The sequence below is a fragment of the Macrosteles quadrilineatus genome, unplaced genomic scaffold, assembly GCF_028750875.1.
Source record: "Macrosteles quadrilineatus isolate MER2022 unplaced genomic scaffold, UCM_ALF_1.0 Scaffold_4__1_contigs__length_99947679, whole genome shotgun sequence".
Taxonomy (NCBI): Eukaryota; Metazoa; Arthropoda; class Insecta; order Hemiptera; family Cicadellidae; genus Macrosteles; species Macrosteles quadrilineatus.
The window spans coordinates 57986571-58058659 of NW_026542597.1; the positions used below are offsets into that span (position 1 = coordinate 57986571).

Below are 72089 nucleotides of genomic sequence, written 5' to 3' on the forward strand. Positions count from 1 at the left end.
TATTGAAAATACTTTATCGAATAAAACTGTGTCCGTGCGGGATATGGATGAAATTTGTTGTCCAAGAATCAACGATCTGAGAAAACAGATGAGCTTTAGAAAGTGTTTTTACCATTCTCGAACGACTGATCAATGTGCAAGTGAAAATGTTAGACTGTTGTTACACTGGTATATAAACAAGGTTGAAAAGAAATCCACATTATTGGAGATCGAAGACAAAACAGTTGACAAGATTGGAGAAATTATTGATAAATTCAATACGCTTGATAAATACGGTAACAGAACTTTAGCCAATTTAAAAATACAAGAAATATCTTACCTACCGAAAGAGTATTTTGTACATCACGTGTCCCCGAGTGACCTATGGCACGTGTGGGACCTTCTCCCAGATCACAAAAAAGATAAGCTAAAGGATATAATTTACTGCTATGAACATTACAACTCCTCAGGTGCGGGTACAGATCACATCGACGGAAAACCTCAGAGAAAAGAAAATTGTGCAAGATGTACGCAATCGAATTAGAGCTTTTTATTCAAAGTAATCCACAAATCGTTCAACATTTTAACGGAATATTTCACGCTGAAGGTAGAATACCTTCATACATCAACTATCCCTCATCATATATATTCAATACTGGAGACCGATGGGTAGCCGTTTACATTGACGAATTTCATCGGGGTGAATATTTTGATAGTTTCGGTTTACCTCCACCTTACAAAATATTTCTCTTCATTCAAAATGCTACTGAAAAATGGAGTTACAATCGACATCGAATACAGAGTGAATCATCAGACTACAGTGGATACTACACTTTGATGTATCTGATCCATCGATCTTCTGGGCAAGACATTGAGGGGTTTACATCATTATTTTCAGACTGCACAGACGAGGAGAAAGATAAGCGTATCGGTGATCTGTTTTCAAAAAGCTTTAATAGTTCAAAAATTAAGTCAGTAAAACTTGCTGTAGAAAAAATGAAATCTTTATATCATAGGATGGAAAATAGAACCATGTGGAAATAAAATAGTTTTCATTTATATTTTTTCGTTTATTATTTATATTCCCTTGTGTACTACTTATAAGATTACATAAGAATTTAAGAATGCCGATCAATCTCATTTCTGCATAGAACGTGGTAAGAGAAGGTTATCTCATAATAATGAAGGTGATTAATCAAAAACAAAAATTAAACATTGAAAGTTTTGATTTAAAACCGGTTGATAATAGACGAAGACATAGTGGGCTCCTTCCAAATCAAATCAGATGTTTAATTACAGGACCATCATCTTGTGGGAAAACTGCTGTGATGTTAAGCCTAATTACAGATCCTAATGGATTAAAATTTGAAAACATATATGTTTACTCAAAGTCCTTATATCAACCAAAATACCAGTTTTTGGAAAACGTTTTAAAAAATGTAAAAGGAATTGGTTATTATAAATTCTCTGAAAATGAAGAAGTAATTCAACCTTCTGAGGCTAAGAAACACTCGGTGTTTGTGTTTGATGATATAATATGTGATAAGCAAAACAACGTAAGTGCATTTTTTAGTATGGGTCGACACAAAGACGTGGATTGTTTTTATCTTTGTCAATCTTATTCCAGAATTCCGAAGCAGTTAATTAGAGATAATGCTAATATGATAATTGTTTTTAAACAGGATAATAATAATCTTAAACATGTTTATAACAATCATATTAATCCCGACTTAACATTTACGGAATTTGTAGATATGTGTCAAATTTGTTGGAATAAAAAATTTGGATTTTTCGTAATCGATAAAGAAAGTGATCTGAACAATGGTAGATATCGCAATGGGTTCGATAAATTTTTTATAAGGTAATATTGTATGTGATACCACACAGTCTTCATCCAACTTCGAAAGGAAATGGATGTTAAAAAGGAGTTAATCAAAACAAGTAATACGGTAAGAAAAAAATATTTAGCACTGAAACGAGGTATTGTGGATGAAGAAGAAATATTCAAAAAGAAATTTAAACCTATCGTCGATCCTATTAGTGAAATAGTAAAAAATATTGAAGAGAAAAAGAAAAAAAAGAGTGACAAGAATTCATCAATTCTTGATAGTGAACAAACTCCGTCGTCATCACTTAAAGTTATGAATGAAAGCAAACCTTCACAAATTCAAACCAATGAATCATTATCAGAAGAATCGGATTCCAATAGTGAACATGATGAAAACGAAGAAAATTTTAACGATTATATCAATAAATCTATTAACGATAGTAAAAATGAAATGGATCATACGTATGGTGTATATTTAGGTGATAATGATGAATGGATGATTGGAAATAGTAAAATTAACTACGATCCATCTGATAGTTTCATTAAAATAAAAGGTCAAAAATTTAAACCAACAATTGGTTTGTTGGAACTTATGTTTAAGAAGAAACCAAATAAGACACTTATCACTAAAGATGATCTGAATTCTTTTAAAGATATATTACTGCTTACAAATGCTCATTTAGTGAGACATTCTGATGGAGAGAAGGTTCAAGCTACAAATACATTTAAATACAGAAACTATATAAAAAATATTTTTAAGAAAGGGAGTGGGTTAAAAACTCCCTATTTAAAATTGGATACTTATCCATGTGCTCCAGACTATGTGCATTATGATAATATAAATGAAATTGTGGACAGGCTGCGATTATTGAAATTATCAGAGATTTCAGGTAATACTAGTCACAATAACGAAGTTATAAATATAATATCAGAGCTCAGAGATAAAGGAGTTATAGAGTAACTAATATTATGGGTATAAAAGAAGATATTGCTAACGAGTTACATAAGTCGGTAAGAAAGAATTTTCCTCGACGAAAGGTAGTTGTGAAAGGGTTTGACGACCTTTGGCAGTGTGATTTAATTGATATGACAAAATATTACAAGGTCAATAAGGGATTCAAGTATATAATCACAGTAATTGACGTTTTTTCAAAATATGCTTGGTCAAGACCTCTCAAAACTAAAACCAGTAAAGAGGTTACTTTTGCAATGGAAAACATATTAAAACAGGGAAGGGTTCCAAAAAATTTACAATCCGATTTAGGAACAGAATTCTACAATTCCGAGTTTAAAAAGTTGATGGGTGATTATAAAATTAACCACTATTCTACCTACAGCATTTTAAAGTCGAGCGTGGCAGAAAGATTTAATCGCACGTTAAAAAATTTTATGTGGAAAAAATTTACAATTAATGGTACTTACAATTGGATCGACATACTAGACCAACTAATGGACTTCTACAATACAAAGAAACATTCGACTATAAAAATGAAGCCGTGTGACGTATCAAAGAAGAATGAAATGGAATTACTAAAGACCATTTATTCATATAAACAACCCAAACTACGAATGATACCTAAGTTTGAAATTAACGACTACGTCCGCATTAGCAAATATAAAGGGGAATTCGCCAAGGGATATACTCCGAATTATTCCACAGAAATATTTCGCATCACGCAAGTAGTTCCGACAGAACCCGTCACTTACAAGTTGGTAGATGCCGAGAACCAACCCATTGCCGGAGGATTCTATCAAGAAGAGCTAACTAAGGTTAAACATAAAGACGTTTACTTAGTCGAAAAGATTCTCAAGAAGAAGGATGATAAAGTGTTTGTAAAATGGCTTGGTTTTCCTTCGTCCAAAAACTCCTGGATTCAAAAAGATAATATTGTTTAACATGATATATAATAGACATTTTTTATACTGTAGTACTACTGCTTATTGTGAATAAATATATACTAAACTCAAAAACATTTCTTTTATTACATATATAAATTACAATTAAATATAGTAAAAATAAATTATCCTAATATACTTACCTTCGTCAGTCCCGAACCCGGTCCCGTGGCGTCGAAGCCCGAGACGATAACCGCTCGTCAACCTGAAACATGACCTACACAACCTACCTCGTATCGATATCAGTATAAAGACTTGCTTCAGATTGTAAACAAATAATTGGTATATAAATTAGACATCTTATCTGTTGTTTGACTCAAATGAATTGATGATGCACTCGCAGTTATCACTATCGCATGTTTTCTGCAACGTCACGATAAGCCACGATGCAAATCCATTAAGCGCTTATCTAAATACTATACAATCTGTAAATTGTTTAACTTATTTTAAAATACAACATATGTCAGTCCTAAGATTTTTTAAACAGATGAAACTAATATTTTATATATATATTTTTTTAATCACATGGTAGTTTTTAAAATATAAGTTTCGAACACAAATTCCCAAACAAAATATGTCACATATTTGTGGAAACAACCTCAACGTTAAATGATATACGAGCGCATGCCATAAAATCGCTTGCGATTCCACCATAATCGTTTTTAAATTAATCTATATAAACATATTATTTATCCATTATTCCTTACATCAGGCTAACAATTAAACACTCTATTTACTCCACGCATTTGGAAAACTATCTACACTCAACACTAATTGACAAAAGCGACAAGCGTTTGCGAGTTAATCATCACCACCTTAAAAATCAAAATGTTAATTTAAATATTTATAATACATCTTGTCACACCTGTACCCTCCACGGTGTCAGCTCTCTCGTCCGTCCACCACGACACACCACCGACACCTTTCCCGTGTGCCAGCCTCCGCGGTGCCAGCTCTCTCAACCGTCCACCCCGACACGCCGACGGAAACTTTCGACACCGTGTGCCAGCTCTCTCACCGTGCCAGCTCTCTCACCCATGTACGTTCTCCCCGTGCCAGTTCTCTCAGCCGTTTAATAACACGGTGGTGCTAGCTCTCTCATTTTTACCCTACTGATGACTGTGTATTTTATCTGCAATATTTACTAAAGTAAATTAAGTACTGTTGGGGAACAACATCTAAAAAAAAAACTTTGAGTGGAAGTGCAATATTTTAGACATAGTAGGACACAAATTTGAAACCACAAACAAATACTTATAATGTCTACTTCAATGTGTATTATATTTATTGAATAACTCCAACATTTGTATTCATTCCACGTCCCGACCTTATAATGATAATTTCTTTATTAGCAAAATACATATTAATCCCAGTTTATAATTTGCAGTGTCTCATAACATTTCCTTAACATCATACCGAAGTTATTTAACATAACATTCCACTAATAACTGGGTTGGGCAGAAGTGCAACATGCTTTCGCTTTTGGGGGTTTGTATTAACGTTTTATAATCTTTATACCTTTATACATAAGCATTATTAAAAGTACTTTTAATAAATAAGTTTTGTTTAATCGTGGATCAGACGACTGTGTCGTATGATGGCACGACTTCAACACAGTCAAACGAATACATTGTAGCATTTTTAACGTTTAGTGACTATTGTCGATAAACATTTTTATTTTATTTAATCACAATATTTTTAATGGAGAACAGACATATTAGCACAAACACTACTTAACGGTATTATATAAAACGTGTTGTTTCTATTTTTTTATCGTATCATCAATGTTTAAGTCATTTTTAATTAGGTAGAAATCTTCATATTCGAAAGACACACGTAAGAATATTGGAAATGCTTTTGAAAGAAAACCCAAAAATAATGTAATAAGCGTTCGGAAAAATCCTTGCGCCCTTTCCTCGGCCCTTGAAATAAGATACCAGAACACCCCTTGAAAAATAAAGTGCGTTTGTCCTTTGATTATATATATTAGATACTGTACACAGCTGTTCCTGCCTCAGCAAGGGTTCAATGACATTTACCTTTAGGTAAAATAAATCCAAATCCTCCTTTTAGAGTATAAAACTATATGCAATTTTAAAAAGCAACACAAGAATTTAAACATTAAATATTTAAATATTCAAACACACCTATGAGCAAACATAACGGAACCTTAGCACACAGTATGAACACTGTGCAGACTGTTTGCGTGTTTTTCTCCTTGTCGCAATTTCCTGCCATTGTTGATGAGTATGTCGCCTACAATGTATCATTGTTTATAATTTTCCACGCAACTGTGATAATGCTGGCGTGATATATGCGTTATGCTCACTGTTAAAACTCCCAGGTGCGTTACGTGATATGCGCAGTTTAAAAAGTAGTTTAATTAAATTAATCACAATATCCACGGTGAAACTAGATCTTGGACTTTTTTTCATTTTTTAGACCAATATATAATAATGAAAACTGAAGAATATCCTCTACTCCGACATGAGCAATGTTTGCTTGTATGTATGCTTGCTTGCACAAAGATCTCGAAAACGGCTTTGACGATTTCCTTCAAATGTTGTAAATAATTAATTTTTGGACTAAAATCGTGTTTAATTCAATTAAAACTGCCAACAAAAATCTAATTACGTAGTAAAATGGAATTGAAAGTCAAAACATTTTAACATTGGGCTTATGGGTTGCTAAGTAACCATATTGGTTGAACATAATAATAACAAGGAAAAAGTAAACAAAAGACTTGGTAGCTGTAACATGTGTTCTAAGCCATCTACCCACAGTAACTAGCAAATTACAAAATACAGTCAAAAAGGAAAAACATCAGTTGTTACTATTGAGCAAAGATTACACTGAAGATAACTGTGTATATATAAGTGATATAGGTGAAAACAGTTCCAAGATCCGATCAAATAGTGATTATTTAACTTGGCTCTCTCCTACCAAAATTTAATCCCCAAAATAACCAGCTGTTTTAATTTAAACTATTATAAACGAGCAACCTTTCATCGACTGTGTAATAAATGAATGTCTTGAGGATTGCTAGGTGAATTTTCCATCATAATAAATTGAAATTCCACTGAAACTTAAATAATAAAAGCCAAAATTAGTTGTAAATAAAACGTAAGTCTCCTTTATATTGCCTTTTACAATCGACATAAACTACACCGAGCCATGGCTCGGTCCCCAGGTACGAACATAATAATGCAGCTTTACACCAAATTACAAGGACTAACACAGATTTGATTGGTTACTAACACAAGAGTGACAGTAAGGTAATAATATTAATGAATCTCGTTATGAAAATAAAGTAAAAATGATACTTACTTTTCAATGGAAGATATGCCGTTATATTATTCTTATAAAGTTATTGCTTAAGGCTTAAGGGATAGTACTACAAGCTGAGTTTATTTTAAAAACAAATGTGAAAAAATAACCTCCAGACAGTAATTTTATAATTGTCTAAGTAACATAAGCTGTATAGTTTTCTTCATTGTCCATTTATGATATTCAAGCTTAACTAATATTTATAATAATAATACTAGAGCTTGTCCCGTGGTTGAAAACTCGACCAAAATTATTACGGATTGTGCAAACTTCTCTATTTTCACCCCGCACTGTAAATAAAACATGTGATTGGAATTTTTCCATATGTTTTTATTTTCTGTTTATATTTTGTTGTTATTACGTCACCAACATGGCAACCTAAAAGGCCATGTTATTTTTTTTTAATACATTTGTTGTATTTATTTTTGAGCATATTTTAATTTATAAAGGGATTCTGCACATATACAGTCAAATATCTTTCTAACAGTAGGCCTATACGTAGTTTTTCCCTGCGATGCACAGACGCTGAGAAAAAATGTTTTTAATAAACATGCTTGTCTATTTTAATATACCTATAGAATTAGCCCCATGTCAAATAAGAATGCCCTCCATAATAAAATATTAATTTTCATTTTTGACCCAATTAACATAAATGTTCTCAAAGTACAAATAAAGCCTGCACACATAGGACATATGACTTTCTTTTGGTACAACCCGCGTGTAAATCGGTCCAGTAGTATGGTCAGTGTGGCTGTCGTAAGCAGAGAGCACAAAATAGAAATCTCTATTCTGTGCTCTCTGATCGTAAGCTTAAAAGTTAAGTAATAAAGTTGCATTTCCATTTTTGACCCAATTAACATAAATATTTTCAAAATACAAATAAAACCTGCACCCGTAGGACCGATAACCTTTATTTTGGTACAACCCGCGTGTAATTCGGTCCAGTAATATGGTCTGGATAGCTGCTATAAGTTTTGCAAAAACTTTTTAATATAGATAATCAACCTATAGCACTGTTATACATTTAGTGTAACAGTATAATGGCGAAACCGTACTGAAAAATACTGTAAATGTCATCATTCTTTTGCAAATATACAAGAAAATATGTGAGTTTAATCATTATCAATTATCAATCATTGAGATGGGGACGCCACCTAAGTGCGTATTCTAACCATCTAACCCAAATATGAGTGAAGGATGAGTGTAGAAGGTGTGAAATGATCTGTGTAGTTTTCTTACTGACTAAGATCAGCTGTTTCATTAGCCAGGGTCATTTATTTAAAGCACATGATCAGGAACAGCTGGTAATTAAATGGAATATCAAATATCATGGATCAAAGCCATTTCCACGTTTATTCACAATAGTTAGAATTTACAGAAGCAACGTCTCATTTTCTTCTATCTTTAGAGGGTTTTTATATTCATGGCATATACGACATGAAATATTTATTGTTCAATTTTGTAGGTATTCAGTGGCTACACGTGTTTTTATATTTGCCTATTTTAAGTCATGGGCCCTTCAACAATATGATAAAATAACCCAGCTGTAGCGAACCTGCAGACTAAGCAAATCTCCATTTTAACTGATTGGGTTTTCGTCAAAATATTCCCTTAAAATTGTCGGATTATTTACTCCCTTTTTAAATACCATTTATTTTAATGAGTACTAATGTTTTCTTCTACAGGGAAGGTTTATGGTAGGCCTAAGTAAGTAAAAGTTTGGTTTTTATTGAAAAGTTAATAGCTTAGTATGAAATGAACAATCAAAATGTAACCCTAAAAAAGCAAACTACAACAGTTTATTAATCGCCACAAGAATAACGTCGGAATAATAATTTAGTTTTTTTTGGAATTTTCTTCGTAACTATTAGGCACACAACGACGTTTCAATATACAAAATTATTTATTTTTCAAGCTTAAAGAAATTGTTTGTAAATAAATTGCAAAATGAATATGCTATGAGACCTACGGTAATAGCGTATTCCTTTTTTGGGAAATTCGCTAAAACAATTGACCTACACGTTAAGTCATAACTAGGTGTTTCTGAACAAATAAAACCTCAACTACTCATGCAGTTAATACACAAGAAGACATGTGTGTTATTTGGGTGAGCATTAGCTTTGAGAAGGTTAGTAGTGTCAATAGTTTTTGTATTCATTGGTAGTGTCTAGTTGATTATCTAGTGCTTAGAAAGTTACTGGTTCAATCTTGATAAAAGTAATTTTGATGGTTTAAAATTGTCCCCAGCTGGCCCTGATGATAGGATATCTAGGACTAAATAAACAGCTGGAGGGCTGAATACAGCTTCAGTCAGTAAAAAAGCTACACAAACACCTCACCCGAGTATACACACTTTTTTTCTTCAGTCATATTCCGGATCAAATAATCCTGCTCGTTCACGTTATAATCCATAAGTAAGAACGGAGGATTTCTATATAAAAAAAAAACATGTCATAGAACCAACCATATTTATATCACTTTAAAATGTGTCATGTCTTACGTTTTACCCTAAAATCATACATGAAAACAATCACAATTATACATGCCGATACGTAAATAAATATGATGTCTTGTGAATAAAGTTGAGAGACGTTGCCGATTTACACAAGGGTCGAGTGTGTGGTGTAAGTTAGGGTTAGATCAAGGGTCGTAGTGTAACCCCGGCCGAGGCTACGTGCTCTGGAGCCTGTTTAGAGACTACGTGAGGGTCACACGTCACACGTGCAGACAGGGGCAATATACTATAGGAAACGTAAACATGTTAAATACAGATTAGTCTACGACAAAAGTACGTCACATTTGTCAAAATACTGTTAACGATGGTTACAAAATGTAAAGGATGACATTATCGGTGGTCGTGAGCTAGAATTGATACGATACAAACCAATGGTATATACAGCATGGTATAAAAAAATCACATCAAAGATAATCCGCATTCAAAATGAGCAGAGAATGAAGTTGTAATAGGCCTAAGACAGTACTGTAGATGCATGCAAAACTAGTAATACTAATACTGTATACCACATTTTGAATTTTTAGTATTGTACAGTATGTGTATAAAGTATACAGTAATAAGTTTCTCCAAAGTGTTATGTGAATTCAAAAATGTTTAAATTTTGGAAAATTGTTCATATTTTACTGATAAATAAATTATTAGTACTGTAGATCCATACGGCAATGTCTGAAGAAGGGCGATTCGTAAATAGCCCTATTAATAAAGAGAGGAGAAACATTTTTACTTAGAGTTTGTTAGCCAAGTAGTAAGTGTATAACTTAATTTTACAATAACTATCAATAAGATTTTTAACATTCAATATGCAATTATTTTTTAAAAATTACAATTTAGGACACTTTAGGGCTTTCAAATCACAATAACTACCGGTAACCACTATTTAATTTTACTAACTTGCAGTATTTTATTCTTAATAAAGCCTAACTAAATCCTTTGTTTCGCTTTCTTTCCAAGGTCACCTGGTTACCGATGATAGGGGACGCTACATCAATGAGATAGATTACAACACATATGATAATACTCGTAGTTGCCTGTTGTCACATCGTTGGTAGTTAGCTTTGTGTGATATAAAATCAATACATAATGTATAACATAGCTGATCTAATCATTAGTTTAGACTGGAATTGTAGAGGCTGATAGCCTACATCAGTTAGTTACCTACCTACATACACACAGTCACATATCCACTTAGATTAGATCTAGTAGTATTCATTTCCTTTTAGCTTAAACTTGGTACCAGTAACGATACATGTTGTCTATCGATGTCAACTATTTGTGGGCTATAAGATATCAACATGCTAAAAAAAATGAATAATTTGAAGCTTAAATACATCTAGACCTTATGAACAAGATTTATTTTAATTCAACCACGATAATAATTTTATGTAGCTCTAAAAGCTCTTTCCTTGCGGCGGGACATTCAGGAGAGAAGGATATAGTCTAGATAGCCTGATAGCCTCTTCACTAAAGCACTTAAAGGAATTAGGACAAGACACTGCTGTTACCCTCATTCCGAGCAGAGACACCGGCGAAATAAAGTTGAACTGTAAAACAGACGTCTCGCTGTAATAAAGAGCATTACTACATCCACAGCGGAAGTCTTGCTACTTAGTTGCAACCTAGAGGCAATGAACGATCGAACACCAGACGTTCAGTGAGACTATGGAGTATTACTTAACAAATCAAAACGGAAAGAAAGGATAAAAGAGGTGAAGATGTAATAGATTGTCCTTAAACCGCAGAGAGCTGGCGAGTGGTGGGGAGGATCACAGGATCCGATAATAGGAGCCGCTGATTGGTGGAGTCAGAAGAGCGAGTGATTCTATTAGCCGAGGAGGAGGGGGCGTGGCCGTGGAGGGGAGGGGCGGGCGTTCGTTCCCGTGATACAGTCGACACCAGTGACTCGAGCGGTGAGGACGTACAACAGTGCTCTCGGATCATTCAGTGACTATTAAACTTTCATCGCGACAGTTACCTGTGATATGTTTTCGTGTTTGCCGTAAAATAAACTTTGGTGTCACACGAGGTGTCATCTTCGGCGCTTAGTTGTTCATAAACAGTGCGTTACTGGTGTATGGAGTTTGTTGTCTGTGAGTGGTGAGGACTAAGGAGTGTCCTAAGGACCGAACGTTGGAGGGTGGACCCAGGACTCCCGGTGGACCCATGACAGTCCACGACATGTCCCCAGCTGCCTTGACCATGCCGCACCACCATCCGCACCTCGCACGGTCCAGGTTCATGATCACAGACATCCTGTCCGGCCAGTCCGGCCACCACCCCCAGCGGTCACCTCCGTCGCCGGCCAGCTCCGTGGACGCCCCCCGGGACCTCAGTCTCCACTGCCGCACCGCCGCCTCTGACGCCGACCTCAGCGATGGTCATGAGAGCGGCACAGACTCCGGCCTGCACGGCGACAACTCCAGCGTCTGCTCAAATGGTCAGTAAATTTGACAAAATAAATAACGTATTTTATGATGGTTCCTATACAGGCTGGATGTTTTTATAAATGGTCCCAACTAAAGAACAAGCTGATTTAGATAAAACACTGTTCATATTTCTGTTTATAGACAAACATTTTACCATTTCAATGTCTTTAATGCATGAGCATACCTATTTAAAAATTGTAAATCTGTTCGTAATTGTCAATGCTTGTGTTAAAGACTTAAAGAATTCTGTCTGCCCATTACATTTTAAAAGCGACAAAAGCGTTTTTATAAGGCTTAAGGAATCAAGAATACCCTTAAAATATTGCCAAATATATCAAATATACAACAGAGATATCAATCAAGGCGGCCGAGATAGTACACATAGGTTGAACTTATTTACCGTTCAAATGGGATATTTTATACTTTGCATCATTAAAGTGTGACCTCACTACATTTTATCCTTCCACTTGATGTTATATTTTGTTTTTCCATTTTTGAACTATCTGCGAGTTTTCTTACAGCTGTAATGAAGAATAATGAGTGTATAACTATTGGCAGTTGAACATTCTCAGTTTAGATTAAAGTGCCGTATCTATGAATTTAGATTTCTTGATTAACCACGTTATCTATTTTTTCTATCGCAGCTCTAAAGAGAAAGCAATTTATTATTTAGTAGAATATTTGAACAAGCAAAACATATTCACCAAAATGTGAAAAAAATGTTAGGTTAAAATAATACTTAATTAAGTACACGGAATTTTTTTTCTACTATTTACTGTAAAATTATTTTTCTTAAAGTAGTTAACAACCCTTAATATTGCTACATTACTATATAAAAACATTTAAAAGTAATTATTTGTTTATTTCTGCAATGTTTGAACAGAGTCCAAAACAAATTTAATTTAAATACTGTACATTATTTAATGATAGAATATTGTTTAGTTAATTCTCTAGCAGCACGCAGAATATCATTATGTGATATTAAGGTTTAATGGCCAAACCACACTAGATTCACAAGCGTATTATGTTAACGTTGTAATTTATACACTAAACTGTAATTGTACACAAGATAATAGTCTGTTTTCGGCGTGTTTGTGATTTCGTCTGTAATTATATTATTATGAACTTAAAAATTGCTGTCTTCCGGGCTTCAGACACCTCTATCTTTCCTCCTTTTGTTACATTGAAATTGAACCATTAAAACGTGAGTTAAAATTGTTCATTGTTGAAACGATTATTCAAATTGTTCTGTGCTCGTAGAGATAACCGAACAGAGGTAATGGGTTAATCACTTAATGAGTGAGTAAAAATACAAGATAATCAGATACGTGAAGCATTTTTAAATTTAGACAAATATTTGTGTTCTTATGAATGTACCGGAAGGTTTAATGTAAAGTAATGTCTATGTGTCACTATTACTATATTATTGTTTTAGTTTAGGATGAAACTATAGACGTATTTTAACTGGCATATGAATAAAAGATACGTGTAGAATGAGAGAGAAAATGTAAACATTATTACTGTTGGCCAGACCTAACATTGTGACCATATTTTGTACTGAGTAAGAAGATGGTAGTTAATATATTTTCAAAGAAGATAATCGACGAGAATATACACTACTACTACAGTACTACTATTTGCCGCAATCACGACCCAAAATTTGAACCACCGTATACACTCAACACGAAAAATTTTCAATTTTATGCAATTTCATCAAAAAACCTTTTTCGCAATTTTAAATTTTGCAATTTGATGTTGCAATTTCACTAGCAGACAGCTATGTGTCCTAATCATTGGAAGGCCTTGCGATTGAAGTTTTTTCTGCGTTGTTTATTGCTCTATGGCTGGATATATAGCTGAATGTCATAGTCAATTAGTCCGCAGTTAGTAATAAAACTTTGAGGAAAATCCGGTCAATTTAATGTTTAAAACCCAAAACCGCATGAGGATAAGTTGAACAAATTTGACAGCGGAAGGTAAAACCACAGTGGACCTGAGCGATAGGGATGTGTCCGAGAATCTACCGCTTCCTGTTATCAGTGATTAGGAGAAAAGAGTCAGAGACTGAAACAAATAAAAACTTTGTAATAGAATGACTTGGAGTAAAAAGTCATGTGTTATACAAATGAAAATAATTGTAAAATCTTATATCTTAGTAATATTTGTTAGTGCCTCTTGAATAAGCACACAATGTTATTAATGAATACAATGTGATTAAAAATTAATATTTCGTAAGTTTAGATTGAAAAAGTATGTAACAAAGTCTACATGCAGACCAAATTAGAAATTATCAAGTAGTTTTAAGCTATTTCACTAATGAATTACAATTTGACAAGTCTTTCAAATTTATTTGGTAAAACATTTCTAAACCTAATTTTAATAATTAACAAGGAATACGTTTTTATATTTATTCTTGGTTTACAAGTCATCGTTCGTGGTATTTTTTAAACTTGTGTACATTTTTCATCACTGATTAATAAAACACAACGCCTGTAATAGTTCAATCTATTCTGTGCTCTCTGAGTTCAATATTACTTGTACACCAGTAATGCAATAGTACTAGCTAGTTCAATTTAATTAAAATACAATATTATGTTATTCTAGGTGTTTTAAGGTCCATTAAAGCTATTATAATCATTCCAGTATTACTGAAGTACAATTCAAATCTTTATAGTTTTGACAGGGTAGATATTCAGCAGCTTAAACGCAAAACTTTACAGTATCTCTCGATTCTACTAAATTTCCCAGCAAAACCCAAAGTGCTAATTGATGTTTCATCCTCTGTCCACTCTTGACTGTAGCCGCGCCGGTGTCATCGGCCTGACCCGTGGACGGTCTTCTGGTGGTTTTTCTCAGCGAGTGTCGAGTGTATCAAAGTAGATGAGTCAGCAGCTCAACACGCGACCAACACGTGACACGACTCTCGACACGCGGCCACTACACTGCTGGAGGGCTTCCCTGTAGATCAAGTGGCTCAAGTGTGCTTGCGTCAAGTCTTTGCTATATCTGTGTGATATTATTATTCACTACATAGGTTATAGTGCTCAACATCAAATCTAAAGGTTGCTAGTTCGATCTCCATGCCGGAATGACGAAGAAAATATATACGTTAAAAGAGAATACGGCCAGAGTGTGGATGGCGAAAAAATGTCTTTCCGTTACCCAAACTTTAACCCAAGAATTCCGAGAATTTTTAGTATGTAGTATGAATTATGTATATTACGTACTTCAGTCTATCCATCTCTATTCGTCGGGTATTCAAAGTTCCTACAACGAGTAATTTGCGGGATGAATAACAAAAACCGCAGTATTTATATTTTCTTTACTTTCTCTATTACAATCTTAAAATTTTTTCATTGAGCTAATTAGGTGAATTGGCGGCTTCGTCTGTATCTGTAGAACAGAAGCAACGATGTCGTGGGTAAGCGTCTTGAGATTACAACTTGAAATGTATCAGTTCTGAATGTTTGTACTTTAACGGCTAACCCATAGCTTGGCTACTTTCTGCGGTTAACCAAATATTCCGCAAACCTTAAATAGCAAAAATAAATAAATGCATTGCTTTTCAGGCATGGTCACCTAAAAACTACGCTTTGAAGATATTTTTAAGCATTTCAACGCGATGTCGCCGTCGCGGGGGCGAGTATGCAATATGACTACTGCAGTCACATTGCCTATTTGCGCAACACAGGCGCTCACTACTACAGTGGTCCGAGTGTTTCATTCTATTCTATTGATATATGCTAGCGATTTTTATCATTTATGATGTTATTCACGCGATACTTGGTGTTTATTGTATTCTGTTACACGATTTATTTTCAACAGCAACCTTACATATGTGCCAAAATAATCAGTGGACCTAATGAAAAAGAATAAAATATTACGATTTCCGTACTGGTTATTTTGGCACATACAATATTCAGAAAATGACTGAATCATAGAAGAGACTGAAATATTATACCTGAATGACAATCTGTTAACTAAATAATACAAATAATTTATAATGGATTGAAAAGTTATCTAACACAATAGCAAGGGTTTGTCGTCAACACTAGATAATTTCTTAAGTGTATTGACTCAAAAAAATATTATTTTAACTCTAAAAAGCATAACTTCTTCTTAGTATGTTTTCCTGTTTGGCACGGCTAACATTTACAATTTTACTTTCACTATAACATTCTTATAAAATTCTTCACTTATTAAATTCATTGTTGTTGACCCCGAAACTAAGCGACATAAACAAATTATTAGACTTGCATTTTACAAACTAACCCCAAATCATAAAAGTCCAAACTCTCCCAATTTTCCTTTCACGCCCGCATTACCTACAATTTTCCGTCAAATATATGTGAATTGTATTTTTCACTCGGATTCAATCGCAGTGAAAGCCGCGCTTGCACACAGCTCTGTTTGCAAATGTTCACATCGACGGTTGCGCAACTGTTGATAATGGGTAATAACGGTTGGAACAGTTTAGCTTCCCCGGTTACGGCCCCCGCTGTCTCGGTGACACAATTTCGGAAAATAACAGGGTGAAATAATAGTCACTGGAGCGGCGCGCATCGAGACATAATCGCAATGTCAATTTTTCGTTGTTTTGGGATAATTTGTTCTTAAAAGTTTGTTTTTGAAATTTACTAAGTTCAAATTAGGCCTCCAAGCATGAATGCGTCTTTTTAGCACAGCATCAAGTTACCATTTAGGCCTATATTGTTAAACATGTAAAATGACGAACGTTAAATAACATTGCAGCCTTAGATCAAACGCACTTATAAATACGTCATGTTCATGGTCCTCTTAAATAAGAGGAATAAATCCTCGTATAATGTAACATTTGGCTGTTATCGCATAGTGTTGCCACTAAGTGACATAAACGTAATCAAATTTATTTATTATATTATCAGTACAATAGTATCACTAAGTAATAAAATAAGAGAAAATGTTTAGTCGTCTTCAGTGCACTCATAACACGGATATTAAACATTGTAGAATATGATTACATGTGGTATTCAGTAGCCAAAGTCAACGCTCAATCAACTCAAGATGTTTTAATTGTTCAGCTAATGTCTTGACAGCTGGGAATTTCCAACGACCTTGGTCTGTTATCAGAAGGACACGTGTGTCCAGCTGCAGGAAGCTGCGGCGTCTCAGTCCATCCTTCAGTGTCCTTCACTGATAACACAGGACAAAGTTACAATACATACACAGCATATGTGTTGACTCTTCAACTATAAAGATTCTAATAGAGAACGCGTCCAAAATGACAGAAATTTGATTATACTTAAGCAACGAACACGATTTCCTACATATATATTTTGCTCGTTTTATTAGCCACGTATTTTGCTTACAACTACAACAGGATTCATTAGTTACAGATCAAGAGTGTACTGATAGAAGTAGACGATAACAATAAATCAAGCAATTTAAGTAGTGTTTGTGAACACATAATACAGTGTATGCCAACATAGTTTACGAACAATCCATGGCGAAGTTGTGTTTTGGTATTCGTCACGAACCTACCATCATCGAACTGTTCAAAATTTTCACAACTTTTATAATCGGTTGAAGGGCCATCGAAGCAGCGCAATACACTTATAAAGGCAGAAATCTTACCCATCCTGATCTTTCTCAACGAACTTCTAGAATAATCTTATAACGTCCCCACTCGACGAGAGTATTTTCTCACATAATCGTAGTAAAAAGTAGATTTGACTTTCCGATTTCTAAGATTATTCTACCCTAGGGAAGTCAGATTCTTGTCAATAGAGTCGTCAGCGGCGCGGGGTTGTAGCTCTGATCCAATTCCAGATTAAGAACCACCTGGCTCTAATCCTAATTGATAGTTCCCAGACCATAACTCATAGCTGGCGATAACACCGGCTCATTAGTGCTAAGCCGGTCTGACGCGTTAATTGATAGTTCACAATCTGGTGTTGCGAAAATCGGCCGTTGGAAATCGGCATTGTGTGATTTGCGTTGTTGACTTAACGGTAGGTAAATGTAGCGAAAATATTCGAATTCCTACGTTTCAACCCGGCAAGGGATTTTATTTAAATAACAACGTTTCATAACTTTAGACTAAAAAAAAACTACGAAAGAATATTAAATTGTTGAATTTAAGACAACAACAAAAACTTCAGTGTAATTAAGACTGAAGTTGGTGGTAAAGTTTTAAATTATATTTAATGGGAATCTTAATTGCTTTCCTGTACAATGGTAAACACGAATAGAGACAATTTCTAATGTTGTTAACCTCAATTTACCCAATTCTATGATTAATAGCTAGTTACGATTTAAATTCAGAAATGCAGTATGATATTTTTGTACTGTAAAAGTAAAAGTATTTGTTTTATAAGTAAAAGGACTCAAAGTGCATCACAAGCTGAAACAAATTACAAACATTATGTTAAGTGAAGTTTGTGCGAATCTGTAAATGATTGTTGTGTTTTCGTTTACGCGAATACATTACTGCCTAGACGTAATACTTAAAACTTTTCCCGTGAAAAATTAAGCAGAGGATTGATTAATTATTCAATAAAAAATGTAAAAGGGTATCTTTTCAATTAATCCAAACTACTTTCTGTTGGCCTGAATGTCACAAAAAAAATGTTACCGTTCCCAAAGCACTTGAACTTAAACAGCTGAACGACAGACGGAGGTGACGCGGAGTTTTGTTGAAACGGAAGCGGGAACTATTTAGCTCTTGAAAGGCAGGGGCTGGAACCCTTTAAATATTGGGATAATTAATAGGGCAATGAGTAAGCAACATTTGATCCCGGGTAGTATAGAGCGGGCCACGGTTGCGCCGGTAAACTCCGATAGCTCAGCACGAACCTGACATAATAGCTGGGCAATCAAACCCGACAAAGATCAACCAACAAAGACGGGCTGATCAAAACTTGATGAAAAAACTAGATCTTATTACCAGGTTATGAATGGGCGATGCGGTCATTCGGGCAATAGAGGAGCGACAGGCGATTATAGACCTATCTCACTTATTGATGGAATCTGGAAGTTGTCGAAAATTGCAGCTAACACGGAAACTCCACACGGATTAGTTTGGTTTTAACATTTATAGTTGTCGCGTGGTAAGCTTAAGATTTCCAAGGATTTTTTTTGTAAATTTGTTGAATTTCTAATTTTAATTTTTAGTTTAACAATTTTAGTTTGCTTCTTGTATTTTTTAAATGTTGGGATCACAAAGAAGACTAGTAATATATGCGATGAAATCAAAATAAATGCTCTTTTGAAATAGAGTAGAATTATTATTTTAGTTTGGGTCATGTTTTGCTTCAAACTAGTGTTATAAAATGTACTACAAGAATTTCCTTCATGGTCTAAAGTACAGAAAAATATATATTGCTATAAGTTGAAATTTGTACTTTAAAGTGTACAATACTTTACTACCTTTGAGGAGAGTTCCAACCCACAAACGATAACAAATTAAATTTGTGAACTTCATTTTCGTATGCTGCGTATTTTGTTGAATATATAAATTCTGCTTTTAAAAATAAATTGTTAAGATTGTAGGGAAAATTCACAGTTTCCAATTCGTGAACACATTATGAGGACTGTCTTTAATAGTAAACCATCAAAAGTAAAACTGTGAATTCTTTTTTAGAATTAATATTGCTTTATACAATAATTTGTATAAAATGTAGTTCTTCAAAAAGGAACGCTAAAAACTAACCATACAGCATTGCATTTGATTACAGTCCTCAACAAAAAATAATCGAAGCTAAAACTTCAAACTCTATTTTCTAATCGTACTGTATAAATATATAAAATCCGTAGTCGACTATATCATTAAACTAAATTGTGTAAAATTGTAGCGCAGCGAAAATAAACGGCAATTTCCGGCAAAGCGTGAAAGCATGCGAATGCAAATTGGGTAGATAGAGCTTAAAGCGTGTTTACCGATATGTTTAAAACTGAAGCAGTTATGTTCCTAACAACTACCGTAACAGACAGGTCAATGGCTTCGTTAGCAATCTGTTGTCTCGGTGCTCGGTGGAATCACTAAGTTTTGGATAAACGTTGTATAGTTTTACGACATTAAAACTGAATAGTATTTAGTTTATGAATCAAAAAGTGTAAAAAATAATGTATACAAAATTGACAAATTTTCCCACTTTTATGCACCACTGAGTTACTTACTCTATTGCTATATTATTACAATTACTCTGTTACACAAACTAAATTCGTGTGAATGTACTATAGTTTACAGTCATTGAGTCGTGTAATACTGTATTTTCGTAAATTATTAACAGCAGTTCAAACAATCTTGAAATACTGCACAAATATTTAATAGATTTAAAATAAATCATAAAACATTGAAGTGTTGTATATCAAAAAAGAATCTTGGCAATATTCAACTCTTGGTCGTTCCTGTTAAGTAATAATGAATATTACGTCAACTATCATCATATATTCTAAGCCAAAAGTATTTCAAAACAGGTATGACACCATGACGAATTGAACAGAACATGTTATAATTATAATGCTGAATCAATAATGGTACACATCCTCATTTTCCTACTGGGTTTGTTGGTTCCAACCATTATCGGTTACATTTTTTCTACATAATATTTATAAACTATGCTTTTAGGTTTGACAAACAATTGATGTTTATGTTTTTGAAACAAGTTTAAAAATAACTATCGTGTGACTTCAAGGAGAAGAATACTGACTCATAAAAAGTTGAGCCTACTTAATAGGTGTACTAACATGAGGTAGGCTGCATACCACCTAGTGACGACATAACTGAAATGTTAACAAATTCACATCGACATGGACATCACCCATGAACACTGCAGTTGAAGAGAAAGCCGGACAAGCTCGATGATTAGACGAGGAAGGAATTACGTAAATGGTTCGTTCCAAAATGGTTGACGTATGTGATAGACCAATTATCCATGTGTAATTGCTGGAACGTCTGCCATGGCGTAGTTACGTTCAGCTCCGAGCTACGCTCTTCCGCGTACCTACGCTGATCATGCGAGGCGTAGAGTATGTGGAAACAAGTAGTGGTATACATTACACACTAGTATACAGTGCATGGTTGTATACGGTAACATAGAGTAATACAGCTCTGAGTACTGAAAAAAACGTCTACTTTTGATAATTTCTTCACATTTTTTTCAAATTTATTAATTTCAACAGTAGTATGCATTTCTTTCGTTTTTAATCCTTCTTCTTCTTCTACAGTATTTTCCATTGTATTTCCATTTACACGAGTTATTGTTTTTAAACGAGAACGTGAATTTCAACTTGTTTGAGGTTTATTTCCGGTGACTGTAGCTAGACAATGCAAGTATACTTATAATTCTATTATAAAATCTAAAAAATGTTTTTACGAGTTTAGTGTTCCATTACACTTCAGCGCGTTTTTGTCTTCTAGTTTCCTTCTAGTTTTCTTCTAGTTCTAAATTTATTGTTAAGTTTACGCTTTAGCTTTTGGCTACACTGCAAGAGTAGAATCAATAGTTTGCAAAAATAAAATTTTATTTGGTTTAAGTTAGGGTATTAGCAAAACAAACTATATGGCCGAAGATGCACTATGGTTAAAACCAAGGATATCTTCAGTCCGCTCAGATGAAATTTGTTAAATCCTCCTATTGGAGCAGGTTCCTGGACCCGGGAACCATGTTTAACACTGCTATTGCTTGTCATTTGCTCTACCATAGGGAATTACGACAGACCGCGACATGGACGGTTTGCCCTACGACATCCCCACACTCAATCCCTAGGTTTGTAGCTAGAATGTCGCTATCTATACCCGTGTCAACACCTAGGTTTGCAGCTAAAGTCTCGCTATCTATACCCGTGTCAACACCTAGGTTTGCAGCTAAAGTCTCGCTATCTATACCCGTGTCAACACCTAGGTTTGTAGCTAGAGTGTAAGTGTCGCTATCTTTACCCGTGTCAACACCTAGGTTTGTAGCTAGAGTGTCGCTATCTATACCCGTGTCAACACCTAGGTTTGTAGCTAGAGTGTCGCTATCTATACCCGTGTCAACACCTAGGTTTGTAGCTAGAGTGTCGCTATCTATACCCGTGTCAACACCTAGTTTTGTAGCTAGAGTGTAAGTGTCGCTAACTTTACCCGTGTCAACACCTAGGTTTGTAGCTAGAGTGTCGCTATCTATACCCGTGTCAACACCTAGGTTTGTAGCTAGAGTGTAAGTGTCGCTATCTTTACCCGTGTCAACACCTAGGTTTGTAGCTAGAGTGTCGCTATCTATACCCGTGTCAACACCTAGGTTTGTAGCTAGAGTGTCGCTATCTATACCCCTGTCAACACCTAGGTTTGTAGCTAGAGTGTCGCTATCTATACCCGTGTCAACACCTAGGTTTGCAGCTAGAGTGTCGCTATCTATACCCATGTCAACACCTAGGTTTGTAGCTAGAGTGTCGCTATCTATACCCGTGTCAACACCTAGGTTTGCAGCTAGAGTGTCGCTATCTATACCCGTGTCAACACCTAGGTTTGTAGCTAGAGTGTCGCTATCTATACCCGTGTCAACACCTAGGTTTGTAGCTAGAGTGTCGCTATCTATACCCCTGTCAACACCTAGGTTTGTAGCTAGAGTGTCGCTATCTATACCCGTGTCAACACCTAGGTTTGTAGCTAGAGTGTCGCTATCTATACCCATGTCAACACCTAGGTTTGTAGCTAGAGTGTCGCTATCTATACCCGTGTCGACACCTAGGTTTGCAGCTAGGGTGTCGCTATCTATACCCGTGTCAACACCTAGGTTTGTAGCTAGAGTGTCGCTATCTATGCCCGTGTCAACACCTAGGTTTGTAGCTAGAGTGTCGCTATCTATACCCGTGTCAACACCTAGGTTTGCAGCTAGAGTGTCGCTATCTATGCCCGTGTCAACACCTAGGTTTGTAGCTAGAGTGTCGCTATCTATACCCGTGTCGACACCTAGGTTTGTAGCTAGAGTGTCGCTATCTATACCCGTGTCAACACCTAGGTTTGTAGCTTGAGTGTCGCTATCTATGCCCGTGTCAACACCTAGGTTTGTAGCTAGAGTGTCGCTATCTATACCCGTGTCAACACCTAGGTTTGTAGCTTGAGTGTCGCTATCTATACCCGTGTCAACACCTAGGTTTGTAGCTAGAGTGTGGCTATCTATACCCGTGTCAACACGTAGGTTTGTAGCTAGAGTGTCGCTATCTATACCCGTGTCAACACCTAGGTTTGTAGCTTGAGTGTCGCTATCTATACCCGTGTCAACACCTAGGTTTGTAGCTAGAGTGTGGCTATCTATACCCGTGTCAACACGTAGGTTTGTAGCTAGAGTGTCGCTATCTATACCCGTGTCAACACCTAGGTTTGTAGCTAGAGTGTGGCTATCTATACCCGTGTCAACACGTAGGTTTGTAGCTAGAGTATCGCTATCTATACCCGTGTCAACACCTAGGTTTGTAGCGAGAGTGTCACTATGTATACCCGTGTCAACACCTAGGTTTGTAGCTAGAGTGTCGCTATCTATGCCCGTGTCAACACCTAGGTTTGTAGCTAGAGTGTCGCTATCTATACCCATGCCAACACCTAGGTTTGTAGCTAGAGTGTCGCTATCTATACCCGTGTCGACACCTAGGTTTGCAGCTAGGGTGTCGCTATCTATACCCGTGTCAACACCTAGGTTTGTAGCTAGAGTGTCGCTATCTATGCCCGTGTCAACACCTAGGTTTTTAGCTAGAGTGTCGCTATCTATACCCGTGTCAACACCTAGGTTTGCAGCTAGAGTGTCGCTATCTATGCCCGTGTCAACACCTAGGTTTGTAGCTAGAGTGTCGCTATCTATACCCGTGTCAACACCTAGGTTTGTAGCTAGAGTGTCGCTATCTATACCCGTGTCAACACCTAGGTTTGTAGCTTGAGTGTCGCTATCTATGCCCGTGTCAACACCTAGGTTTGTAGCTAGAGTGTCGCTATCTATACCCGTGTCAACACCTAGGTTTGTAGCTTGAGTGTCGCTATCTATACCCGTGTCAACACCTAGGTTTGTAGCTAGAGTGTGGCTATCTATACCCGTGTCAACACACGTAGGTTTGTAGCTAGAGTGTCGCTATCTATACCCGTGTCAACACCTAGGTTTGTAGCTAGAGTGTCGCTATCTATACCCCTGTCAACACCTAGGTTTGTAGCTAGAGTGTCGCTATCTATACCCATGTCAACACCTAGGTTTGTAGCTAGAGTGTCGCTATCTATACCCGTGTCGACACCTAGGTTTGCAGCTAGGGTGTCGCTATCTGTACCCGTGTCGACACCTAGGTTTGTAGCTAGAGTGTCGCTATCTATGCCCGTGTCAACACCTAGGTTTGCAGCTAGAGTGTCGCTATCTATACCCATGTCAACACCTAGGTTTGTAGCTAGAGTGTCGCTATCTATACCCGTGTCGACACCTAGGTTTGCAGCTAGAGTGTCGCTATCTGTACCCGTGTCGACACCTAGATTTGTAGCTTGAGTGTCGCTATCTATGCCCGTGTCAACACCTAGGTTTGTAGCTAGAGTGTCGCTATCTATACCCGTGTCAACACCTAGGTTTGTAGCTTGAGTGTCGCTATCTATACCCGTGTCAACACCTAGGTTTGTAGCTAGAGTGTGGCTATCTATACCCGTGTCAACACACGTAGGTTTGTAGCTAGAGTGTCGCTATCTATACCCGTGTCAACACCTAGGTTTGTAGCTAGAGTGTCGCTATCTATACCCCTGTCAACACCTAGGTTTGTAGCTAGAGTGTCGCTATCTATACCCATGTCAACACCTAGGTTTGTAGCTAGAGTGTCGCTATCTATACCCGTGTCGACACCTAGGTTTGCAGCTAGGGTGTCGCTATCTGTACCCGTGTCGACACCTAGGTTTGTAGCTAGAGTGTCGCTATCTATGCCCGTGTCAACACCTAGGTTTGCAGCTAGAGTGTCGCTATCTATACCCATGTCAACACCTAGGTTTGTAGCTAGAGTGTCGCTATCTATACCCGTGTCGACACCTAGGTTTGCAGCTAGAGTGTCGCTATCTGTACCCGTGTCGACACCTAGATTTGTAGCTAGAGTGTCGCTTCGCTATAACACCGAAGCACCGAAGTCTTAAGGTCGCAGATCACGCAGGTAATCTGAGTCTCGCGTGGAACGTAATCTCGCGTGTTTGTTAACGTGTTTCTCTTGTTGTACACCACGGTTAAGATTTAATTAGCCGTTATCGGCTCCACTTCCTGTCGCCGCCAGTCTTCAATTAGTCGCAATTACTCGACTTGACGGTTTATAATCCTGAACAACTATTAGTTGACTGGCAACAGCCAGTAATAGGCTAGTTTAATGCTAGTTAGTCCAGATTTAACAAGCTACCGTGTGGAAAACAAGGAATTGTAATTGAAGAAGGGATAACGGTGCGGCGTTTATAACTCTACACTTCGTTCTTGGTAAATCACCAGTGCTGAGTTGTATAGGTATTCTTGCAAGTTATATTTTTAGAACACGTAAGCATGTGAACTGAATAAGGCAATGTTCGTGTTTATTGTTTTCTCGGATTCAAATCAAGGAAATATTTGACACGTGGGTCTACAGTCTACACTCATGCTAGTAAGCCCACGTACAAGTGATGTTATTCAAGGTGTAAGTGTAAATGGGCTCATTTCTCTTTACGACTAGAAACGTTTTGTAATCTGTAATCTGATTTGCTGGGAAATTACTATATTATTAGTGCACAAACCTAGCCAACGCTGGAAATCATAAAAGAAACACCACACAAACAACCGAAAAATAGTCAAAAGAATTAAACAGTTCTGAGATAAAACAATATTTAGTACAAATGAAGAGTATGAGCACGCAATGGTCAGTACATAGCGATTCAAAATTATTGCCAATTCCAACAACCCCGTATGTTAGGGAGTAAAATGAGACAACATAGGGTTTGGCTTACATAATTTCGCTAGTCTCAAACCCATAAATGATACTTTTCATTACATAATGAAGACCCCAAACAAGTATAGAGTTGCATCAACCCCACTGCAGCCCCTAGTAGGCTAGGGTATCGGTTGATGATTGCCAGGGGTGTCATTCCCTGTTGACAGTTGTAATGTAGACATGACAAGGGGGGCGGGGCTAACCCTTCTCCCCCTCTACCCCCCTCCAACGTGGCAATCTGTAACTGCTCCATACACGGCTATCATCAGATTTTCTGATGTCTATATGTCTATGGGCCGTTTATGTATAAAACGGTACCCTCAAAACTGGGGTTATTGTTGGAAATCGGCGAAGTTTACTGCTTTCGTAAATTACGTTGTTGGTAATAAATGTCTGGTTAAGTTTTACAAATGGTAAAATTTTAGCTTTATTAATATTAATTTCTATATTACTTTTGATATAGCTATTAATATTTCGGATTAGCGAAAATATTTCGTAGTACCCATTGAAAAATAAAAAACAAAAGAATAAATACGCAACACGCGTACACCATTTAGTTAACATTTAAATAATCGCCAACGGGGATTTTCATCAAATGATATAAGCATTGACTATGGTATAGTGATAATATATATCAATAGTAAATAATATAATTCTAGACTACTAAATAGTTATAACTGTAAATAGTAAATGATAATTTTATCACTAATACATATTTGCAAACTTCAATATGTTCAGTATTGTAATTTTAATACTGCTATCGTCTTCTTTGTGATTCATAATTGCGAATAGGAAAAATTAAAAGCATTTTATTTGCTTTATTTTCACGATTTGATTTATTTCTATTTTTTAAGAGTACTTAACATATTTGTGTTTATTTTACACGCTGGGTAGAGAGAAGTATTTCGTGGTCTAGACAGTACAATCCAAGGTCCCAAAAAGTATATTTACTTTCAACTGAATTGTAAAATTATCGTGTTAAGCAGTGCACGGTCTACTTCAAATAACATGTACATTCGTCCAAAGCAGTAGGTAATTTTTACCTTGTTTCCCTTATATTGTTATCTCTCCTTTGTGTTTAGCTGGTTTGATCTTGCAGTATAAACAAATTTCAAGCTTTAGGCAGATATTTATTTATTTACTGTTCTCCATAAACCATTACGTATAAAGATGCGAGTTGTCAATCCACAAAAAATTCGTACAGTCACTATAAAAACATTCAGTTGAATTTTTAGCACATTTCCTTTTCGATTTTGGGGGAAACTACACCTTTCTACGCGACCAGACTACATCAACTATTAAAACCTATGCCAAGTGTTATACACCTATTAGTTCTAATCTAAACACACAAAAAGAACCCGAGTAATAACTTCACCGTTTACTGATTCAGAAATATAACCAGTAAAACAGTCCAATTACACTTTTATTTCACAAACAACACTCGCGTATTGTTATTCAGCGCGTAGGTTGGCGGCACTGTGTGATGGGGGAGGGGTTTCAAAGCGGACAAAAGCTGGGGCAATTAAATCCAACAAGCATAAGCTAATTGTCGTCGTTCGAAATTACTCCAAACCCGGGCATAATCGAGTCAGCCCTCACCCCACGCCGTGACGAATAGCGTTATCTCTTAAAATGATAATAGACTAGAGACTGTTGTAGGGTGGCACCGCTGTACAAGGGTTCATGTGTCCTGTACAAACAATATCAGTGATGTAACTTGGTGGAGATAGGGATAAAAGTTTAATTGTAAGAAAACTATTTATGTTGAATTGTTTCGATGTTGTTTGCTGAGGTTTTAAGCATATTAAGAATTTAATTTTTTAATATTTTTTAAGATTTGCCGTCACACATAGCCATCTCGTCACACCATTAGGGTGTATTTTTACGGTAAAGCAAAAATACCCCCGCCAAAGCATACCTGCCGACTAAGCGCATTTCCATTTGTCTGGACTCATTTTCGATCAAATCTATTTAAATAACGTTAGGTTAAACGAGTACCTAGGTTTGCTGCTACAAGGAAACTAATTAAGCGAGTTTTTTAGTAAAATATTAATAGCTTAGTATAAAATAAATGAATTGGCCAAGTTTAATCCAAATATATCAATAAACAAGCAAACTACATCATTTTACAATATTCTCCATAAGAATAACATGGAAATTTTAAATTTACAATTTTTGGAAGTTTCTCTGTTACCAATAACCGTACAAAAACACTTTGATATACTAAATTATTTGTTTTTTTAAGCTCTTTAACAAGGTCTAGAGAGAAATTGAGAAATTTTGTGTTTTGAGGGTCAAAAATGAGAAAACCCATTTTTTACCCCATAAAAGCCCCCGTAAAACACTGTTCCCATGGTCCGATCATGCTGGTTCGCGAACTCATTCAAGTTTATCCCGCCTTACACCTTCAAACCAAATTTCAACAAAATCGGACAAAAATTACTCAAGTTATCGCGTTCACGGACGTATATATATATAAATCTATATATATATATAAATCTATATATATATATAAATCTATATATATATATATATATATATATATATATATACTTATATAAAAATTTGAACGAATAGTTATTTGGCCTCTGGGGACATCAAAATGAAAAAGTAAATCGGTCCCGGGCCTAGGTCTTACCGTGCCACCTACGGTAATAGCTACTTCCCTATAGGGAAATTCGCTAAAAAAGGGTTGAATGTATGAGACAACAGCTAGATAATTGGCGATACTGTATTGAAATTTCACAATAATATAGGCAAGGGACCTGCCTAAGGATCAAAATAGGCAATATTCTGATTTTTTATAATGCTAAACATCAACAGATAAATTACTATATTTGTAGATAGTTAATAGTAATAATAGTTTGGATTACAGAATTCGAGGGCATGGGTCCGTTTTGATTGCCGAGTGGGTAAAAAGCCTTCAAATCTGTATTCGGTTTTGGACGCAGATTCCATTTTGTGATTTTATCCATTTTCATTTACTATGCAAATAAAACATGACTAAACCGAGTCGTGTTTTTTACCCTTGTAAAAAACGCAAACAATACAAAAAGCGTAGATATTTACAAAAAAATCTTTCTTAACAGACACTGTAAAACCTTTATCATTTTACCCGAGTTCAATTTTCGTCTGAGCATCTATTCAAACCAAACACTCGACCTGTAACCTGATGACGAAGTGAAAGCTGCAGAATCAATAATGGAAGGTTGAGAACAGTTTCTGGTTGGTTTAGAAGAGGTTGTGGCTGTCTGTAACAATTTGGCTTGGCAAGCGCCCCAAATGGAGCTGTTCCCGGGGGATTGGCGCTAGTAACGCGGTTAAATCGCTCAAACGCACCACTCCGGCTGTGATCTCAGATATCGATAGATCGCATCGCATCCAGCGATCAGCCTGGCTAAACACCGGTGATAGCATTGCTCTTTGAACCTTCGCCAAGATTTTGGACAGATTTGGTTTTGATCATGCGAGCGCAAATGGCTTGTGTAGGTGGAAGTTTACAATGGCAAAATTTTAAATAATTAAAAATATAAATAACATAAATCCTTTATGCTCCAGTGTAGAAAAGTTTAGCTTACAGGCTCAAGATTTATGTATATTGCATCGTATTTAGAGGTATTTACGTTCCCCGTTCCGTTTGAATACCTAATCGAAAGAAGTATTATTGGCTACAGTTATTTGCAAGGACATTCTGGATTGTACTGTATACGCTATAAGAAGTGAATAGCTAGCTTTTAGTCATTTATAAAGTGTTTATAGTTAGATTAAATGTTATTTAACTTGGCTAATACTGTTTTTTTTAATGTATCCAGAACACGGAATTGATGGATTGTATATCATTTTACATTTCATTTATAGGTTTTTTTTTCAAACGTTCGTAAGAAAGTAACATTTTCATATATTGTTCAACTAAACAAGAGAGGTTTTGAAAAGCAATATTGTTTCTAGAAAACGAATGCTCAATGCAGATCTTGGTAAATTCGTTATGTTTATTAAAACTGTAGTTGTAGTCTCTAAATGGGACTAATGAATTGAAGTGAAGTTATTTAGTGAAAATGAAATCTCTGTACTGTACATTAAAACCCCATTTTAGGCCCCACACCATACTCACAACATTGTATCTGAAAGGGGTTTTTATACGGCACATTTATCATGTTACATGTTATTTTTCGAACTGGTACGTGTTATTAAAAAAACCATTCCAATTTCCACCTAAATATCCTATTACACAAGAACCTATCAATAATAATAACACCTACTGAATGTTATATAAGCACACACAAACTGTTTATAGACAAAGGGTAATCTAAACGGAACGCCACAAGGCTCCGTACTGGAGCCGCCGTTGTCAACTTCGCTCTCTCTCTTTCTCTCTGCTCCATTGTTTATTTATCTCCTGTATTTGCCGCCATGTTGCCCCGCCCCCTCCCACCCCACTGCTCTCTCTGTCGCACCCATGTACTAATCCAATCACAACATTTGACGACATATCACATAAGCCGTTATGTCACCTTTTCTCTTCTAATATTCTCTGTCGGCGACAAAGCTGCTTGTATTATTGTCGTTGACGATTGGGTTTCTCGCTTTATTAATTTCCGGGCTGTTACTTCTTATTGTTGTTTCCTCCGTCGTTTTGTACTGAATTGATTCTGAAGCATTATTGGCCAAGTCTTTTGTCTGGAGGTGTAACAAATGTAGGAGATGGATTTCCTTATAATTTGAGAACTAACTTTGTAGATTACACTGTATCCAGGTTTCAATAATCATTTTAAATCAGTATAAATATAGGCTGTCCAATTTAATGAACTAATTAATTTAACTTTATGATAACATTTTTAATAAAAATGTTACATAGCAATCGAATGTGGTTTTCACCATGCATTGATGCTATCACGATTGCTAATCAATTGAATCTCCATAAAGCTGTATACAATCAATATAATCCCAAATATTCTGAAGACTTGTTAGTGATTTACATAATATCAATGTACACAAAGTCATGCGCAACTTTTGAACTTGTAACACCATCTAATATCACACATTGTTGAATAAGACAACTGCTAAGTAGTAGAATTTCTATTTAAATGTTTAACCATAATTGGAAAAACTAAAATTTAGTCACCCCTAAAAATATTCTTCATATTTGGAAACCATAATACAAAATAACACTACAAACATGAAACTACTCATCCAGCAGCTTTAAGTAATTGTGCTAGTAAGAAAATAAAATCACGAACATATTAAAAACCAATTAGATTTTTCAACGATAAAACATCACAACATGTAAACCCCCAATAACATCGTTAACACCTCAGAACAAACACAATCGTGATTTTCTCTGCAAAACAATCACACGGCGAGTAAGGGAACCATTTCAGGTCATTTCCATTTTTGATCGTTCCGAGAGCGGATACATCCGCAAATTGTTGTTTTTTCAACAAAAGTTCTCGTATTGACCGGCCCCCTCCCCCTCCCCCTCTGATGGACCTAAAAGCTTCTCAAACTGATTCACTTTACGGACTCAATCCCAATCTTGTTTCGCTCTCCCTTTGTAGACATGCTCGATATTCAGACAGTTTTATAGTCATGTATAAACGCGCCGAGGCGCCCGTCCCCCCCTTGGGCTTTGTAGACGCCAAATTCTCCGCGCCCATTGTCGAGAAGACCACTTTTCTCCAAAGCTTTGGAAAACATTCCAATTTGCATGTTTGAAAGTTTTCAAACACTCTTGGGATTTCTTGAGAATTTTATCGGGGCAAATCTGCGATGTGGTTTCTCAGTGTAATCATACGGTATTGTTATTTCAATAAATATATATGTAGTGATTGTTAATGTTTTTATTTTCTAAAACTTCGATAGAATCCATAATTATTTGATGCATTTATTGTTAAAGTGTTTAATTTTTAATGTTAGTATGTACCAACAATCAATTGTTTAACGATTCGCAAGTTAAGAGATGGTTATTATTTGCTCAGATATATTGTTATAAGTCTAAACCTCAAAATAATCCAACAGTTAGGTCTACTAAAAAAGGAAAAAAAGTATTCCCATGAAATATGTATAAGAAAACAGTATGTATCCACACAGCATGTTAAGAAAACTGGGAATGCAAGTTTGAATAATACGCCGGATGGTCATTGCTTTTTCAAGTGCGGTCAACTGCATCCAGTATCTTTATCTTATCACTAACATAACCTAACTTATTCACCTATGTTACTAACTCATACCAGAACAATTACTTCCCTATCTTTACATCATTGTAGAGATCAGCAGTTCCATGGCAAAGGCTTTTAACATTAACATGACAAATATCAATTTGAAAGTGAAATGTACTGTTTTACAGATTTTCTGTCTCTGGATTCCGGAATATTTGTTGACTCTTGGTTCACCGTGTTACAGGTCACAAAGACGACGTGCAGGACGGCTCTAGAGGCTCCAGTCACTCAGGGCTGAGCAAGAAGCAACGCAAGGCGAGGACGGCGTTCACAGACCATCAGCTGCAGACGCTGGAGAAGAGCTTCGAAAGACAGAAATACCTGAGTGTACAAGACCGCATGGAACTGGCGGCCAAGCTGAGTCTGTCCGACACCCAGGTCAAGACCTGGTACCAGAACAGGAGGTAGGTCCGAGGGAACTATAGCTGTAGCAGTAGAACAAATATTGAAGAAGGGATAATAGGGAGTAGGTTGATGTGTAAATCGTTTCTAAGGGAGGTATCCAGGTACCACCTGGTAGGTATAGTACCAGAACAGGAGACCGGTCTATAGAAACTTCATTTGTTGAATTAGGAGACCCTGGTCGAGGAAGGAGAGAATGTCTAGTGAATAATGTTAAGTTTTGTAGTAGGTATTCAAAGAAATATTGAATGACAATGGGGTAGGCCCATACGCGTAAGATTTCTTCCATGTAGAATTTGTGGGGATTTAAAGAATCCAGTCAATATTTTTCCTCTTAAGTTATTTGCTTATCCTCTTCAGATTTTCTATCTCACAAAACATAGGTAATTTCTAACCCTTCGCAGCTATATGTACTTAAAAATCACAGAACTACAGCAAGATTATGGCTACATCGAAATTAACAATTCTCTTAATTCGGATCAGTATATTTATATGAATTACTACATAACTAACTCACAGGTAATCACAAAACGTAATCTATTCGTTAGATTCAATATATTTGACTTGAACCAAGCTAGACTGCCGAGTATCGTGTAGCTTGTTGTGCCATTACTCGTCCCCGCCTCACTACCACTGGCCGTCGTCGTTTCTTGGCTCATCGACTGCCAGCTTATTTGCAATTACAAATGAGTGCTCACTTTCCCTCTCTTCCACACTTCATTAAACCTTCAAATGATTCTTCCAAGGATTTCTCTTACACGTACTTTTAATTTTTATTGGTACCTTCGTAGAATCGTATCCTGTTCACTGGAAGATTAATTTTTCAATCTGTTGACTGTGTATTTTATCACGGATAGATTAAATTGAAAGTTAATATCACATATTAAAGCGACTTTTAGTGCATTATTAGCGACGATACTTAAGTTAACTCCACGAAAGACTGTACTTATAAATGCTCCCTCACACATTGCTTTTAAATTAGCGTCATTTCCGTTTTTGCTGTTATCACATGTAATTGTGCTTCATACACGCGAGGTTCACATCATGCAAGTCACCGTTTACCCTGTATCACTGTGTGTATTAGCTTGTTTACGTGTGAATATCCTCAACAACATTTGCAAAGTAGATCATGTCACTGCACCACAGAAAATCTTACTTTGCAATTGAAAAAGTTGATGCACACTACTTTACACATTTGGTTGAGGTGAAAAATGCTATTTTAACTAAGCCAGAGAGGGAAAATTAAACCATAGACTACTGTAGTATTTTTTATCAATGTTAAACCCAAAATACAACAGAAATGAACTAATGCATTTTAAAATTAGCCAAATGAAGCCACTACACCTTCGACTATTATTTTATGCGCCATTGCAGAGTTGATAAAAGAAATAAAACGTGCTCAAGACAAGAGTGTAATTTTGAAAAGGAACACTACCATTACGATACCTATTCGAGGTATTTGTTGAAGTCAACCAACAAATTTGAGTACGGTATTGAAATTTTCCAACAACCTGAAGTTTTCTTCCGAACCAGGTCCCTCCAACACTAATTTAGAGAAGGCCAGGCCCATAACACCCCTTTGAAATTATGAGTTTCGTATTACTGTGGTAGCAGACTCTCAAGCAGACAAGTGGAAAGCTTTGTCCTTGTCCTCAGCCACACAGTAGTGCACATGGTACAATGAAGGCGTAGCGGAGATGATTATCCATTTTTCCTCTTCTGTGAACAAACAATGCAGAGTGCGTTGACTCCAAACAAAACACCGGCAGTTTTCCTCTCCTCCATGCATGACAGTAGTGTCACTTGAACCTGTCGAGGGAAGAGTAAATATTGTTTCAACAAACAGTAACAACCGGTTTCCAACCGCCAAAGTTAGTGGCAGTACAATATCAATATTTCCAAAAGGAACTGGTAGAGGGCTTGAAACAATGATTAACTGGCGTCGAAGTCTTCATAAAATATAACTTATATTTGCGAACAGAACGAGAACCGCAATAAAACAAGTCCATGCGATGAAAATAAGGAGATGATCGTCAATTAGAGATTCCCTCAGGCTGCGGCTACTGGGGCTATAATTGCAGTTTATGAAAGCGGCAGAGTCGGTCGGACGCTGTCATTGGTCCTTAGTGGCAATCAGCTGAGACATTAAAGCCAATCAAACTCCAGCGTTTACGCGGGAATAATTGCCAGCTGTAGTTGCAGTCAAATGCCGCACCCTCTTGCAACTGTCCTCGCGCCTTGAGCTAAGAAACTGGTTTGAAGATTTCTCCTCTCTTGATTGGATACTCTGACTGCCAGCTATACTAATTACTTGATTCGAACGATTTATGTCTTGATTTCTCGGTTTCTGGATATTAACAGCATATATTTTTGCCAATACGATTTTGCATGGATATTAGTGTCTATTGCTCTAAATTGAGATGGACGGTTGCTTGCTGATGAAGTATTCTGATGAGCACCTTTTTTGCACTCTATGCAAGACCAGGAATTGGAAAGACTGCATCTAAAATTTGAGTAATTGGCCGAAGGGCAGTGCAATTGCAACACCCAACACTCTTGATATCCTTTGGCCGTACTGTGGCAACACGGCTATTCTCCATAGGCATCCTGAGGTCGGCCGCAGGCGCGCTGTGACAATGTGGCCGATCGGGTGTGTAATAGCGGCCTCAAACAGACTAGCCCGTGGACAATCGATTGTGCCAGCAATTAATCGAAGTCATCTTGCCTAAACAGAGGCCGGCCTTGGGTATAATGACATCCTGCGCGACATCATTCCACGCTTCCGACCAAATTACTCCGCTTATCGGATATTACAGCTTTACCCACTCATTCTATCCTAGAACATCAAAATTACATCAAAGGTTACGTTTAGAAATTCAAAACAGCTTCGACTTGCATTATCTGAATGTTTAATTTGTATAAGATATACAACGAATGCTACACAAATCTATTGAAAGTAATTGCCTCATCTACAACAGTTTTTTTTTTCATTCCTCATATACACTTACCAAGCCATCATGTATTTTTTCAGAAATCAGAAACTTTTTACTGCCGTAATTTGCAAGGTACATGCATATGACAAAGTCAACAATGAGGTTCAAGATTAACCAAGAAAATAAAACTAGATAAAACATAAATAGACAAAACATTTGTCTGGGCAGTCACAATAGTTCAAAAAATAAAAAATCTAGCTATGCAAGCATCAAGCCTATCATAAACAATGACAGTATAAAAGGTCAACAATTGTTCATACAGATCATATGGTCATACTCAACATGCAAATAAATAGAGACTTACAGGCATTGAGTTATACCAACTGAATTTAATGTATGAGGCTAAAAGTTATTTTTCATCAGATGAAATAATGAAGACTTGAGTTCTGTAAAGGGATGATGAAACATAAGATTCCTATCCTCTGTTCCCAGGAAATTGTCTCTTTACGTTTTGTCAGATAGGGACACGCAAAGTCAAACGAACCCTCTTCAGATTTTCCCACTCAAAATTCTTAATACCTGAGGAACTCTTAAAAAGTTTCCGTGCTTTATTTTATAGATTTTATTTATCTATGTTACTGTCATACATTGCCATTTTGAAGTGAAACCCTGGATCATTTCCTTGAGAAAGAACATATAAGAGCACTTCATACCTCATACCTCATTCTGATTCTGATTCATAATGGGTCGTAGCCACCTGTATAAAGATACAAGATCTGTCTTGTGTAAGGGTACAACACGTGGCTACACCTACGCCGTATTTTTTTCACGGACGTTTTTGTATTGCTGGGATATACTGAGCCAGACCAATCCAAAATCAATTCGAAAATCGGTGTCATACAATGCACGTAATATCTTTCACATATTTTCCTTACATATTCACTTTTTCCATCAACCGAGGCAGTATTTTAGTTTCTTCACATATCCAAATTTCCAGATAGCCCGGGTGGCCGGGTGTGAACGTGAGGGTGTATCCAAGAGCGGTGAACCGACAAACTGTACATTCAATAATGAAAAATAGTGACTCAGCGTCGGCCTGGGAAGTGGTCCCTAATTCGCCACATTGTTCTTGCACTTCACACTTCACACACTATGTTTGGCTACACCGCTCGCGCCTGATGCGGTGATCATTAATATGCTTGCGTCCAGGGGAGCTTACTGCTCTCGTGGGAAAAGTGACAGCGTACACAAATATTGTGATCAACGAAAAATGGAGCTAAATTTTAATGATAATTTAAGTAACAAGACGTGTAAAAAGCTGGACTAATCGATATTCCTCTTTTGCATTCTTGATTATGAAATTGTAATATGTATGAATGAAGTTTGACTTGGGCTTGTGAAAAGGCATTCTCGATCAAGTATTTTACAGCCTTTCTTCGAATACACGTATTCTGTAATTTAATTATTGGGAGTGCATGGTAAATTACTTCGAAAATTTGATTGAAACTGATGTTGATTGCAACAATTTTCATCCAGTTCATCCATTGAGATCGGATGATCTCAGAAAATGGCTCTGAATTTATTACCTCAAAGAAAGTAAAAAATGAATATAGTATATTTATATAAACTGTGAAGATCCTACATTTAATTATCCCATTACATCTTGAATCCTGGAGCAACTAAATGATTATTTTTCAAATATTCCTTACTCTAAAATATACAAAGAAGTTAATTACAAAATTATATTTAACAGCTTTAAAGTAGTTATAAGTTAAAAGAATACTAGAGTTCTTCACTCTTGAGTAATGGATATTCTAAATATTGAATATTTAAGTAAATAAGTACAACTGAGCACCCTGAATATTATATTTTATAAACATAATATTCAGGGTGCTCAGTTGTACTTATTTACTTAAATATTTAATATATCAGCAGCCCTATTAGGTGAACACCTAAATTAAAATCTAAATATTGAGCTTGAATTGCAAAATTTAACATTACTCGACGTGTTAAGATTTAATTAATAAATATTCACGCTAAATACAGCTAAAATAGGCTAATATTTAACCCTATTTTAGGCGCACCGTTTAGAGTCATCTTCTCAAAAGTAGTACTCTCCGTTCTTGTAGACTTTTCATACTGCAAATACGATTAATCACAGTAGCATCCCTAATTCTCAGGAAGCACCGGCTCACTTAGCCGCGCCAACGGATACACATTAATATCGATTTTCTTCTTGACCGAATCAATTTAGTTGTGGGTATTCAAATGGGACATTTACAGCGTTGTGTGATATATAGGAGTCATTAGAGGGGTCGGAGCTTTCCGCGTGAGTGGGTCCATAGACTCGGCCAGCTCCACGACGAATCTTACCCCTCCATCAAACTCTTTCACATTCAAAACAGCAACAGCAGCTCCTGCGGTAAAGTCAATGTCATGGCTTGTACACACGATGTTGCTCAAGTTTGCTAATGAATCAGCTGATCTTAGTCACAAAACTGTCAACGTTCATTCAACTCTCGGCCACCAGGTGTGTCGGCTTCGTAAAAAGCAGAATATACAAATGCAGGTATGAATAAGTAGTTTGATTGAAATAGTTATCAGTTAAGGACCGAACTAAATAAGACAGTTTCATTGAAATCTTGGAGAATTGGCTATCGTATAGAAGTTAAATAAATTATTTAACATAAAGTAACGATCATGATAGCGTATCAAGAGTCCGGATTCATAAACTCAAAACGTTTACAAATACCGGTTTGTTTACGTTTTCGTAGCCTGGTCCGTGATAAGACAATTTATTCTACAATTAATTTCTATTCCTACGTTTTTGCCATCAGAATCTGTAGATCATTTTTGACCGCTTCGTCGATATTGTAGGCGTTTCGCACTTGAGATGAAGTGGTTCAGTTGCTAATTTGAGACTCAGCCACTTAGCTAAGATACACTGACAACATTAAATTATTACGTTTCATTGGAAACTTCTTATATTTTTTAGTATGTATGCAGCCTGCGATTGTATAACTTAACTAACTTGCTCTACAAATATATTGCAAACAAAATAGAGTTTCGTCTAAATATACTTAGAGCTTATATTTGTCCAAGAAAAGTGGACATATTTTTCTGTTGATGCCATAATCTGTTTACTGACCATTATAATCCTTGGTCACTAAAAATACAACACGAGTAGATTAAAACTTATTACTTATTGACAGAAGAAATTAAGCTACAAAGAAATTTACGAAAAATGTCAAGATTTCCTGACTAGGAAAAGTGTGAGGTACAATAAGTTAATGGTGCAGTATTTACTTCACACTTCTGCTATTATCAAGTTCATTAGATTCGTTTGTTGTCAAGAGGATCCATTAATATTTATTTATTAAGCAGGAATCTAATCAATATCTTCACACATATTGCCTGTGAAAATGTTATTTAATAATTTGTTTTGTCTAGATTATTTGATTTATGTATAAGCAGATAGTCTTGAAAACGAATGTTATCCTCGTAGCAAACGATTGGGCCAAACAGATCTTTGCTAGGGCTAACTTAGTATTAAGCATGATATTCTTTAATTCGTGTTTTCATTGTAATCTCAACATACATTTGGAGTATGTTTTATCTATGCTACAAATCAACAGGCAATTAATTACATATTAAACAACCCTTAATCAGCCCTTACAGTCAACACTAGCTGTGTAACTCCAAGTCATATCTCATTGTCCTCACACTCAATCGGCCTAAACAATAGGGTATTACAAGTGTTTTGAAAGAATTCCATTCTTCCATCTTGATTACCGGCTTGCCCCTCAAGACGAAATTCTTTTGACGAGTCTTGCATTGATATAAATTTAATACCCGTCTGGTCCTTTGTTCGAGATGTAGATGGCTTTAAATGTCAATGTGAACAAATGAGGTGTTCGGAGTAGTGTAAATGCCACCCTACCTGGGAAATACTGTTAAAATGTACCCGCGTATTCTGTAATAAAAATGAACCCCCTTACTGCATCCGTTTTAATAAGGTTAACGGTATTGATTTTCTTAGTCGTAATATTTGATGACGTGACAGAGTGCAATATGAAAAAATATTGTATTAAGTTAGTTCCTTCTTGGTTAGGGTTACCCATGAATCTTCTGGACAAACAATTAATCAAATGAACTTTCAAGTGACGGAAGTACTAAGAATCTAGTACTAGGCCGATTCCTGCTTGCTATAGAGATTCATGAATCTTCTTGACAAAATCTACTTAAATGAACTTTCTAGTGGTAAAAGTACGACTAATTCGTACTAAGTTGAGTCTTGCTTTGGCTAAAAACAACTTAAACTGCGTTACAACTTCATAAAATTCCCGCACACTCTGGACGACGGACACCACTCCACTGATGAGCACTCGCTGACGGGGCGACACGTCCCGCCATTTGTCACGCGTGTTTTGCCGCGGTCGCGCCGCGTGGCCTCTAAAATAAATAATTACAGTTTAAGCTGGACAGCAAAAAGAGCGTGGCATGTTCCATCGGCCAGGACGTTGTCTCCTGCGGTCGCCGGACAATTAATCCAAGAGATGAGAGAAGATTGCCGCCGCGCCGTCCTACCACTGATGTGTCTATTACCACTAATGCTCCCATTAATTAACGATAGCCATTGCTGTAATGACCCGAGCGTTATTAGATTCCTGTTGACTTTTAGATTCATTTCAGCAGAGTTGGCCACCGGTAGTGAGGTGTTCGAGTGCTGCACTATAAGCACACGGTGATGATTACGCTGTTCTCCTTATACCCTACCTACCTTCTTATGACAATCCATTTCATGAAATTAAATGTAATGAGATAACTTAAAAATTACTTCAATGTAATTACAACATATTATACACAGAGATTGTAGAGGAACAAACAACTAGGTACTGATGGCTAGAAATCCTAAATATCTCTTAAACAGTAGTGAACAGTAGCGTGACGTGACCTCTAGCCGCCAGTGTCACTATACAGTAGGCTACATAGATGAAGTGATGTAATATATTACTGCATCTATGCTAGTAATCTCAATATACCAGTATTGGCTAACTTGACGGAAAGTAAGCTAACGGCCGGTACTTGCTGCCAGTTCTAGCCAACCGGCCTCGTTCTACAAACTGTATTGACAAAAGGTTGTATACACGAATCGTAGTAGTTAAAATTTCTCGTCCAATAATGTACATCTGACTATTGCTCTCGACTCATGGGGTGGGTTTTTTGTTACAGAACGAAGTGGAAGCGTCAGACAGCGGTGGGTCTGGAACTCCTCGCTGAGGCTGGTAACTACGCGGCGTTCCAGAGGTTATACGGCGGACCTCCCTACTGCTGGCCATACCCTGCGCCTGGGGGTGGTGCCGCCCCCACGGCTGCCGACCTGTACTACCGCCAAGCCGCCGTCGCCGCCGCCGCCGTCACCGCCACTACACTCCAGAAGCCGCTGGCCTACCGTCTCTACCCCGGAGTTGCGGGGCCTTCCCATCTGCCGCCTCCGCCGGGCCTGCCCACCGCCCCCGCCTACTACCATCCTCTGCCTCCGCGCTCCCCCAGCCCTGACCCCCGCTCCCCCACGCGGTCACACAGTCCTCAGAGTGTAGATGTGGAGGACGACTCCCCAGACTCGCCCCATGTCGACGTCTAACGCAGAGCGGGAGTTGAACTCAAGTGGTCACAAGTTTGGTCTTTCGAAGTTCTAGTGATGTGTTGTAAATTTCATTTAAAAATCAAACTAATAGTGAAAATTGTACCAAATTTGCGAAATTTGAGATAAACTATGACAAACACATGCTAATTCAAACTGAACTTTTAGCCAATTAAAATTAATTATAATTCAAACAAAATCCAACTTAAAGAGAATTTCATAATGAGTAGGAAAGTGAAAGAGCGTTTAAGGACTTCCAAGGCCCAAGCAGCATGATCTGCACCCTCGGACTCTATTTAGTGTCTCGTCGATGTTAGCTTTATACGACTCGTGTCTACCAGTTCGATCTTAACTTTGTAATATACATTCTTCGACCGCCACATGTACAAGTTTAACTTCTATGTGTATATTTTGTTTGTTAATCGCTTTTGTTATTTATATATAGTGTTTTATGGAATGTAAGTGGACAGCTTTCAAAGACTATAAATTAATTAGAAAGTAATATATTGTTCCGCGGAACTTTATTTGTAATATAGTTTTAAATTAGGTTAAGCGATTTCAAAATAAGTAAATACTCAGAGGATCGATTTCCTCATGTGATATTAAAAGTTTTACTTAGATGTAAGAAACCTGTGCAAATAGGAGCAAACAGTGTGAAAAAAGGTACAGGAAATGCTAAAATACATAAATCTCAAGTACAGCCTACCTCTTAATACCTCTTGTTGGTATTTCCACTGTAATAACAATGTATCCCACAACTATTAGTTGAAGAACTCAGTGGCATGGACTTAGTGCAAATCTAGAATTGTTAATATTGTAAAGAATTGATCTTATTTTTCGGTGGCACGATTTAAATTAACTGTCAATAAGTAACAAGACATTCACTTAAATGCATCAGGCTTAGAATATTATCGTACATTTTAGGTTCAGTGTCAAATGTATTTATCAATAAAAATAAAAGAAATCTGTAATTCAAATCAGCTAGGCCCTACAGTGTGAGCAAGCATTAGATGTTTGTTGCAAGCAGAAAGTGCACCAATTCAGAAATGTTGTTTTCCCAGATAGAATCTTTGTTTTTGACTACACGTTTAAGTTCAACCATAGGCATACTGCTTTAGTTTTGTAAGTTTTATTTTACTATATGAGCGCCACCGAAAATGTGTATATTATATTTCGAGCTCGTTCTAGTTCGACCGGCTTCAGTGTACAAACAGGAGCCACCCCTCCAAGCGGTTATTTATCTTAATTGAACACTACTGTAGATTCTAACTGCAGCGCAGTTTGTAATTCAGATGTTCATTTGATTTCAATCATTAACACTTAAAAAACAATAAATATTCATATTGTTATAAGCCTACTTTACACCAATAAACAAAATTGAGATAATTTGGAACTAAATAAGGGCTATTTTCTAAGACTTTCTTCCTTCCTACACAATATTTTCTTTTTGAAAAATATAAGACGACCATCCTCTTTCAGATTGAACAAACTAAATAACTTTTCAATTAGCATTACTGGTATTTGATTTAGTCAATCTCGAAGTACTTTTCTGGGATTTCAAATGGAATATCTTTGACTGAATTTTTAATTCAAAGAAACTGCAATCCAAAAGAAAGTAAATACATCCAAGCCATTAATGAACCTTATTTTTTTCTAATTCAGTTTAGGGTAAAAAATCGTTTTATTTGTGAGTTTAATTTCACTAGCGCGGAAGGGGTGGCATCGCGCAGTATTATTAGCCTAGATGCATGTCTGTATAGCGTTAGGTAAGTTAGTCATAAGTGAGCTTTGTAAATAGACATGTTAATATTCCTAACAAATACAACAAATTATGTGAGACCTGTCTTATCAGTTTTATCAACCCTCGTGAGAATCTTGCTACAAGTCCCTGATTAATATAATGTGCGTCTATTACGCACGCCCGCACGCACCGACTCGCGCGCGTGGCTTTCCCTCATTAACCAACTCATACATACATATTCATGGCATATCACTGATTGTCATTTAATACCCACGTTCGTTTACAATTCCCTGTTTTCCCACTCTGCTGTGTTAATTTGGCGAAACGTTGGAAACAGTTTTGAAACTATTTCCCAATTTCTCCCCGTGTTTGAGATGATATCATGAAAATCATGCAACGTTTGGTTTTCTGATTAGTGAAATGAGAGAATGGGAAAATGTAACCTAAAGTAAATTAGTCGCAATCGTTCATTGACTTTTGAAAAGGAAGACTAAAGTGAAATTCCTTTGGGGCTCTGCCCCAGTGGCCTTTAAAGTTCCCTCCCCATGTATTCTGATGAGAAAAGTTAGGCAAGTTGCCTAAATCCACATTATTTCACTACATTATTATCGCCCAAGTTTAGCATCTAAAAGCAAATTTCGCTAATGTAGCATTTTAAAGAGACTAGAAAAATATGCCTATACAGATTATGTGTCTGTACTTTACCTAGACATATTGATTGAGTCTCCCTTCTAGGTAAACAAATAAAAGTAAAAAGTATAAGCAATTTCTTCAGTTAATATATAACTAACAATAGTATTTCGGTTAGATACAAATTCTGTAATATTATATAAACTAGCGGTTGTCCAGTATTCGAAAACTCGACCAAAAGTATGTAATATACAGACTTTTCTATTTTCACCCTAAGCTGTAAATAAAACATGTGATTGGAAATTCTTCCAATTGTTTTGATTTTCTGTTTATATTGCGTTTACATCATCAGCATGGCAACCCATAAGGTCTATGTTAACTTGATTTGCTTATTTTTGAGCCTATTTTAATTTATGAAGGGATTCTGCACAACTACAGGCAAATATCTTTCTAACAGTATGCGTAGATTTTCCCTGCGATGCACACGAGCTGAGAAAAAGGTTTTAAAGAAACACGCTTGCCTATTAATATATAGATTGGTTTTTCATACAACTAAGTTCTGAACAAACAAGCAGAGATTTTCTCCAACTAAGTCGTGGAATTCCCTTATAAATATGGTAAAAGGCGAAACGTAATCAATGGATGTGTAAATGGTTACAAATCTAAGAGCCCCCCCCCCCCCTTAGTATGACATAAAATTCCGTAAAGATATAATCCAAACATAATGGGGCAACATTATGGCAAATGGGGCACATGGTAATTTATACACAGTTGTTAATTTTGTTAGAAGATTAAAGCTGGATTATAGATTTAAAACTAATTCGTCCACTAAAAGAAAAACTCTTTTCAGGTAAAGGTTGTGTTTATATTTTCATAAAATAACCAAACAAATGGCTTGAATAAATGAAAAACCGTACCTATTTCCATGTGATTTTAATGTGACTACTTTTGAGCGAAGCGAGCAAGCTCTTTGGAAAGTCCTTGTGCAAACTTCGTAATTAAATCATGCAATAACGACTGAACATATTGAACATAGCTTACCAGGGTTATTTCGACAAACAGTAGGAATGTTATTCAACAAACAAATTTCAATTTGACAATGTCTGTACTATTTAAAACTAACATAAGTCTTTCCAATCTTTGACATTAGCCTTATGGCTATGATGGTTACGAGATATCAACGTAGATGTAAACAAAGAATCATAGTACAAGCTTCTTAGCAAACTAATATACAGGGTGGCTGAAAAGTAACTTGCACCCCCCCTTAGCTTTTCAACCATTTGAGATATTTGAAATCTGTTTGCGGCAACCTTCTTAGATATGAGGGGCTACAATAATTATGGTCAATTTTGAAAATTTTGCCCTTAGGGGTAAGGGGGGTAGGGGGTAGCTCAAAATTTTCAAATGACAAGTATAGTCAAGTTTGGTATCATTTTACAAGTCTTGACGAAACATAAACATTGACATAAAGAAAACCAAAATCGGCTCACTAATAACAAAATGGCGCCCTAAAACGTTTCAAATCCAAATAACTATGATTGTGGCAAAAAAAAATTAACTTGCACCCTCTTTAACCTTTTGACTATTTGAGATATTTGAAATCGGTTTGCGGCAACTTGTTTGAATATGAAGGGCTACAATAATTATGGTCAGTTTTGCAAATTTTGCCCTTAGGGGTAGTGGGGGTAGTGGGTAGCTCAAAATCTTCAAATAGCAAGTATTGTCAAGTTTGGTATCTTTTTGTAGGTCTTGACGAAACATAACAATTAACATAAAGAAAATAGAAATCGGACCATTAATGACAAAATGGCAGTTCAAAATTACTTTAAATAACCATTGTCTCAATCAGTTTTAGCTGCCATTTTGTTATTAATGGTCAGATTTCTATTTTCTTTATGTTAATTGTCATGATTCGTCAAGACCTACAAAATGATACCAAACTCGACTATACTTGCTATTTGAACATTTTGAGCTACCCCCTACCCCCACTACCTCTAAGGGCAAAGTTTTCAAAATTGACCATAATTATTGTAGCCCTTCATATCCAAACAAGTTGCCGCAAACCGATTTCAAATATCAAAAATAGTTAAAAAGTTAAAGAGGGTGCAAGTTAATTTTTTTGCCACCCTCAAGGTTATTTGGATTTGAAACGTTTTAGGGCACCATTTTGTTATTAGTGAGCCGGTTTTGGTTTTCTTTATGCCAATGTTTATGTTTTGTCAAGACCTGTAAAATGATACCAAACTCGACTATACTTGTCATTTGAAAATTTTGAGCTACCCCCTACCCCCGCTACCCCTAAGGGTAAAATTTTCAAAATTGACCATAATTATTGTAGCCCTTCATATCTAAGAAGGTTGCCACAAACCAATTTCAAATATCTCAAATGGTTGCAAAGTTAAGGGGGGGTGCAAGTTACTTTTGAGCCACCCTGTAGATCTAAATACAGTAAAAAGAAAAAAAACATTCTGGTAGAAACAATTGATCAAAGAATATAGGCTACAGAAAGTATTACAGGGTATTATAGAAATGACACTGATTAATAGGTTCAGTATTTTACAGATTTTTTCATAAAAAAAACTTATTTTATTGAAAATGTTATTTTGACATATTTTGGTTCCCCATTAAGTTCCATATCTAAACAACATAAAATATAAGACCGTACGATTTTTATTTACCTAAAAATAGTTAAAGTTAATAATGTATGGCGATTTTTTCAACCTTTGTTTGTTTTGTTTTGAGTATTCTAGGAATACAATTTGACTAAAATTTTGCATTTCATAAATAGTTATTTTCATCTATACATAGCCTAGTTATTCATACAGAAATCTATACATCATTGTATATTGTTATCTTATATTGGCTATTTATTTAATTTAAATGGGCGGGGGCACAGCTACTTTCAAACAAAGGTCACAGCTGATTCTGTGGATTCCCGAAAGTTGTATTTTTTACTCTAGATATTACACAACTGAGATTCTAGAAGCTATAGAGAGAAGATTTTTTGTTCATTTTGTTCAGCTTGTTCAATTCTATGATCAATTCAATTCTATGATGGATTTGAAGAAACCCCTAATGAAACATAAAACCTAGTAAAACATTAAAAATGTTATAGGACCATTAATTGTTGTATTCAAACAAAACCCATCCTACAGATTATAGAGCATGCTTTAAGAAACGCTTAGAAAAAAAGTTATCAATTATCTTTTATGGGTTTCAATCCGCCCATGATCTAGTAAACCCTTGTAAAACGTGAACAATAAAATCACCCCCCCCCCTCACACACAGGGGGTGAAAAAATATTGACCCATTTCTCTTCGTTTCATGTTATTCGTCTTATTTAACGTTTTATCAAACAGACAAACCTTAATGTCTCAACTTAATCGTTCTGTAACAAAACTTAAGCATTTTGAACACCGATAATTGGTAGAGGTAAATGAATTCAAATACCGCAGGGGCAATAAAACATTACGCAGGGGGATTATTGTTATTTACTTTACAATTAATTTAATTAATTTACTTTACTTTACGTTAATTGTTATTTACAACAATAATTAGTGTTATTTAATCAGTGCTTGTATAATTTGTAACACTTACATTGTTATTTATTTATATTTTAATATAATATATTTAGCAGATACCCAAATGGCGGCATGAGAGTATTTAATGCATGATGCTAGACTCAAAATATGTTTTAATTTATTGTATTTATTTGTTCTAACTGGCCGCTCTACTTGAAAAGCGGCCAGTCAATTTCCAAATACTGTCAATGCGCGTAATTAGTTGTACTCAATGGAAATAAATTCATTTATTCGTTATTCATTTATTCAATATATTATAATTCATTTTCAGAAATGATTATAAATCAAAATATCCGTATTAGTACAGTACGTTTCATAAGTGTAATGTATTATTATCACAAGTGTTTCTTTCTCTTCGATTATGTTGTTTCGCGATGGCCACGATTGCAGTAGCTGGATGAAAGTAGGCCGAAGTGGCCTTCAAGCCCTATTTGCTGATTGTAGCCACATCGCCGGAAGGTATAGTTATAGTGGCATCATCATCCTTATATTCCCCGTATAAATACGCAATATGATGACCACATCATAGCACGGACGAGAAAATTCATAGGTCTATTGGAGACACGCGCAGGTCTACTACTGAGCTCCTCTAGAAGAAGCAATGGGAATTGGAAGACTTCAATGGTCACGGTAATAAAGCCTGGTGAATCGTTAAGACTAAGTCTCTTAACACTAGTGTCGATATTCATCTGACAACAGAATCACCTATAGATTTAAAGAAAATATGATATCAATATGTACCATTGGAGACCTTGAGGTCTCAAGCCTAGAGGTATCTACTGCAATCAGGCTGTAATCCCTGAATTCATTAATATAGGCTAAGTAGTTTTAAATTTTAACAGTATTTCGCAGCTGGTTGTATATGCAACCGAAATATTAAAATTACTTGAACTGCAGAAAAGAGCTATGATTGTGGCCCAGAAATACAGTATTATCTAAAATCAATGCCATTTCCATAACATAAATAAATGAATCCTTTATGTTTGTCGCCTAGCCAGTACAGTAATTAACGAGTAACAAGCTCCCAGAAAAATTCATCGTAAAATCAGATAAATCATATATATTGACATTAACGCCTTCGAATGTAACCCGAAACTGAACACGGGTTTTTAACTTACAATATGAGAAGTCTACATGCAAGCAATGAAGTTGTTGGTTAGCATCAATGTCAATATAACCTCAGAAAACTATAGCCCAACGGGGGCAGAACCTCGTGCCGATATCGAAATATACAGCAATCCTCAAAAGAGTAGCTCTCTTTGATCTTTGTGTGCAATTTCAGCTTTATTGGTCTAGTAATTTGGTAATAGTGTATATACATGAAGGATTTCTTTCATATTATTTGTCGCGTTAATCTTCTTGTTGGACTAAATGAAAAATAAATGTTCCATCTTATATATAAATGTAGCTACTTAAGGTGGCAATGTTTGTATTTAGTCAAATAAAAACAAGGTTTACGCAACAAATCACAAAAATTCAAAATAATAAAACATTTGCCAATACTGTACACACCTAGTTTACAAACTTAATAACCATAATGCTTCGTTAACACGATACCCACAATTAACAATGAAAGAGAATAATGAAATCTCGGAACATTTCCGTGCCACTTGAGAAATTAAGGCGCACAAAGTCGCGAGCATAACTAAGGCAATTAATGTAAAATTCGGGCAAAAGGTCGCTTTTGGGCGATCGTACAGGCCTCGCTTCCGCACCTTGCAGTTCCGGCGCGTATGCAAACGAGGGAGAAGAAAGCGCGGGAAGGAAGTTCATGTGAAGAATACAATGTCGCCGCGATTAGCATTAGTTATGTCATTATACCGTCGCTTCTTATTTTCATACTTTCCTTACAATGGCCGCGTCAGAAAACAACGGAGCTACCGAGCCTCTACCGGGGTGTAGTTAGGGACGATCATAGCTCTTCTCTTGGGAGAAAATGTGGATGTATGGTGTGGGTGGAGCACTGATGTTGGTATTTAAACATTAGATTGAATAATGTTATTTTAGGAAGTAATTGTACAGGTACAGCATAATTTATTGTACAGGTACAGCATAATTTATTGTTTAATCAGGTTGTTAAAACGATCTGGTATAAATGAGGATGACTCATTTTACAAGCGTTTTACAGCCACATGAGTTAATATTGGATACTTAATGACTTGAAACGACTCAAGTCAAAAACACCTTATGTACAAAAACATAAAATATGCATAAATTAAAGAGCTTGAGTAAATAAATAACTGAAATCTATATATATAAAAGGCAAAGCCCTCACTGACTGACTGACTGACTGACTCACTCACTCACTCACTCATCACTAATTCTCCCACTTCCCATTTACCTAGGAGGCTGAAATTTGGTATACTGATTCTTTAGGCATTAAATAGGAAAACTAAGTTGTTTTTATTCTGATCGGACTCTCGGGCTCCGCCCCAGTGGCTCTGGAGTTTCCCATGTTAACCTTATGAGTACTCATATTTAAATGGAATTAATGAATCTTAACAGCTGTTTCAATTAAACAAGTTGGTTCTGTTCTATGATTTGCAATAGCATTAAAGTTACAAGGATTACCAACAGGGTGCAGCACTATTATTTTTTTAAATTTATGACAACAACAACAGCTAATTTGCAACCAAAAGGTGAGTGAGCGTAGCGAACGAACTTCAACCTGGAGGCGAGTTAGCGTAGCGAACGAGCTAACCTGAAGGCAAGTGAGCGCAGCGAACGAGCTCCAACCCAAAAGTGAGTGAGCGTAGCGAACGAACTTCAACCAGGACGTGTGATTGAGCCATGCGAACGAGCTCATCTTGAAAATTAAGAAGTTAAACGGGACAAAGCCCGCGGGTACAGCTAGTTTTACTGATAAAACGATTAAGATATTTTCTAATTTAACTAAATTATATATCCTTTAAATCGTTGGCATTATTTTAAAGGAATTTCTGGAGATTATTATACATACGCTCTGTATTTATTAAATGCGTATGCAATTTTTATTTCATTTTAAGAGGAGGCAATCTAAACCTGATTTCAAGGTTGTTTATTTGGATTGTTATGGTCAGTAGAGACCATGGTCACCGAAGTGTCACATCGTCCTCCGCTGCGAGATCAAGTATCGAGTGGATATACGGCAAATACAGTTAACTAGTGAATTATACTATGGTGTTTTATGGAAGGTGTTTTCCAACAGAAAATGTACAGTACTTATCTCTAATATTGATGGTTAGGTGGACGCCAAACCACTGGATTATGACGTAATATAATATCGTTGCTAATCGTCATTGATGGTTTATTGATTTTCAAACGGATCTTGAGAAACGAAATGAAATGAAATGAAAAATGTCTTTATTTAAGAGGCGAAGTTAGGACTAGCAAGTCCTCTCTACCACTTAACCTCTAAAACATAAATGAAACTATCCACATTATAAATAAAATTAAATAATCGAAAGTACTATATTATAAAGATGTTGAAATTAAATTTACTAATCCAAAAAGTCCATTCACACAAGCCGCCAACAACCCGCCACACCAGCGCCAGAGACTCATTCATGCCTGCTGCTAAAAATCATAGATTTTATCTCTGCCCCAAACCCTGCACGGTTCTCTATGCATTTTTTATGGTCAGGAAGAAAATTCCACATTCGAATTGCAGATACTAATAAAGATTTATTAAAAACTGTTGACCAGTGAATTGGTGTAGATAAAAGAAGAGAGCCTCTACGAGTGGAACGGGTGCTGATGTCAGAAATAAAATGGAAGTTATCTGATAAATACTTAGGAATTTTACTATTGATAATGGAGTGTAGAAGACCCGGTGTGAAATTCCCGAAGTTCATTTAGCCTCAATAATGAAAGCAGGTTGAAATAGGGAGTGACATGGTCATATCGTCTAAGGCCAAATATGAATCTGATACAGGAATTCTGCGCTCGCTGAAGTCTGCTAGAAACCTCATTAGTCATGTCATTGATCACCACATCACAGTAGTTGAAATGAGTCAAGATGAGAGTTTTTACTAACATGATTTTCAAGTTCAGTGGAAGGTATTCTGCGAAACTTTTGATGGTGTGAATAGCCCCAAAAACCCTGTTACAAGTGGAATTTGCTTGGTCTGACCAATTCAAATGTTTGTTCATTGTGAGTATAGAAGAGGATAGAAGTTCTGAGCCCTTACTACTTTACCGATTCCCAGGCTGGTTAATTATGTGCAATATGGATAAAAAATTACTTGTTTTGAGTACATTAGAAAGCGCTAAACAAGTTAACATAAACAATATCTTACTTTCTATCTCTAGATATAGAATGATCATCATTGCTCTTTCAGATAAAACTATTACAAGAATATAAAAGTTTAAAAAATGATTCATTCGTATACATAGAGAATACTTCACTTTCCATCCCAAGAAGCACAACATTAACATCGTCCGTTTGGATTAAATTGATATCACGAGAATCTAAATCTTTTACCTTATTTTACATCCCATGTGAACATGATACGAACAGCGTTATGCGAACATTATCCTTAGTTTACAAATGAGTATTTTTATTATACAAAGTCAGTATGGATCCAACTCAAAATAAGAGTGTGTTGCTAGTGGTTAGCGTCTCGGACTTCAATGCGAGTTCAATCCCCGGCATCCGGTACGAAGTGTTATGGGTTTGAATCGCATAAAAGAGTTTAATGCCAAACATGTTCTCAAATATGTCAACTTATCTTTCTTTCCATCCCAAGGACAGCGATCCTCATATCTCGATTGGATAAAACTGATACTACGAGAATCTAAAGCCTGATCTGAAAGACGCCGTCTCGTTCGGTATGTTCGGTCCATTAACTTGGGCGAACTATCTCTAAATGCCGGTGTACTCGTCTGTTCTGCTCGTCATCGGATTTAACTCGGACCATTCCCACAGGCTGGCGCCACCTTACCTAATCAGAGCACGGTTAATTTCCCTACATTTGTCTCTAATGACATCTCTGTCCAGGATTCAGTGGATTTTGAAGACGGCATTTTAGAAACTGCTTGTTCCTTAGGTGAAAATCACATGTCGACTAATTTCAATGCAGTAGGGCCTAATTAATATTATTAGAATTAATTTCACTATTTTTGGTATACTTTTGTTTTTAAAGCAAATAAAAGAATATCAAAATATCATACATGTCTAACATTTAAAACTAACTGTGTGGTGCATGCTTCTGGAAGTCCCAAAACAAGAGGGTACATCTGTTACACCAATGTGGCGCCTTAAATTTTACAGTAAAACTATTTCCCAAAAATTGACTCACATCCAAAAAGACCCTTCCTCGAAAATACTATGGCATAATTAATTCTAAAAGGCGCTGAAAGTTGCCGCATGAAACCACAATCAAAGTGATTCACGGGAAACAATTGGTACAAAACCACACAGACTCAACCTTGGTTGTAATAAGAGGTTCTCGCTCACTCTTCACACGAGCGAAGCTTATAAACACATTAAGTAAACGTAATGGTGGCAACAATAGAATTGTGGGGCAGAGTGCGAGCGAGGTAATGGCAGCTTCCGGTTCCCGGCCGTACCGGAAGTGGACGGCAACGCTCAAAACACACACAGTTTGCTAGACAAATCGCCTGAGCAGCGTAAAAAGCCGCGATTAAATTAGAGCGTAGATGCGTGAAGACCACAATGCATGGGACATACGGGTATCGGTGACGGGTCGAGCGTGGTGTGAACATCGATATATCGATAGTGTGAACGACATTCGATCATGGCGTGTCGAATGGTTCATTAGCAGTGTCCGGCCGACGTGGTGCAACATGTGTGGTGATATATCGGCCGAAACTCATCTCTCGCGAATAAATACAATGTGTGTTTTCAAGCGGAAACTATCGATTCATAATGAATTAGTGGTTGATACGGAGAAATTGTGTTAACGGTCCAACAACGGGACAGTAGCTGCCTTAAAGGATACAATTTAATTTCCATACCTACGTTACAAAGTGTTGTTTTATTGCCAGGATTCATATTTCAGCAGATCAGATGGTTCTATTCAATCACAACCAACACCAATTGGGGCGATTGGGGTGTTGTTTGTGGAGATGTATTTCCATTCAATTTTATCAAAAGATCTATAATAAAGGAAAGCTATGTCCAGTTTCGAGCCGTATAGAACTACGGACTCATCTCAATGCCACGAATCCCAATAAACTTCCGATTACAAAACGAGAACCATATCCACGCGGCTACATGCGTATAGAATGAAATTGTATGCGATCAGAACTTCTTGGCCAGTTTATGAACCATAGTGCTTAAGGAAGATCAAAATAAGGAGATCAAGGATATTATCTAATAAAAAATCATGCAAATGGACTAAAATCACGATCAACCAATTAATTGTCCTCTATCAAAAAAAGTATATATATATATATATAGTCCTATGTTGTGTAGTTGTCTACGAGTGTCTCTAAGTTAAATCCCAACACTGTCGGGTTCTATAACATATCACCTTTTCACACACAACTTGATCACCCCACATAACCTACGCTAGCATTCTATATCTCCGATGTGTTCCTGTTGATTGAGAACTGTAATGATATCGCGGTCGCTCCGCTCAGCTGAGACCAGAGTTGTCCACGATCTCCTGTAGATCGCTCCGACATCGCTGTCACGCGGGGCTACAGTTACAGAGATACTCGCGTCGCATGCTCCATATAACATCGGCTCCCGACTCCCGGGCCGGCTTTTTATAAATCAAGTATCAAGTTATTGAAAGTGACATATTAGCTATTGACACCTTATCTGCGGATTAGAAGGTGACTTTTTGCTTTCGGATAGTAGGTCGTTTGTTTGCAATCAGATTATGGAGTTTCTTGTGTTGTTGAGATTAAGGTCTGGGTGGTTAACCTGGTGGCCTGGAATTGCAATGTTCATGGAGTATACTCTGGAGTATATACTGGATACTCTGATGTATGGCTATTAGCGAATTTCCTTATAGGAAGAGGAAATAGCTATTACCGTAGGTCTCATAGTAAGACCTAGGCCCGGGACCGATTTACTTTTTTTTATATCCCAGAGGTCAAAACACCATCAGTTCAAAATGTTATACAGGATGGCTATTTTACATCAACAGTATCACAATAAATTTTTGGTGTAAGTACAAAGTGAATGAAGTGTGATGATGCATATAAGAGGGCCCAAGTAAAAAAATTGACTTCCCAAAGAATTATTTAAAATTTTTTCTAAAAACCATGTTTTTTAAACACAATACCGCGATTTCTCAATTACCTGCAAACGGATTTGAGTAGATGATGCCTTTTCGTGTTCTACGTTAAATTTTGAATAAGAATCATTGAAAATGTTGGAGGATTAATAATAAAAACCTCCTTGTAAATAGTTCCAAAGATTAAAATTAGGGTCTTTGATAAAAAATTATAAGACCATTGGTCTATTGCATTTTTCTACATCCTGTATACAAGAAGGAAGCAAAAATGCCGAAAACTACGCCATTTTATAAGCTTTCCAACCCTATGCTACACTATTGAGGTTTGATCTGCTAATGTTTGCTTTAGTGGTTTGAAGACTTGTCTGATTTTGATGAAATTTGGTTTGAAGGTGTAAGGCGAGATAAATTTTAATGAGTTCGCGAACCAGCCTGATGGGACCATGGGAACGGGGTTTTACGGGGATTTCAACGGGATGAAAGTTGGTTTTTCTAATTTTTGACCCTCAACACACATAATTTCACAATTTCTCTCTAAACCACTTTAAAGGGAAAATATTCAAAGAGGCCCAAGTGCTTCATAGGTGGGGATTCGAATCAATGACTTAACTCAATATAAGCCTTATAAGACCTTATAAAGAACTCTGAAGTGAAATACTAAATGCGATATTACAGTAAAAGAAGCAATATAAATCGACAACATAATCAAATATCGTGTCTCAGGAATTTTGAAAATTCCTGACATGGTCAAGTAATTACTCGTTGATGTTTATGTTCAAGTGTAATCTATCGGTGGCTGGTCACCCCTGGAAACAAACCAGTTTGTGGAGACGTCGACCACCAAGCAGGACATACGACACCTCATCGTCTCGTCTCAAGAGGTTCACACTGAGACTATCATTAGCCTCCAGTATGATGTATAGTTTACCCCTTCAGTGAGGCTATCATTGGTCTTAAGTATGTTGTATAGTTTACCTCTTCAGTGAGACTATCATTAGCCTCCAGTATGATGCATAGTGCACCCCTGCAGTGAGGCTATCACTGGCTTCCAGTATGATGTATAGCTTAGCCCTTCGCCCTTCAGTGAGCACCCAATATATTTTATTAATCGGGTTTAAGGGGTTGTTTCGAGAAATAGGCTGGCGATTATCGGTAGGAAAGAATATAAAGTATAGTATTGAAGAAAGCTAAACGTTTCATATCTGAATTTATAAGAGTTTTAGGTTTTGTTTTTACATTTATTGGAACTACCGAACTAATTGAATTGCAACTCTTTTTTAACCGACTTCCCCACTACCAACAAAAGGAGGTGGTTCTCAATTTGTTTGTGGCGATGTTTTTTTTTCTATGTATGTTCACCAATTTCTCTGTGATTCTTTTACCGATCAGTGTGGTTCCACCACCAAAATAACCAGGAGAGTTTCTATTTGGTACCTTATATATTATCTTTAAGTATAATATTTGTTTCGGTGAAAAATTCTGAAAACCTTAAATATTCAACATTTATTTTGTTTACATTTGTGCAGATTGTTTACATTTGTGCAGAGAAGGCAATAAATAATAATAACATTCCTACAGCTGTTAGTTGAAACCATTTAAATGAAGCTACAGACAATTCTTCATGAAACAGTTGCTTCATATTGATCAATAAACTATTTCTTGCCATGGAGCCTAAATGAATTACATTGAGAAAAATGCATTTTGTTTTGGTTACTATAAAAAATGTATTTTAACGTTTGACCTGATTTGTGTATACAGTAATTCTGTTTTTAGTATTGAATATTCTGACTTACAAAAACATATATGTTTCAGTGAATAGCTGTATGATGATGACAAATAAAGGTGTATTGTGAAAACCAAAGCATTCGTAAAACAGGTCTAAATATAACTTAAATGCAATTATTCCTTACACGACCTAAGAAGTGTGACAGTGCATAATCGTCAATTTTCTTAAAAGTGTTAAATATTTTAATTTCTAAACATGCATTTGCAGATGTGGAATGTTTATTGATATTCTCTACCCAGTTACTATAACATATCAATAACATTATGCCTGCTTTGGAAAGTCCTAGAGGAAGATGATTTGCAATTTCGACTAGGCTATATCTTGAGCAAACAAAACCCCCTACATGACTTACACCACTTTTAGCTGAACCAATCTTTCATATAATATTTTCCAAAGGTACTATACGTGTTATCAACCAATTTTCCACTTTTGAGTGATTTTTTAGTGCTGGTAGCTGAGGAATAACTTTCATATTGTTCCAAAAGGCTTGAGACGTTACTTTATTTCTTTTTATAATGTAGAAGTACACCGATTGCAGGAAACGATGATATCTGACATTTCAATGTATCTAGAAAAGACAATTAGTTTTTCATTAGGCCTAATGTAATGGACAACTCTTTCTTTCTTAAGGAAAATCTAAAAATGTTTATTTTCATACCCATTGATTATGTAACCTGAACAGGTGACTCAAGCAGTTTTAAAATAATGATTGTTCTGTGGAACTTTTGATGGTTTCAAACAATTTTGCTTATCAAAAAACCTCAAGTAATTAATACATAAAAAATTATACAGTCACTAAAAATCATGAAATAATTTATTTCTGTAAAAAAATACAACCGACTTCAAACGCTCTAAAAAGAATGAAATAATTTCAATAAAGTAAACTTTTGTATTAGGCAAGCTCGCGTATTTCAAGTCGGCGCGGCTCAAATTGCAAATATGATTGAAATTAAATATTGCGTGTGTATTTTGAAAATCAATAAATTGTAGCTGGATAACATAAATATATAAAAAACATACTGAACTGTTTTGTTTATATATTAAAGGAAATATTTTTTTTGTATTTTATGTTTACTTCAGAATAAATGCATTATGAAAATAACACACACAAATGTTCTATATGAATAGGAAAATAATTTAGTTTGATATTATGATAGGGAAAAGAAGCTAGTTTAGTATTAAAACGTTACTTTTCCAAGTTAGAAACATTTAAATGCGTTATAATATTTTTAAAGATACTCGTTAATACCACTTAATGCCAATCTCTGATTACAGTAATAAAATAACACTTAACGCATAACTATGAAAAAGACATGCAGATTAACACCTTTAGTTATAGATAGTCACCTGCAATATGGACACCCTCTTTAAATTTTGTATCAAAAATCATCATAGAGCCGCGCCGACTTTAAATACGTGAGCTTGCCTAATACAAAAGTTTACTTTATTGAAATTATTTCATTCTTTTTAGAGCGTTTGAAGTCGGTTGTATTTTTTTTACAGAAATAAATTATTAAGTATAGACATAGTACTACTTCATTCAGTAATCCACCCTATTCACAAGTTTCCCACACACCTCGCGAGTGTAGCACGCCGCGCCGTGCGTGCAGACCTTGTCGAGGCGGCTCGCTCCATTCAGACTGTAATGAGTGAGACCATAAACATAATGATGTGTTTACCATTACCACTGATGAGCCTTTTATTGGCGGTTTACTACAGTTGCGGGGGGCGACTGGCCAGTTCACCTGCTAGGGCAGGGTTCAGTGCAGGTGCAATATGCAGAATGTACGTTAATAAACCCTCCAGGTACAGTACATCAAGTGTTCGATTGGATTGAATGTTAAAACGTTGCAATTATTCGTTTCGGAAAATAAGTTGTTTTAGTCAATTAAATAACTCGTTCAATAGGTTGAACGTAATATGTTTAAATATAAATTATGGGTGTAGAAAGAAAGTGTGGCATGACTTATGTAGCTTTATTCTTCTTTAGTAGCTTAATCACCAAGAACAGCTAAATCCAGTTTTTATCTATCTAATAGTAGTGATCAATAAAAACTGCGTATGTTACTGGTCTAGTGGTTAATGTCTCGGACTTCAGAGAAAAAGGGACGGGGTCAATCCTTAGAACCTACAAACAATTTTGGGGGAATTGCACAGCTATGTTCCGTAGGCTATGAACGTTCATTGTTCTAAATGCAACCGGCGACGAAATCAACAAAATAAATCTAATTGATAATATCGGTATCGTACCAACGACATTCTAATCCACAGGCGAGCACTATGGCCACTCCAGTTACAATTTTTTGAACTTAAGCAGTTTCAGAATGTGTACACTATGATAAATTAAACGCTTCATTGTTGTGAAGATTCATTAAGAATAGCGAAGGAACCTCGCGAAAACAGAGACATATCTCCCAACCTTACAGACATATCTTTTTTATTTTTAGAGAAGTTGAACAAAGCTTCAGTGATTAGTGAGTGGGATATACAACTAGGTCTCCAAAAATATTACACAATCATAATTCCACTTTAGTTCAGTATGAAAATCAAATTTAAAACGTATAAAATAAAAAAGGAAAACTTTTTTCAAGGCGAAATAAAAACCCTGAGAAAACATAACAATTTGATTTTATACGCATTAACACATTTAAAACATAATTAATTGGAAAAAGAACTGCTTCCATAGGGTATTTTTACGCCTTTAAACATTATCGATGCAATAAGCTCAGATAATAATCACAAGTTTAACCATTGATTAAACATACGCCCAGTCCCTTGTTTAATGGTGTTTGAGAAGTTGTATCACATATTTTTTGCCATCTCATATGTCAGAATGTCAACCCGAAGAAGTTATGTTTCCGATGGCAAGATCCGTTTTGTTACAAGATCTCCTAAAGACAGGTTTGTCCAGGACAGCAAGGCGGTGCGGAGCCACAGTAAATTATTCGCTAACAATTAATTGTACACGCGGTGATATTGGAGCCATAAAGAAAAGGCTGCACGCAAGGAGTGAAGTGAGCCGGTCTATGAATGGAGCGACGGGAGTGGCTCAGAGTGGCTCGGTGGCTTCATTCTGTTGAGACTCTACAACTCCCCAACTCCAACACGCAACGAGGCAGTTCTCTGTGTAGTACGTGTAAAAGATGTACGGTATGTTTATGAGAAGGTGCCTTTGTTTGGCCCGTATTAGTGACAGTTTCCAATAGTTTGTTGGTAAAGGGGGGGGTGGGGTTAGATTTGGTTTTGTTGTCTGTTCTTAACAGTTTTTTTTTTTGTGAGGGGGGCATCAGAAGTTACAAATTTCATACTAGGCTTACTCTGCAACCTAACCGAGTAAAAATAACCAAATCATGCCTAACAAGATAACGTCTTAAAGTCGTCTAAAAAAAATAATAGCCTATTTGACCAAATTAATTAGCAAATAAATTATACTGCAAAGTATGAAGAGTGCGATTTATATGTCTATTATTTCTAGAAAACGTGAGTTCTTTTACTGTAAATTTGCATAAGTCAATGATACACCAGCTGCTCGATGTTTTTTTTTAGTTTGTTTACTTTTCCTTGAGTTATCCTTTTGATTTTAGGTACCATAGGTTTCAATATTTCATCAAGAGTAAAGTATTGGACATTGATAAAATTGATTTACACAAAGAATAAGTGCTTAATCAACTAGCAGTTTGCATTGGACGAGGCAGGGAAGAATCACTAATCTTCTCTGCGTTCTCTCCTCGTGAGGCACGGGCAGAACAACTAGTTAATACTATAGATGGATTCGTTTCCGAATATTTGAACTATTTGTTTTGCAAAACCTGACCAAATTCCTGAGAAAAGTTTATTTCCTTAAAAGCATGGAATTAGTGCGATGCGATGGTTCGGAAAAATGTTGTAACGTGTTATCACTATTGGCGAGGTTTGAGCGTCTGGCGTTACCTGTACCAAGAAGGCCGACGACGCCGGAGGCTATGGGAATGAATCGCCGATTAATTAGAGAATGGAAGAAAAGCCGAATGACAGAGCGGCGCCGCACCACCGTCTGTCTGTGATTCATACCTACACCAATCTACAGACTATACAGTATACACATACGCACGATGGTCTGAAGGTCTCTAGCTAAATAGGCTACACAAATTAACCAACTTTGTAATCCAATGTAGATACACCAACTTTCCAACCCCTTGGATAAAATCTAGGAAAAATCTTTTTGCAGATACACAAACTTACTGTACACAAATTTGTTTTTTTTTCTTGTAAATAATATTGCTTTTTCTGTTTAGCTTTTACCAACGAACGCTACAACATTACTTTAGGTAATAAGTTAACGCAGCGGTAACAGCAAATCTGCAGAAGAAAGAAACCGCGGATTTCTATTTACCTGATTGGGTATCCTATATATGCGAGCAAGTTTCTTGAAAACATTTTTCCTCAGGTAGTGTGCATCGCAGAGAAAATCTACGCATACTGTTAGATATTGTCCTGTAGATTTGAAGAATCCCTTTTATAAATTAAAATAGGCTGGAAAAATAAGCAAAAAAATTAATTTAAAATTAAAAATATTAACATGGGCCTTATCGGTTGCCATGCTGGTGACGAAATAACAACGAAAAAATTAACAGAAAATCAACACAAATTGAAGAAATTCCAATCACATGTTTTATTTACAGCGTGAGTTGAAAGTAGAAAAATCTGTACATTACACATTTTTTGTCGAGTTTTTGACCACTGGACGACCTCTAGTTTACTTAAATAGTCCGAAGTCATATTTTAATATGTCAGTTTTTTCCTATTACGTAGCATTAGATATTCAATTTAGTACAAGAAAGGTATTAAATTTGGATGTTGATGTTAGTGAAATGCGAATAGCTTAGTATGAAATAAAACATTTGCCAAATTTATTCAAAACGTATCCATAAGCAATCAAACTACAATATTTAATTTATTATCCATAAGAAAAGCATGGAAATTTTAATGTCCTGTTTTTTTATCCGTAGCTATTAAACGTGCAACAACGCTTCAAGATAGTATTTTGTTTTGCTTTTGTAAGCTTCCACACGAAATGGTATGGCACATTTAAATTAGTAAAATTTCATGTTTTGATGGTCGATATAGGGAAAACCTCATTTAACTCCCATAAAACACCATTCATAGTCTGATCATGCTGGTTAGTCAACTGAATGAATGTAGGTTTACAGTTTCATCATACAATTCGGATGATTTTTACTTGAGCTATCGTACTAACGGACGATTATATATCAAATAATTATATTTTTTATGAATTTGAACGTATGACGTTTCTTTTTATATAAAAATAAATCGGTTTCGGGTCAAAGTCACCATGACCTATATGGTGGTAGCTTATTTTCTCTACATACCAATTATCTAAAACCCCTCTGATGAAATAATTCAAAGGCTTTTAAATTTCATTTTCTGAATGGACCTCTTCTAAGCACATATAAAATTGAGTAATAACAGTTTGAAATATCAAACGGGACATAAAAATCCTCACATCTAAGAGTCCTCAAACCCTCAAAGTAGCCTGTAATTACAGGCCAAAAATCGATTTTGTGGAAACCACAAGTTCCTGTTCCTCTGGAAGGGACGTCGAGGAGGAAGCACCAAGCATTAGGGTGAACTTCCTCGGAGATTTTAAGGTTTTCAAGATGGTAAACCAACCCCGAGAGCTGACCGCAGAGATTGTTTCCCGGTCCATCGACGGGTAACCCAAGAGTGTGACCGCACGTCCGGTGTGGCTGTGTGGCAGTGCGGCAGTGTGGCTGTGTGGTGCATGTAGGTGATTATGACGATTGTGTGTCACTGTAATGTGATACGGCAGTAATTATGTGACTGTACAGAGTCGGGTCGATGATGTGAAAATCTAGGTACTATTGGCTTAATGCAAACTATTATGAAAATTAGGTGTATGTCTTTTCATTGTCTTTAAACCTCTATAGCAAAAGGTAGTTTTACCCCAATCTTCCCTGTTTTTGCTCTGAGCGTTCCAAAATGTATGTGTTTGGTAGGTCCGCCTATACATGTGATCTATCGCAGATGAATGAAGTAGGCCGATAAGAATTTTGTAAAAGCAAGTGATACAAAACACACACACACACACACACACACACACACACACACACACACACAAACACACTTTATTATTGTACAGTATTGTAATAGCTGTTTTCTATTGTACTGGTAGTTATGAAGAACTACATTCCTCCGTAGTGAAAGACGGGTAAACCTTCCCGGACGGGTAAACAATTAGTTTTAGTTCATTATACAACTTGAGTGAAACTTCTTTTTCAGTAAAATCATTATTGACCTTTTGATACTTCAAATTAGGCATCTCATATATTCACCAGTAAAAATTACAGAGTTCAATAACCAATAATCTACTCACAGCGAGTGTAATACTGTCTAAAATTATATTTTTACCATTAGTTTTCGTTACTACAGTATGTTCTGTTTATGATAGCTACGATACCAGAAAATATGCTATAGACTAGTTTACACAAGTTTTATTTTTTTTCGGTTAAAAATTATGGGTTTCGATAGAAATAAGTAATTTACATAGTACAATTATTATTATTATTTATCAATTATTTAAGATGGGGACGCCACTATGTGCGTATTTTAACCCAAATATGAGTGAAGGATGAGTGGCGCGATCTTGTAGTCTTGTTAGTGACTAAGGACGACATGTTCCTTAGACACAGCTGTTAATTAATAACCCATACAGTTAATGGCAACTAAGGGACCTACAGTTTATTGTGGAATCCGAACCACATTTTAGCCTCGTAATTAACGAATTGGTCTAATTATTAGGATCTCTACTGCGGATACAACACAAGTCTACAATTTAAACACCGATTGGAACTATGCAAATTCAAATCTAAAATATACACCAGTTAGCTATGTACTTGTTAACAGTACTTTACCTTCATACTACACCGTTACAATACTATATCTCGCCTAGAAGTGTTGCCACCACAGCAGAGTCAAATCTCCCGGCGGAGATATTGTTTCTCCCTGACAGAGACAAATGTAGCCGCCAACCTTTTCTGCTATTGAGCCACAATGCCGGTCAGTAATTGAGCTACAAATTACGGCCTCAATTCAGCTCCAGACCTCTGCAAAACAATCCAAGAAATTGTGATTCCGCTCAACACACCACTTGTAGTAACTTTCGTTGGTTAATGGCAATTCTGGTTACGTGAATGATATTGGTAAACTAAATGATTTACTTAATTTACCTCCTTTAAGAAATCCATTTTTCTTAGTTTTTATTGGTTAAGTTTGTTAGAATAAAACCTAAATTAATGTAATTACAGTAATTAATTTTTCAATTGAAACCATGAGTGGTATTAGGTTAAAAATCTATATAGGTACTGTATGTTTGGTCATAAGTGTTGAGTAAAATTATTTACGCCACACTACATTATTTTGACGAACTTCCCACGCAAGGATTTAGTCCAGAAAACAGCTGTTTGCCGCCAGCTTATTCAAATGGGGTTTCATTGCGTACTACTGTGCTGCAATGAGTTTTGCCGGACACCAATCAGCTGATTATACTGTATTTAGGTGGCAGTGAGTGGTTATAAACAAAAACATAACCTCTTAGTGATTTTTAGTCCTTTAGTTGGTGGAAATATATAAGGATTTGTACGGATTTAGTAGTATGGCGTAAACTATCGTACGTAACTCGTCCAAAATGTGTGTACCGGACTCGTATGGTAATCCCGTACTCGACTTCGTCTCGCACGGGAACGACCACACTCGTCCGGTAAACACTTATTTTCAGGACTAGTACCTAACGTAATATACTATTGTCGAACTACATGGTAATGGTGATTGAATTATACCTATTTGAGGTTCCCAAATCAAACAGTAAGAAGATAAAAGACAGTTTAAGATTTTTCAAAAATTATAGTAGTTATTGAAAAACTTATGTTGCTATGTTAAAATTAAATTTATTTATTTATTTAAATATCAATCAAAGAGAAGTAATATAACTTATATCAATTCTCTGACGATCAATTTTGAAATCCCCATGCTTTAGAGGGTTTAGAACCTTCACAGGATTTTTTAATTCGTTTTCGATAAAAAAAAAACTACGGCAGAAAAACTAAAATATCAGAGTAAATATTTGCTCGATTTTATTAGACTAATATTATAAATGTGAAAGTATGATTTTTTGTGTAATAGGAAAATTTATGTTGTGAAAATATGCCACAACTAAAATATGCCCCTCGGGGGTTCAAAGTTTCTATGTTATTCTTTTGAGTATCTGTATATTAATAGCCAAGCATGTTTCTTTTTTAAGGATATAACCTGAGAACACTTTTTTCATTTGAAAAATAAAATCATAAGATGGAGGACTATATAAAAGGAAAATAGGCCTTTGCAAATGAGGAGATGAAAATTGCAATATGTCGGAGATTGGTAGTGAGAAAGAGAATACAGTATATTACTGTACTTTCAGTGTGATTTACAGTGGTACTTTTAATAGCTATAAATTAACTCTCACTAAATAACACTTATGGTTGTAGTGATTGGCGGTGAGTAAACTGCTGCTATACAAACAAAGTATACAGGATATCTTCAAACGATTGAATATGGTTTGTTAAGGACTTTGATAAAAAATTCAACCACTAATTACTAATTTAGTTCACTTTTATTGCAATACACTATTGATAACACAGTGTGGTATTTGTTATGTTTCGTAACTTTCATTATTGTTACTGCATGCCTTTCTTGGACATAAAGGTGCCAGATATATACTTATTTTTTTATTTTCAATAAATGTTCCTGGCAGAAATAATTTGTTCTAGTGTTCAGTTCTATTTTGTGTTTCTACTCTGCTTTTTGGTCACTCGTGGCCACGCCGAATTCTTATTACATTTAGAGATGACCTTCTCATCACAAGTGACCAGTATTATCTAAATATGGAGTTTAATATTAAATAGTTATTTGTGTAACTAGTGGTGAAAGTGGCACTTTGCTGCACACGAGAGCAATGTTTACGCAAGAGCCGCAGGCGAGTGCGGAATGATCTCGAGTGCAGCAAAGGCCTTTTTCACTCGTGTTACACATTATATTTTTCCTACAGTCACTATAAAGCATAAATAATTAGTCTTTCAAACACTATACAACACGTTTTTAGGTTCAGCTGGCAACACAAATGGTGCCCGCGGTCCGTATCACTCCGCTATTTTTCCTCGGCAAGAAATGTGCTCCGCGTTTTGAGAATATAGTTCGGTATGTTTTGTATTTTTTTGTATTTTGTATAGGTGTATACTATTTACTTGTTTACAACAATATTCTAAAACTACTGGAAGAAAACAAACAAAATGTAATTGACTTGCTAATAACAAGCACAAACTGATATATTATATTTTATTATGATTTTATACTTCTTGTGAAACATTGTTTTAATGAATTTTTAAAATCACGACTTACCAAAAGGAGAACAAATTCCGCTACTGAGATGTAATTGTCCATTGCATTTATAATTATGCAATGGTGCACATGAATATCATTGAGGTAGAGAAGTGAATCCCTTTCGACATCTAGTAGCATCGGTCCTCCGGTTGAGTGACTGTAGCTGCTGCGTATATATGCCAACGCGCTTCCACAACTTTCATGCGAGAACCAAATACTGAACCTTTGTTTTGATCTGACAATACTTACCGTAGGCCTACTGTATTAGATTCTTTAAAATAATGAGTTAACGCAGTATGAGAAATATAACATTTACATGCATTAGTGAGTGAGAAGGTGGACATTGAGTTAAAATGTGGAGAAGGAGATTGGAAATGAGAAAATAGAGATTGGAGGTGGTGAGCCGAAAGAAGATGCTTATATGTCTTGAGGCCAATGATCAACAAGAGATGTATCGGCAATCATTAAGTTATGAATACGGTCCAAATCTATCATATATTTTACTGCTTTTCCTCTCGAGATATATTTAACGACGTTTTAAATACATTCACTATGCAATTAATATTTGAGTATACAGTACAACTAATGGACACCACCTACAGCATAACCTAGCAGTGTTGGTGATGAGGTTTCAGCTTTGCAAGATTCAGGCCGGGAGGTTCCTCATTACGCGATAAGACGTCGGTAATTGATTAAAGTCACTTAGCAGGAATTTAGCTTAAAAGGGTATTCATTACAGCTAAGTGCCCAACCCTTCCATTAGAGCTACTTCATTGTCAATACGACCATTCACAGCAAATGTCCCTCAACCCACCCCGGTCGAGTGTTAATTAATTATCATTCGAGGCTATTGATTACCTTTTTATATATTTTTGGTGTAAAAGTTGACATTCAACTTGTAGTTTCATATTTTCTTTCAAACCTTTCAAACCCAATTACTGTTGCTGTGTACAATTAACACTTTGGTAAACTCCAATCTGTAATTATTGTAAATATTAAAATTATTACTAGTATAATTAATTTTGTATTGACCTGGCTATTGCAAAATGCATTATTGTTAGTTTAGCCCAGTCAAAGATTCGATTTAATTGTATGCTGTGTTAGTGATGTAAAATACCCGGGTATTTAAAACTCAGGGTAAATACCCTGAGTAATTACCCGGGTAAATACCCAAAATCCATAAATACCCGGGTATTTTGGGTATTTATGAAATCGATTGAAATTCATTTATATTTACCCCTAAATATGTTATTGTTATCATTACATGATAAATTAGGATAGTCTATAACACCTTTTACAGCAGCTTGAAGCTTTGCTAGTACCTTTTATTTAATGATTTACTGAAGCACTTTAAAAAAAAATACATAAAGTTTCCAAAAGGCATGGGGTATCGTGTCTTAAATCGAGTAAAATCAGTTAAATTTAACTTACTAAAAATAGTATATTAAAAAAGGTTGTGGCTATTTCAATTTTTATTACTTCATAATGTTTTTCAATAAATTAAATTTTCCATTAACTTTTTTTCAATTAAATAGCATAAACAAAATTATTTTAATTTATAAATATCCAAATGTTATTAAATTATAATAGAAAAATTTTTTTATTGTATTAAATGGCTTGGAAGGCTTTGATTGACATAGGCAGAATGGCAGAATAATGTTTTGTATCACAAGTTTATGAAATTATTTTTTTAAATGTTGATACCATTGACAAAATATCTAGAACAAAAATATTATTAAATCCTGCCATCCTACGGATTGAATTTTAATTATTTCGGGTACACTTCCATATCTGTTGGCACAAACAACGGAATGAAAATATTGATCGATATATCAAATTTAACAGTCGAATAATCAATATTACTCATTCGGTTGTTTGTGCCAACAGATATGGAAGTGTACCCTTATTTTCTTAAGTTGTTTACACATAGGCCACTACTAGGTTAAATTTTCCTGTCTTTCTAAATAATAATTATTACTTTACAAATTATTTTTCTTCACTTTCAATAAAATAAATTCATCTATCTATCATAGAAATTCATAAGTAGAAAAATCATAAGTAGTCAGGACCAGTGCAACTATGCGACCAGGGTATTTATGCCGATTATGCTTTATGCTGAGACCTGGGTATTTATGGCGATTATAACCAGAAGTAAAATGCTAGTAGTGACCATATGAAATTTTGTTTAACACATTTTATCATCATTTTACTATCCTTCCAGGGTAATAATTGCAAAAAAAACATCTCAATCTTCCGGCCCTGGGGGGTCTCAATCCGGGCCTGGGGTAAATACCCGGGTAAAAACCCAATGTATACTTACCTACCCACTGGGTATTTACCCGGCCCACATCACTAGCTGTGATAGTAATAAGATTGTCTTCGTGTTTCATTGTGACTTTAGCAATTGGTTATATGGTTTTAGTTGTCACTTTAAAATAATCCCATTTTTTTTACTTCTCCACATCAATTATTGTATGAAAAATATAGATATTGAAACTGTATAGGACCAAAGTGTAAAACCCCTTTTATTTTGGACATTCTTGAACAACAAACCAAATTGAGCACACAGAAATAAAGCATAGTTTCATTGACTGTTATAGCCAATGATAGTTTGCAGATATGCTGCAAACAGGGTGGTTTTCAAATTGGTTCTCGCTAGAAAGCAGTGGAGTAGTGTCGGCATATATACGAGGCCGCGGTTATGGGCTAGCGGGAGGACCGATGCTACTAGATGTCGAAAGAGATTCACTTCTCTACCCTTCCATCAGCATGTAACCCATTCAGACCCATCAAATGGTGTTCTGCAATGGACACTTACATCTCAGTAGCGTACTTTGTTCTCCTTTTATTTTTTGTACCGTAACGAATGTTGATTATTCTATTCACCTATACGATTTAGGTTGTTAGCTGAGGATTTTCATTTGCTAACATTTATAAGTCGTTTACATTTACATTTACCAGCCGAAACACCTAAAGATTTTACGTTTGGTATTGCGTTTGCTATTTTTACGCAGCCACTAGTTTTAGCTTTAGAGTCTACCATAATTCATATATTTTTGGGGCAGGCGTTGGATTGAGCATGCATTTTTAGGCACAAAAAAGTATTAAGTAGAATGATATATGGTTTACCACAAATAATACGGTTAATATTAAAATCGCAAAAAGAATAAACTTTGTTTATTTTTCTAGGTATATTATGATTTACGTTTGAGTGGGGCGTTCACTTAGTTTCCCCTCAGTGTACCCGCCCCTGAAATGAACCAAATTGGAAGATGATTTTACTAATATTATAAATGTGAAAGTTTGTGGGTTTGATTGTTTGTTTGTTTGAAGTTCAATCACTCATTATCTACTGGTTGGATTGAGCTGAAATTTGGTATGGTGATAGCTCACATTGCCGATTAACATATAGACATATTCTTATCTCAAGTCCTTTCGGGCTACGCCCCAGTGGCTCTAGAGTTCCCCATGTTAATCTTATGAGTATTCATATTTAAAAGGAATTAAAGAATTTTGCCAGCTGTTTTAACTACACAAGTTGATTCTATAATTTTAATAGCATTATAAGGTTTACCAACAGGGTGCAGCACTATTAATTCTTTTTCCATCTACTACAACGACTAATGTGAACCAAGGAGCAACAAAAAGCTGTGAGACTTTATTTTTTTTATTATTTAAGTGCAGTGGTAGAATATTATAACTATGTTAGATGGGCTATACTGTACTATAGTATACCGTAAACTATAGTAAACCAAATTTTCTTCAAACGTGTCCACTCCCATTGCAAACTCAAAGCACGAGTATAACTGCAATAAGCATGTTATTCTTATACGCCAACCCCGTACGAAGGACGGGTACCATGCTGGTAATATAGTAATAAAACAACATAAAAATACAGATTTTAGCGTTTGAATCAAATGTGATTTCATACACATCCTACAAAATCTCACTAATGTTTTCAATAACGAACTTTGCGTGTATGAATCAATTATCAATTATTGTATGAATAATACAGATATTAAAACTGTAAAGGACCAAAGTATAAAACCCATTTTATTTTGGAACTTCTTGAACAAAAACCCAAATTTAGCATACAGAAATAACGAATAGTTTGCAGATATGCTGCAAACAGGGTGTGATTCAAATTGGTTCTCGCTAGAAAGCAGTGGAGTAGTGCCAGCATATATACGAAGCCGCGGTTGCGGTCTAGCGGGAGGACCGATGCTACTAGATGTCGAAAGAGATTCACTTCTCTACCCTGCATGCATCACAACAAGAAACCCATTCAGACCCATCTAATGGTATTCTGCAATGGACACTTACATCTCAGTAGCGTGCTTTGTTCTCCTTTTATTTTTTGTAAATGTTGAATGTTGATTATTCGTTGCATTAAGCATACATTTTAGGCACAAAAAAGTATTAAGTAGAATGATATATGGTGTACCACAAATAAGTGGTATACAAAAGTTTGTGTGATTGTTTGTTTATTTGTTTGTTTGTTTGAAGTTCAATCACGCATTAACTACCGGTTGGATTTTATACTTATATGCCAACCCTCTGCTAGTAATAATAATAAAACAACATAAAAATAATACAGATTAGCGTTTGAATCAAATGGGATTTCTTACACATCCTACAAAATCTAACAAAATGTTTTCAATAACGAACTTTGCGTGTAGTTATTTTTGTGTTGATAATTGACACGCTAAGGCCATTGATAAAATGGTAGCGAAAATGGTCGTGCAAATGGCCAGACGTATCAACAATGTAAAATAATTTGTTGGCCAGACAATGGCCCACTTACTGCCAGGAGGTGGAATAATTGGTCTTTTACAACAGCGTTTGTGTGAATGTTGCCGTTTCGTTTACACGTCAAGGCGGTCTGTGTAATTGAAATATGTTACACATTTAATGTTATTGGTTGTGCATTGAATCACGCGACCTATATTACTTTTTGTGTAACGTAGGGATGCACAATTATTTTTTCTTTTGTTTGCATTTGCCTCTTATTTAAAAGGATTGCTGTAAAAAACATTTTTTATTGTTAATATTTTACCTTCTTAAGAAAAGCCATGAATTTAATATCAAAGTGCAAAGTTTTTATATTAAGAACCCAAACAGGTTTTGATTGGTAGTTTTAAAAAACGCGCTATATACTGCATTGGCCTTATCAACGAGTTATTTGCGAAACAGTTAAAGAGAGTTGTTTTCATGGTGAATCAATTATAAGGTATGTTTTCCCCCGGTGCACTTCAAGGGGTGTTTGGTACATCGTTGGGTACAGCTTGTGTTTACAGTACAGCCGAATTATGTTTACAATACAGTCCTCTTTTACACCAGCGCGGTGCGGGACTGTCCCGCACCGGAGGGAGCTGTTTTTATATCGTTGGTTTAGACTGTAGAATCATATGGGAGCTTTCACACCAGTACAGGTTCACCCTGCAAAAAAATGCGGGTGTAAAGTGTAAAATCACCCGCACGAACCTAAACTTCCAATGCGGAACGCGACTGGATGGCTAAAGGAAGTTTGTTGTTTTCTATATGGAGGAAGAAATTTATATCGAACACTTGATTTCTTCGGTAATCCACAGCTAGCTAGTTGGTTCATGCACAGTCAACAAAGGGATCCACTAACAAATGAGTGGGCAGTTTGCATCACCCCAGACCACTTCCGACGACAATTCTATGTTGTCCATCCGAGACACCGAATCCTCATACGACTAGTTATAGTAATACCAGAAACAAAAGAACCCTGGGCCGTTTCGAGAAGCGCAGGTTTGAATGGTACGCCACATCTACCGGCGCGAACCACGTGAGTCCAAGTCCAAGTCTATAATATACAGTCATTATGACTGTGGCGATCTTTTCGTTTCTGCGCAGGTTGTTTTGTTCTTGGTATGTCTATAACCCGCCAGGTACTTGAGTCCTCATCGTCCCCCGCGACTGCTTTATTTTGTAATTTCTCTATTCTCTATGCAACAATACTTTAGATATCCTGGACGCTAAGGTTGATTCACTCGTCGGCCACCGGTCAGCAAGTGCCAAGATCACCAGTTTAAATGTTTTTCAGAGTATACATTTATTGACATTTCAACACCCTCTGCACTCACACACAGCCGGGTTGCTCGCACGACATACTTGAGGCGAACCACTAACAAGTGCGAAAGTTTATACTCTCCGTTTAGTTATAATTATTCATATTTTTTAAATATCTTACATCCATGCAGACGTGTGCCTGTGCGGCTGAATTTTGACTAGGTCCCAAAAATTAGGAGGAAAATAATGAGGGAATAGAATGGATTTATAAAAAAAATCGAGTAGGTGAAGCTTACACAAACTTGTTTTGAGTATGTTACCAAAATACGCCAACTGTGTGAACATGAGTACCTAATAAAAGTTTAATGAAAAGCTTGTTATTTATTTCTGTTGTTTGTTTAATCAACCACAAGATATCTCGGAAGAGAGCAAGTGCGCGATTCCGGTGCGTCCTACCTCCTACCTGGACTTAAGTGAGCAATTGCGGTGCGCCCCTTCAATCAGCCACTACGCTTGCATTGCTGACGCACCTCATTTACCTCAGATGCAGTTCCAAAGCAGCTCCCGTTCAGCAATCCGCAGCCTTATCAATCACAATCTATTACGAG

The 72089-nt window shown here is 36.0% G+C and overlaps 1 protein-coding gene across 1 annotated transcript; it reads left to right on the plus strand.

Moving 5' to 3' along the window:
• The first annotated feature begins 11638 nt into the window (after positions 1-11638).
• Positions 11639-42365, plus strand: LOC128992700 (homeobox protein B-H1-like). The gene is made up of 3 exons (XM_054416418.1): positions 11639-11979; positions 32288-32507; positions 40671-42365. The coding sequence occupies exons 1-3, from the start codon at positions 11706-11708 to the stop codon at positions 41080-41082; spliced, it is 906 nt and encodes a 301-aa protein (XP_054272393.1). The 5' UTR covers positions 11639-11705; the 3' UTR covers positions 41083-42365.
• Positions 42366-72089: the final 29724 nt, after the last annotated feature.

What these genes read in the sequence shown, in the direction of transcription:
- LOC128992700 (XM_054416418.1), top strand. Translation starts at nt 11,706, where the DNA reads ATGACAGTCCACGACATGTCCCCAGCTGCCTTGACCATGCCGCACCAC. An exon ending in CTCCAGCGTCTGCTCAAATG is followed by an intron (nt 11,980 to 32,287) that starts GTCAGTAAATTT and finishes ACCGTGTTACAG; the next exon opens with GTCACAAAGACGACGTGCAG. An exon ending in ACCTGGTACCAGAACAGGAG is followed by an intron (nt 32,508 to 40,670) that starts GTAGGTCCGAGG and finishes TTTTTGTTACAG; the next exon opens with AACGAAGTGGAAGCGTCAGA.